Raw genomic sequence first — 59,139 nt, 5'->3', positions numbered from 1 at the left:
GGTAACATGTATAAATCAAATAAATAACCCCTAGATATGAAAAAATACAACGCAAATTAATATCAAGAAGTGATAAAATACAGTAAACATTTTATCGAAATGCTTGATAAATTGTAGATCAATTGTCAATCAATGAATTCTACTACAGAAGTGTGTAGTAATACAATACGGTAATATTGTGTATATGCATGTGGCGGGCGTTTATTCGAGGAAATACATTATTAATATTATTGTTAGGCCTATACGAGGGGGAAGAGTGTAATCTCACACTTCCCTATAAATAAAAGGATGAAAAATAAACAGAAAGAATGAAAAAGGATGACTTCTAGACATACCTATTCTTTAATCAGCATAATCAGTAATATTACTACAGGCCGGCCGGTCTCCTTACCTCTCTATTTAGTGCTTCTTCTTTTACAAATGTAGGCCACTATGTAATTTCGTGTCATTATTTTGTTAAAAGCAAAATTCCAACTGATTTAGTGTCTTTATGATGTAAAGTAATACAAATAAGTTGCAATTTTTTTTAAACGCCAAGATGGCCGCCAATACGTAAACTATCCAATAAATGTACCATATTGGACAAAGTAACACCCATTATGGCGGCCATTTTGAAATTTAAAATGGCCGCCATTTGTATCAGTAATCTGTTGAAAGTGATACAGCGGAAGTAACCGGCCGTAGTTCAGGTGGTCATGAGCAAAGAAATATTTTCATGTGTACAGATATCGTTGTCTTGTGTCTCTGACATATAGGGATAGTTTAACAACATCATTTAGATTTCGTCGACTCTCTGTATTCAAGTTAATATCTTTATGTTCAGCGTCTTAACAAAATGAATCGTCACTTAGAATCTCTTTCTCTGTCTGCATTTTTTCTAGAAAGTGTCAGAAGTTGTAGAGAGAAAGCAGAGTTAGTAGTACTGTATATGCTTCTGTGACGTCCTTTTTAGAGATGTTTTCCATTTAAGATATTTGTGTAACTGTTATAGGTAATACAAGTTCAGTTTCAACAAAAACAATGGCCTCAACACTCACACTGCTACATGTCCAAAAGCCATATAGTTCACAGGGTTGAAATAAGAATTGCTTCTTGATGTCATCTCTTTCAATAATGTCCTCCTCTTTTACTATAGAGTATGCACATCACTTTGTTTCAAAAAAGCGTTTCCCAAATAAATCACCAGGTCAATGTGTGATTGTTTTGTACAGTTCTGTAAAGAGTTATTATATGTTATATTTTTAGGCCTATAGGCCTATGTGAAGGATTATTAAATAAAAAATAAATGAATTGAAATTAATAAATTATTATTTTTAGTATTAATTGATTGTAGATTCAGAAAACGTTTTTTCCCATCCTTCTATGGGATAATTTTATAGAGTAACGCATTTCTATCTTGTGCGCACATTTTCTTACTCGCGCGCTTGTGCCAAGGTAACGATGGTCTCAAGAGGAACTGCATGACAACTAAACAAAACATAACTTGGATGAATTTTCAAGAGTGCACACGCAATCTACAAAGCTCAGTAAGTTTCTACTTATTGTTTATTATATAATATAATAATTATAGTGTATAAAAATAATAATTCAAATTTTAAAAACTTCAATTCGTTTAGATATGAAATAGTTTAAAGCTTATAACCACCGAAATCCCTACTACTACTTACTAATAAAGAATCAAAAACCCGTCTGGTTTTTAAGGCACACTTATGAACACGTTTCACATAGTGTAAGAAATATTAAAATTTCGTAAGACTGTAAACAAAGAGGTAAAACTAGCAATGTACAACGTGGTATGCGAAACGGCACGATATCGATTACAGTTTCCTCCTCTCAAATAAGGCAGTTTCTTTTTGTTTGCATTTCGAGTCTTCATAAAGAACATACTGTGACAATCGAGGATTTTGCAGGAACGGATAAAAGCAAAAAATGCATTCAAATTGTATGTACAGTATATAATATTAGGGCCTAAATATTGTGTGCTGGTGTATAAATTATAAATTTACACACATTTTTTATTTATTCATGTTCTTATTAAAACGTTTCACAGCTTTAACAGTATGGCCTACATTACATGTCTGCGTTTGAACAATAATAACAATTAAATCAAAATCGCATGTTTTTATTTTAAATATCATAATATAAAACTTGAGTTGGAATAGTTCTGGCAACGGCTAATGAATAAAAGCTCTTCCCAATTTCCTAACCCACCTGTGCAACTCTCCCAGACCAGCATACACTATCAAACAACAAACAGATAACAAGTGGAATATATTTTTTTTAAACAGCATATTGTGTATAGATTTTACAAGCAGTAATATGGCCGAAGTTGATTTCCCATTTTGAGCGAAATCCTGGATTCCTGAAGACATCATCTCAACTTCCATTTTTTTGCGCTTCTGATTTTGGTTGAGATTCCTTCTAACAGCTAATGCGATAGCCACTTCGGTATACCGTCACTTCCACAGGCTTATTTGTAATTCTTCAAAATGATAAAAATGAAAACAATCATGGAGTAAACACAATTTTTAGAATAGTTAGTTATAATAATAGGCCTATAAACTACACGTATATAAACAATTTGATATGAACGAGTGCGGTGTTTAGTTGTATAAGCAGCCGGTCTGTCCGGGTGTCTAGAACACTAAGATTTAGAAAACTAAGACCTAATATATCTTAGTTTTCTAGATCTAGAAAACTAAGATATCTTAGGTCTTAGTTTTCTAGATCCGATGATGGATGTCTAGAAAACTAAGATTTAGAAAACTAAGACCTAAGATATCTTAGTTTTCTAGACACCCGGTCTGTCCGCATGTTATTATGTAAGTAATTGGTCAGTCAAGCCCGTCGGTATGTCGGTTGGGCAGTTTTATTGTCATTCGTCAATGCCACAGAGAGTGGCAGCCATGACTTTAGGTAATCTGTCAACACGCCAGTCAGTCTATGTATTACCTATATTTAGTGCAAATTCTAAATCCGAACGTTCCACATGGTCCCTGGTATTTCTCCAGCTTGTAAACCCGTTTAAATTGTTTCACGCTCTGTTGGTAAGTCTGAAGCGGACATGTCCTAAATTATAATAATACAAAATCAAATCGAAATATTACCTGTAATGTTATGATCTATAATGATCCACAATCCTATAAATAACTTAAAACACCGTTTTCCACCAGCCTCTCCCAAAATAAAATTAGACAGCAGACGAACTATTTGGTTAAGCCTAATCATGCACCATACAACTATACATACTATTTTACTATCTTCTCTTACAACATCAAAGGCATTCACCAACTGGCATTATAATATTAAACTAACCTTATTTCGCATCTGTGCCCCGTAGTCCCCGCAGGACATTCACATTTATTACCGGGAAGACATACACCCATCTGCCGACAAGATGGTTTGCATGCCTTTACTTCAACTGAACAAGGCAATACAAAAGAGAGAGTTATTTTGTTTTACATACAAAAAGAATAAAATGTTTAACACATTAAAAGTAAAGTGGTGTCTTTGTCTTTCTTGTCATAAGAAAACGTTATCTTGGTACAATGCTAACGTTGAAGACTAATGCATGTAGTTCTTTGCTAGGTCCCCTTAAACCTACATTAGAAAAGTTTTGAAAAAAAACACTACTTTACTTCATGATATGAACATACTTTAGGCCTATATTAATCTATAGAAAGTTATGTGCGCGCCAATACGACTAAAAGACTTAAATATGTTATGTTTTAAAAATATTTTATAAATAATGTTTTCCTTTTTTTCATACCTCTGTGATTGTACTAAATGTGCAAAAAAAAATTAATAAAAGTGGAGAAAAAGAAAAGTGTGTCGAATATGTCATTACACTTTATTCACAAATCTGACTTTACTCATTTAAAGCTAGTATGTCTAACTTTTAAGAAAGCCAGAGCCATATATTACAATATTATTAAATATTATTCCTCCAATATGACTCTCTCTGAAGAGAGCCAAGAAAATACGCCATCAGCGTTTCACCGCTTCCGTTTCTTGCGCGCACAATTCCATACGCACGCGCGTGTCAGGGTAACGATAGTTACAAAGGGAACTGCATGACAACTAAACAAAACATAACTTGGATGAATTTTCAAGAGTGCACACGCAATCTACAAAGCTCAGTAAGTTAGTTTATTGTTAGCCTATTAATTTAAAGTAAAGTCCATTAAAAAAAATAAAATTAGGGATATTTAATTATTTGGTAAATGTGTATTAAGACTATACCTACTAGGCCAAATACAAAAGAAAGAACGTCGGTACACTGGGAATACACGAAGAATCATTTTCTGTTTTTTGTTATAATAATTAATAGATTGAATACTTTCTGTCTTAATTACATACTTTCAATCAACAATTGTTTTCCCTCTTAAACCTCCAGAGGTAAGCAATATGTAAAATACTGTATATTATATTTCAATATAATAAAGAATTGGTTGTTTTTTTGTTGTTGTTTTAAGAACAGTTTTTTCTGAAGTAAAAAGTAATTTCTGAATAATTTTGTACTAGCCATTTTGTTTGTTAATTCAATCATGTAAATTAAATTTATGTGCTTCCCATTTGCTTCTAACGCTGATAAAGTATAATGATTATTTCCGATGAAAAATAACCCAAAAATACAAAAAAACCTAGTAATTATTTGTTCAATATTCAGTCGGTCAGGTATTTCAGGCTTCTTTAGAAAATACGTCCTGTGTTGTTTCCATAATGTCAAAGATGACGAAAATATGAAAAATGATTCTGATGATGAGAATTACAATTATTCAAATAATATGGACTTGCTATCATCACACTACCTCAAGCATCGGCCATCAGATACGACAATCAAGAATTGCCATTTGACATTGAAAATGGCATAAAAAGTGGATTTGCATCTTTATTCTGGATAGACGCATATTTGGACGTAGAATCGGCGAGCCTGACTAAATGGTAAGAAAATGGATAAGAAAATGGTGCTTCCTGGACGTTATCAACAATGTACCGGCGATTGGATACACACTAAATGGAAAGGACAGTAACATCCTTACTACCAATGGACATTACTTAGTCTGTATAGCCCAATCATCATTTCACTGACCTCTTATGATCAATCACCAAGATGTAGCAATGAACTATACTATTGATGACGTGATTTTTAAGTTTGGTTCTCACTGGGATGCAACGCAATGACGTAAGCATAACGCAAGTAATTTGACCAACACGACGCAATGGATCACCTCCTAGTGGGAACCAACTTTTAGTCTTGCTCATACTTACGTATTTGACATCTAGATCCGCTAGTACCGGCACGACATCTACATTTATTCCTGCCTACACACCTTCCGCCATTTAAACACTGTGCTGAGCAAGAGGGTATTTCTAAAGATGCATAGTATAGAAATATACAAAATCAATACAAAATCTACATATATCATATACGACAAAAACGAAACTATCAATAAATATGGTAAATACGCCAAACGATAACAACATAGCACCCATTCTAGCGAAAACAAACAACCCAGAAATTTCTTGTCTGCTGAAAACAACTTTGAACTTTTCAATGACACACGTGTGATATATTATCAGACATATGTTCAAGATCGGTAAGGAGCTGAAACTTGGAACATGTTTTAAGATATAAAGGTAACGAATACTTTGATTTGGGAATTGTATTGAAAGGAAACGAAATATAAACAAACCAACCGTATTGGCATCGCGTTCCGGTGAATCCTGTGAGACAAATACAATTTTCATTGTAACAAATTCCGTTGTTCTGGCAGCTAGGTACACATGCCGCTAGTAAAACAAAAAAGAAAACAAACTGAGCGAGTTAGGCTATATCGAAAGACTTCCAATAAGCTTTCATTGTTTTAACAACCATAACATATCTACTTTGACCTTACAAACTACAACCTGAACTAGGAACATATTGAGACGAAAACGACCTCAGTAGCGTCATTAGACAAATCTAGGACGACCGGCAATGGTTCATGAATCAACTCTTGTGATCTTGGTTTTCGGAATTATAAAGTTTGTGTTTCAACGTTGGGAATAACCTGTGTATTGCAACGTAACTGAGCTGAATTGCGCACATGTGACGACACATACAGCTACTTTTATTTCTCTTCTCCGTGTCGAGAATTCGGTCCATGACAGGGACTGAGATGGATCAGTACAATAAGCCCTTAACTCTTCTGGAAGATACACTATGGGCGATTCCCTAAATTGCATAATTGGTTCTTATTACTATCGTATGAAGACTATTAGATCTCTTAATGTATGCTACAATAATGCTCTGCGCCGTATACTTAATGTCTCTAGAAGTAGTAGTGCCAGTGCAATGTTTATTGAACATGGTGTTCCTTCCTTTAATGAGTACATGCAAAAATCTACCTATGGTTTCATGCAACTTATGTTGAATAGTGGTAATATCCTTGTTGCTTGTGTTTGCAAACATATGCCCCATAACTCCAAAATGTATTGTAGATGGAGAACCATTCTATATACTTAAGTTTAGAGTTTACGATTTTTTTTTCTTTCTGTTTATATGTTTATTAATATGGATGGTATTTCCGAAATAAAAAGAAATTGAATTGAAATTGAATTACCCTTCTGACAATAGCTGCCTGTGTATCCCGATGGGCACTGACACGTGTCTGGTCCCACACAAACGCCTCCATTTCGGCATGTGATTCGACAGACCGCTGTTGGTGAAAACGGTAGTTTTATCAATCATAATGTATAGACCAAAACAATATTTTTTTCTTCATTTTCTATTAAAAATATCTTGTTTCTACTTGTCATGTTATCGGTACATGCGAACAAATCTATTAAATTCACACTCTTTGAAGTACGCACACAATGATGTTATGAGCCCGTGTTGTCGGCCAATAAGATTCTTACGACAAGTAAAACATAAGTAATTAGCGCCATAAAACTAGGGATAGAATGTGGTTAAAACAAGTTGAGGAGAACCAATGATAACGTTGGTACAGATGAATAACTTACGTTTCTGACAGCCAGTGCCGGAATATCCATTAACGCACCTGCACATGTTGTTACGTATGCATTGTCCTCCATGTGCGCAATGAGGTTCACAATGGGCTGAAATTAATTAAAAAATTTTAATTTGAAATTATCGTATTAAAATATTGATTTACCGATGAATCTTAATTTGATACATTTTTTTACTGAAAGCTAACAGAAGTTATTCCGTCTGGCAGAATACAGTGGAACAATAGTCATGGCGGAACAGGGTGTCAAGATAAGTATCACACAAAATCAAGAAGCAAAAATGAGCATGCAGTCAGTCTGTCAGAAAAGTAAGCATAGAGTAAGAATAAGGAAACAAACATGAGTCCGTCAGTTTCAATTAAGCAAAGCTACGCAAGTAAGCAGTCGGCAGGTCGGACATTACACGCGAAAACGTGTACTTTTAACTCACGGGTTGAGCATGTATCTCCTGCATAGCCTCGAGCACATAAACAGCGATTAGGTCCCGTGCACACGCCACCATTCATACACGGGGGAAAGCACATTACTGAAATGTAAACAAAAATCATTCATCAAATCAATCAATTTCAATAATTACCATGGGCGCCAATACAAAACCAGTTTGACTAATTGACATAGTAGGTATGCCTATAATTATGTCTAAGACAGTTGGAAAAGCTTTTCACCACACATATTCTAGTAAGGGTTTTGGGTACTAATTCTAAAATAAAATTTTATCAGGAGTATTCGAAAATATGAATCAGGGAAATTCACTCTTCCCTGGTTAAACTCATCATAAACCGTTGGTGGCTCTAATTTGCCTATGCCTTGTCATAATGTCATCATATGGTCATCATCTGATTTATCAAATTAATCTAGTACTAGAGGGTGAGCTCACTTCGCTCGCTCCCCCTCTAGGAAGTGTAGACGATGGTTCTCGGAATGATAAAAATGTTCTCCTTGTACGTTTTCTGTCGGTTACCATTATTGAAAATGCTTGACATTCGTAAAACTAAACTATACTCTGTTTCACATTGTTTTAGATGATTAATAACATTTTAAAGTATAGTGTTTATTGTTTGGTAGGGCCCTTTGGGGAGGCGGAGTTCATTTGGGGGAGGTGCTTATTCGACGGATATATGTTAATTTTTTTAGTTTTAATAATATGGTAACATTTATAATCAAATTAAATCAACTATCTAATAGATATGAAAAAGTGGTAAAAAAGAATAACAAATGCTTGGTAAATTGTAGATAACAGTGCGATGAATTCTACTACAAATAGTATAATTGTGTTATTATAAATGTGGGTGGACGTTTATTAGATAGTTGGGTTGGGGGGGGGGGGGGGGAGGGATTATTATTCAAACGGATGTTTTATTGGAGAGGCGTTTATTCAAATAAATACCATCCTAATAATTATTAATACATTATTTAATTTAAACATCTTTTGAAACTAACTGCCGTGACAGAGTGGGCCCATTCATTCATTACGGCTTGCAACATGGGCAGACATCTCGGTCCTAACGGGACACAGATAGCCTACAGTTATTCCTGCCAGCTTATTCAATAAAACTCAGCTATCGGGATTTCACTCGATTTTAAACAAAATGTCAACTCTCCTTATGTAATTTTATAATACTATTTCCCATAATATATTCCGATTTTTATGGCATATATTTAATTTGATCATTATTAATTTGCAGTATAATTTTTATTTTTTAACTACTGTACCTTCACACACGCGCGGTCCGTTCCTAAAATAAACAAAAAACTGAAATGGCTATGACTAATGGCCAACTTAAGCTCCAGTCCTACTATCTGTTTTGTTATCCTTTTTCCAAAGGGACACTGTATTGATTGATGGAAAGTGCCTGTTTCCAGTCACCTTTAGGATCAAATCTATTATTTTAACTGCTCCCTTGTGTTTAAAAGAGAGAAAATAGTTGAAACCAGGTTGTTGCAAGGTGAACCCGGAAATTACTTTGACCGCGAAGAATTGAAATTGAGTTGAAAATCTACTGTTGAAATCATAAATTTGGTTACAAAACTCTTTATAATATCTTCCTAAGATAGAAATATGGAACAATAGCGTCGAACTGAACACTAATGTTATAAAATCTACTTTTCGCGGTACATCTAAGATAGATAAGGTAGGTATCCAAGGCGAAGATTTGTACCGAAGTTTTTGCATTGTGCTCGCCTATGTCAGAATTAACCATAATTTATATATAGATGCACAGTATTTTTATAATGTTGATTATATTATTCAGAATTTGAAACACTATTACGTTCTTAAAATGGGTCATGGACTAGAAGTGACTGTAACTTAAATCATATTGATAGTAATAATACTATTAATGTAGATGTATTGATTACCTTCACATTCGTGATCTAACCCGATCTTGACCCTGTACCCAGGCTTGCACTCGCATTCATAACTTCCAACCGAGTTAACACATTTCTGTTCACAACCTCCGTTTGCGTCTGCGCATTCATTTATATCTACATGATAACCATATATTAAGTAACACGTTATCACGATAACCATCAAGTTACTAGTTAAAACTGAACTGGGACAAACAAATACGTTGTATATCACTTTTATGTGTATCAATATTACAGTTCAAGGAAAATACAGATATACGTATACGTGCTAGTTTCAGCAATAACTTACCATCGCAACTGACCAAATCCTCATTAAGTACGTAGCCTTTCCGACAACTACACTTTAACCCTTGTTGACCGAACTTACAAATGTGTTTACACCCTCCATTCTTGATGCTGCATGACGTTATTACTGTAATGATAATAATAATCATAAATATATATAGATACATATAGAACTGCAACATACTTACCTAAAAACAAATGTCAATAATGTTGTTGATATAAAATTGCCATCGCGATAAATATATATATATGTAGGAAACTTTCGACTTGCGACAATCACCAGACTATGTAATGTTAATTCATTGTGCGTATGCGGGGATATTGAGCCGTGTTTTCTTGCTCCTTTTCTCGACAGCATTTTGATGGTTTTTTCTAGGTCCAGGCGACAGCCAACTACACATCGATTTACCTGACCGATCGTCGCATATCGCAAGCTCCCTAATAAGTACTATAATACCGTCGCATGTCCGACCGTCCGACCTAAGATAAAATGAGTCGCCGCAATCACACTTCCAACTTCCAGGTGTATTAATACATGTTTGTTGGCATCCACCGTTTTTGATTAAACATTCATCGTAATCTAAGACCAAAGTTGAAAACAAAATAAAATAGATGAAGAAGAAAACATCCTAACCAATAGTATAGTACCAGCTGTCATTAATACTTTTGTTTTATAATTGCTAACCATTAAATCACCATCAATAACATACGAATTTCAATACTGTAAGCCTATTATTAGTGGAGGTTTGTTCTAGAACATTAAATTAGGGAGGTAGAAGAAAGGCCGTTAACATTTTTTATTTCAAGAATAATGTTATATTAATATATGGTTTATTGTTTCTTTTGAAATTATGAGTGGTGCAGACGTCAGCCCTTAGATCTGGCAATGGCGATAACTCTCACTGGCTAATACATGCAAATACATAATAGCAAATACTAATGTCTTAGGCCTAACTCACCAGTACAGTCACGACGATTAACACTAATTTGAAATCCATCGTTACACCTGCATTCATATGAGCCTTCTGTGTTGACACAAGTCTGATTGCACAATTTATCATATACGAGACATTCGTCTATATCTATAATAAACAAAGAAAAAACATACTACTACAATACTACTATCATCATAATAATTTTAAAACAAAGGTCTCAGTAATATAGCCAACAATAATATATTGTACCTTTGGACATTACTTTTTACTATATGACGATATATAAGTCACCCTGATAATAGTTACTATACAACTATATTATTCATTTTATTTGGGTTATTACGTACAAAAAAACAATGGAACCGGTTTGTGTGACGATATAGAGGGCGCCATTTAATGTGAACCAGTTTGTGTGACGATACAGAGGGCGCCATTTAATTGACAACAGTTTATCTTCATTTGGGATCGTTCTATAATTGTAGAAAATACAATGGAACTAGTTTCTGCGACGACATAGTAGGCACCATTTATTTGATCATATTAATGTAGTTTTCTTTAAAAAACAATATTATATCTGGTTTCTGTGAATATAAGTTAATAGATAATTATTTAGTATTTCATATAAACCAGTAAACTTAATTTTAAGACAGCTTAACGAAACTGTCTTCGAAGTATTGGTATATTTATAAAGTATTCATCGTCTAGTATTCCGCAATCTATAGCCGACTAGTAATCTTATGAATATGCATCAATCCACCCATTTTCACATACTGTATTTTACTTTTGTGGACTCATCGAGTGTACTTTGTTGAAGTTTCGATATACCAAATTATTTTAGCTACTACCCATTGAATGATTCATCGGTGAACCAATGTTATAGGCCAATATATCTCAACACATTTACCTTCACAAACGGCGGTGTCTGAGTTCATTCTATATCCGATTTGACACCTGCATACATAGCTACCTGGAATGTTGATACACACCTGATCACAACCACCATTTCCAACAGTGCATTCGTTCGAATCTAATGTAATACAAAATCATTATTTTTAACGATCATTACCGACCTAATATTTTTTAGTTGAATATTTTATATTAAATAAATAAATAAAATATTTTAACATACTTAATTCTATAATAATTGCAAGTATATTATTATGTTTGCATGTAACAAACAATTATAAAGATCTAAATACTGTATACATAGACAACATAAAATATTTACCAATGCAATTCCTGCCGTCGCCATGGAAACCTGGTATACATTGACAGATATACGAGCCTTCTACGTTGTAGCAACGGGCATAATAATGGCAGTCATGTGACAGGTTACATTCGTTTATATCTGTGTTAATGCAGAATACATTATTACAATACAATACAATATTGGTCCTTGTACCACCGTTCGTTGTGGTCCCTCATTATCATCGGCTTCAAACATCTGGTTACGGTGTAGTAGTAAATAGTCGATTAAGATATTATTCATTATTTATTGCTCTACCTCATAGAATATGCGTAACGTAAGACACATTTTTGACCTATTTTTAGCACACTTTCCATCGAGTCTTACTGTGTGCTTTGTATATCATTTTCATAGTGATAGAAGTTATTCAGAGAGTTAGGTGAGTCAGTAGACTATATGGATTATTTCCATGGTCAGATTAAATAATGAATAATTCATGATTTCTTCATCGCGTCTTTACGGAAAAATGGAAACTATTAACCTGTTTACCGAAAGATCTAACTGGCTGCTGAGGTAGTGTTATTACCCAGACGCTTTTGGTTGATTCCGACCTAAACCTAAAGGATACGTAGGTATATTACCTGTACAGAATGTACCGTTTCCTGAATAACCAACAGGACAGACGCATTCATATGATCCAGGCACGTTTTTGCAGAGACTAACCCCTGGGCACAATAAAGAATCAGCACTCATACATTCATCTATATCTGTTGAAATAAAATGTATGGTCTATAGCACCACTGTAGGCATATTATCTTGTTTTGAGGGTCACTCAAAACAGTAAAATAATATAATCAAAGGGACTTTATCATTAGTAACACCGTAGACCGTTGATAAAGTATACGGTACTGTACTTGTTTTTTTAAATAAACTGTATAAAAACCATACAGAGGAGGTAGGCCCTCTATAGACTAAAAACTTCTTAACAACATTTTACAATTTATGTTGTGGCATATTTGAATACGTTGCATGTATTACAAAAGCATTATCGCATGCTCAAACAAGAACTTGTTTGTTATATAGAACGTCAACAAAAATGAATGCTAATTGTTCATTTGTTTGTAAAAGGCTTTGGGACATAACGTGTATTATAGTATGATAGTTGAATAATACAGTACTGTAATTGAATCTTTACCTTGACAGCCTGTAAACGTCTCTCTGTAACCCTCGTTACACACGCAGTCAAAGCTACCGTATGTATTGAGACAAGTCGAGTTGGAGTCACATGACACGTCAGACCTTACTGCGCATTCATCAATATCTAAAACCGAGAATAATTGTATTAATGTACATCTTAGGTGGTTACAATTCACTTATAGTATGTGTAATATTTACGAAGACATGTTGTGTTTGTTTTGGTGCAAGGTATAAATGGTTATAATTCTAAGACATACATCGCCACACGCTTGTGACATATACAGTAACGGTACCTTGACAAAGTCCTCCATTTGAGACGAATCCATCAACACAATCACATATGTAAGAGCCAGGTGAATTTTCACACGTTGAATGCTCACCACAAAGATAGATCAGCAGGTTAGCAAATTGACATTCATTGACATCTCAGAGAGAAAAAAAATACATTTTACAAAAGACATATTGGAATAGTTCTTATTTTTATCTATGAAGGTGGTGGCATAATACAATTCAATTTATATTTTATTCCCATAGTCTAATTCATATAAAAATAGAATTCAGAAAATCTTTGTTAATCAGTTTAAAATACATGAAACATTTTTAAATGAATAGAAAAGTATAGACAATATTTAAACAAAATCGAAAAATAAATCTAAAGATAAAAAATTTGGATGTGGCAATAAGACCAACAAAAAAAATAAATAATAACTTAGCAACATTGTACTGGAATTAATTAATTTAATTTTCAAAAGTGGTGGTTTGCGTTTTTTTGTCTCCAGCAAATTCGGATACGCTGGATACGAACCAAAAAGACCGTCTTCCGCAGCAGCGCCTACTGCTGAATTGTCATTTTCATACCAGGGAAAAGTAAATAGTATCAGTGTTCCCTGAACATCTACCCGACAACTATGTGTGTTTTTTTCTCTTTAATCCACACACTAATGTTACCTTCGCACTTATTCCCGTTTTCGTCAGCAATGAATCCTGAGTTACACAGACAAACATAAGATCCAAGTGTGTTGCGGCACGATGAATGAGCTTGGCAGATAAAGGGATCTGTACATTCGTCAACATCTAAAAAATACCACAAAAACACATGATAATCAATGTTGAAGTATACTAAAACGACATCGAAATTTTGATATGCGAGACGTTCTTCCTAACGTGTCAAAACCATGGCTAATTATATTAACATTGCCTAACACTGCGAACGAAAACGCGTTTCTGCAAACAGCTGCAGCTAGTGGCTTAATGTTAAACCGAGCTTTATCCGAAGTCGTTGCACCTGGTGCCTAGCCATCGATGTCATGAGTTAAAGAATTAGGTTTAGTTGCTCGGGTTACCTTGGCATGCTCCGTCGTATCTTCTATTGAAACCCTCTGGACAATGGCACTGGTATGAACCAGGTGTGTTATGACATACCTCATCTACATTACACGATGCAACAAGCTCAACGCATTCGTCAATATCTAAAATAAAATACGTATACATAGTAATAGTCCTTACTGTCCATTATACGGGCCATACATATTTCATGTATTCATGCACATGTGTATCGAAATGACGACAACTGTGACTGGAAAATACATTTAACCGCCCTGGGGTGTTTTCCCCGTTCTTATATTCTAAATATGATATACGCCTACACATTTTAGTCTAGGATCAAGTATTTTGAAATAGGGAACAAGGACTGCAAATACCGTAAATGAAGTTTCTTTATAATACTGTATTATATATTATTTATATACTGTATTATTTTTCTTCTGAAATCCCCCCTACCTAATTTAATGTGAAATGAATTTTGAAACAAAAGAATTTGCGTAGAATAGAAAAAAGAAAAATTCTCTCCTATCGTTCCCAGACCTGTTCGAGCTTACCTTCACACGTCTTTTCATCTAGGCCAAGTTTGAATCCATCTGCTTGGCATTCACATTGTATGGTGGACATATCTGGCAGTGCTAAACATAAATCACTACATCCGCCATTGTCGATCAAACATTGATCTAAAGTATATTAGCAAAAAAAGCACGGTTGATAGATTAGTAAATATAAATAAATAATAATAAATACATATATGAAGCCCTCGCAACTAACTAAACGAATTTTAGATTTAATAAACACGATATAAGTTGAACTTGAATTATGATCGAAAGGTAACAGAACATAATTATTTTGTTACAATAAAGGAAACCCACAAGAATGATTGAGTGACGACAGTGCATTGTAAAATATGAAAGCAAATTGTTTATGTGTATACCTTCTTTATTTATTTATGATACGTTTTAAAGAGACCGATAATAAGAATGACAAGACACAAAAGGTAAAAACAAAGCAAAACAACAAAATAGATGGCTTTTCATGAAAAAATGCTTTATATTTGTTAAACACAAATTGAAGCTTACCATTTTTCCATCATTTTTAAACATTGAGAAATCTATAATAATATGTGATTTACTTTTGATTTACTAACCCGATGTAGTGTACATCTTGATTTGTGATTCTGTCATTGTTACTAAATCTGGACTTCCTGTTCCAGTTTCACTTGCAAATTCCTGTAAAATTATGATTTCATCAGGCTGGTTTTAAAATAATTATTAATTGACGTTTAGTTAATGTATTTCAATCCATTCCAACAGCGAATCATTGCCACTAACATGATGGTTTTAGAACAATTTTCACAATTACAGTAGATGATAATCTTCATATCTTCATCTACATCATTTTTACCACTATCATCATTATTATCACTAATCTCCGTCTTAGCTGTCTACACTATCAAACTAGTTTGACAAAAAAGTGCGATGTGCCCAAATAATGGTAGTGCAGACAGAGCCTTTGAATATGGTAGTGATATGGCGTCATCGTGTCCATGGGCACATCTCATTTTTTTTGTCACATAAAGTTTGATATTGTAGACAGAGTTTAAGTATAGTCTTCGACATCTTCCTATAATCATTACCTTTTCATCTGAAATAGTCTCTTCATATCGAGCTGTCAACATTATTGTCTCATCTAGTTCTTCACTGTAACTTGCCGACATTAAGATACATATAATAAGTAATGCCTTTAGAAACTCCATGTTAGTTGGATGTTAAATTGATGGAATGCAGCAACTAAAGGACAAAATATAATTCGAATTGTTGAAAGTCTCCTTAGAAGTAATTTCAGAAAGGAACAATACGGATTGCACCCAAATCTCGTCTCAGTGTTCTCGTACTAAACGCTGTATCTCATCTCGTTGTCGTCATCGCTGCATTTCACCGAAGATACACTAAGCGTTGCTTAATATCTACATTATCAAAATCTTGATGAAGAGTGGAAACCTAATCCTTTTTGACAGAACAAATATCGTTTTGGTGTGGTCAACAAATTACCAGCCGATTTTCGGTGTTTCACATGTATCTAATAGTAACTTAACCCTTAATCTCAAACCTTACATGATACAGGCATCACATCACATAAATGAGATGCTGTATTACCAAATATTCCTATGATACTTCGGAAATAGATAGTATGTGGAGATAAAGCACTGGGAATCGGATGAAATTACCATGTTACTGTGTTAATTACTGTGTTTTTGTAAAGGATCGACGAAAAACAATTGTTGGTTGTCAAAGGATCATGGAAGTCATATTACAAAATGCACCAACAAATCTTTTTGTAACAAAATACGACTTATAAAGAACTATATGAATCATCCTACCCATTTGATTAAAACGACCTAGAAATTTCTAAAAACTTTGATGGTTGCATAAGTTCATTAACATACATAACTCACTACAAAGTGCCAACTTAATAACCATTAGGAAATTAAATTATGCATTACTTCACAGTTTATAAAATAACAATTAATAAAGAGCATTACCAAGTAAGGTGTTGAATGATTATCCCGATATAAGGCTAATCGCGAAGTCAAGTAATTTGTGTTATAGCCAGCACTTTTGAATATGTTACTGCTTTGACACTCGATCGTCTGGGAACTAGACGGCGGTTCTGCTTAATACTTAGAATACTTCATACGTAGAATACAGTTAAGCAAACTTTTGCTAGTGTGACTTCTGCAAACTTGTTTTTTTGCAGTTTGCAGAAGTTTGTAAACTGGTCTACACTAGCAAACTTTTAAAAATTTTTCTTGACAAACTAAGAGTTTGCAAGCTAGAGTTTGTTAGTGTAGACACCTATAGAGGTAAGAAAAGACAGATAACTAGGGACTTTAATCAAGTCTACACCAAATACACAATTTATGTGTGTTCTTTTTCTGCTAAGCAATACTTTTTGTCGGTTGCTTAAATAATAATTGTAGACAAACATCAAATCACACATTTTCACAGACTAACATAATTGGACTTTAGTAATAGTTAAAGTACTAAGTCATATTGCTCATTTTGTTTAATTCTGTATATTTTGTATAATGAATTGAACTACTCAGTTCGCAATTCAGTTTATACTGCCATGAATTGTTTTATGTATATTATACTTTTTGATGAATAAAAGATACCGAAATATAGTTACTGTATGTCCAATTGCATTTTGATGGTGACTGTGCGAGTAGTCTGTGTTTTCGAGTACAGTAATAAAGTGTGAGAAATACTCAGGCTTACACTTTTCCGGCATCACTATAAAGTAAATGTGTAGTCGGGGATCATTCGAGTAATCAAATCAATCTATATAGAGATGATTGATGAGCAACCATTCAATATGTTTTGGTACTTTAACTAACTTCCTCTATATGAATCACATGCATTGTGATATTGTAATTACTACTAGACTACTACAGTATAATAAAACCAAATGTGGAACGTGTAAATTGAAAGTAATTTTTTGTTTTAGTAAGCACTCATAGAACATCCAATGATGCCAGATGGTAGTTTGTTTTTTTGTTTCAGTTTATAAATTGTCTTTCTTATCTCTATTGTTGACATTTACAATATCACCAACAGCTTTATAAATTTAATAAGATATTAAACTTATTAAACACAGTAAGCTTAGCTTAAGTCAGTGTTGTGTTTTAAAAACACTTCGAGATAAAATCGTTGAATAGAAAAATATAATAATCACAATGTATGATTATTATATTTTTCTATTCAACGATTTCATCTCGAAGTGTTTTAAAAACACAACACTGATTTAAGCTAAGCTTACTGTGTTTAATAAGTTTAATATCTTGTTTTCTTAATTTAAGCGCATATCGTGTATTTTAAAGTTAAAATTAATCTAAATAATTATTATGTGTGTCTACCTCTTATGTTCCCACTAGGCAATTGGTAATTTCAACAGTTAAATTCTTATGTATATTAATATAGCTACTGTACAACGTATTATTTTACAATTTTTAGACAGTTTAATATCAAATAGTTATAGATCAAGGTTAAACGTCACACGCAGGTCATGTAGCAATTTGTATATAATAAACACGACGGCTCGTTAACCGATCTCCTGAGGTTAAACTTGCTGTTTTCGTGACACGCATGGGTGTAGTCGTGTGTACTTTTTAAACATCTTTACTGTATATACTATGTAGGCCTACTGATATATACTAGGACATTGGCTTGAGAGCTATAGAGCTACATTGACTCTATGGAGGCCCAGACGTTTTTGTTTTTAAATAAATAAAAATAAACAAATATTATAAAAATAAAATGTCGAAACGAACACTTTTTTTAAAGATAATACAATGATAATTACCGGTCGTTATTATTAAAGTATATCCGGGATATAATAATCAGCACCCTAGGCCAGGTTACAATTCCGGAGGTGGTGTTACTGTTACACTCAAGACGTGAAATTTCTATTATTTAAATCTTTGGTCTAAAATCGCAAAAAAAAGAGGTGACTAGGCGAATGAGGTTGGAAGAATAACACAAGTAGGCCTACTGATATATACTAGGACAGGCTTGAGAGCTATAGTATAGAGCTTCATTGACTCTATGGAGGCCCAGACGTTTTTGTTTTTAAATAAATAAAAATAAACATATTATAACAATAAAATGTCGAAACGAACACTTTTTTAAAGATAATACAATGATAATTACCGGTCGTTATTTATTAAAGTATATCCGGGATATAATAATCAGCACCCTAGGCCAGGTTACAATTCCGGAGGTGGTGTTACAGCTGTTACACTCAAGACGTGAAATTGCTATTATTTAACTCTTTGGACTAAAATCGCAAAAAAAGAGGTGACTAGGCGAATGAGGTTGGAAGAATAATACAAGGAAATAAATCAAATAAAACAATTATTAATAAAAATAGGATAAAATGTACCCGTTCTTTACGATACTGAAAGGAACATATTCCATGTTATGTATGGCTTGGTCTATTATAACAGTTATAGGTTAAACATAATTAAACGGTTCGAATGTAGTAGTCCTGCAGCATTTATACATATTACTGTTGAAATGCAAATATAGCCTGCAACTGCGAAAATAAGCATACCTTAAAGTGTACAGAGCAACCAAATTCTTCTTTCGTCAGCAGCAAGTGTTTAAAAATAGCAAAACTTTACGTACAACATAAGCCTTGTTCCTTCACCAAGTAATCCTGAACTGAGCTTGAAGAGCAGAGAAGAATGCTGCGATGTGTTTCTTCTTAAACCTATTTAAACTTTTGGCCTACAATACCGATCGATCTTAACTGCCACCCACTAAAACACGCTGATTGTGTTACACGCTTCCAATTACAAGTTCGAGGACAGTCAACATGACTATCTTAAGTAGGTAACCAAAAAGTCACATGTCTCCAATAATATATAGTAGGCATAATATAACGGCATTTTGACCGACCATGAATTATAATCAATATCATTTATTGATAATAATATTTCATGGGCTTGTAGTAGCTGCTGGCCTAACCACTTTCCCTAATTTGGTTTGTTTGCTTTATAATTTACCGAACCAGATGCTTAAATAAATATAATTGCAAAAAGATTTCACTACGGTATACACTTTTACACTTCATTCAAGCTAAGTTCTATAGGCTGTTGTTTATTTTCACTTAGGCCTGGTGCGAATGGTTAATTATTATGGTAATTATTCTTATCTCGCTAAAAGTCTTCCGTATACTATGGTTGTAATATGCACCACCGCCGATACACTTTCCACCATCAAGTAAACAGTGCGGGTTTTTACTTTATGCCAGGTTTATTTTATTTTATAAAATTAATAAACACATTCATTGACCATTATCGTTCTATTTCTGTTAAAAATAAAGTAACACCCGATTCGTTAGGTGTTAAAATACTTCATACACTAGACTAGACTCGAATCCAGATGACTGTCAACAGTCAGATAATATATACATAGTGACGGCTGCATATCGGGAGGTTTTGACGCTTTGACTGCCAAACATGGAAATCTGTATTATACTTCATTTTCATTTCTTCCTTCCTGAGATTCGTTATTAATAATTATTTAATTGATTTTAAGACATATATTAATGTGTTTATTTATAACATAATGCAGAGAGTGCAGATTATGCTTATTTACTTGCATGCATGCATTAAACAATAATATTTACTTTAATTCAAATTATTAAAATAAAAATAAATACAAATATGTAATTTTACACTTTCCTAAAATGTGGAAACAATAGGCCTCTAACCAGAGTACCATAAAAACATCTATTGGAACATTTTTTTCTGCGATTTTTGAATGTATTTTGAAAAATGTTTCATTCGGAAAATTTATGTTCTTCAATCATCGATTGGCTTATTATGTTATATTATTATTATTATTATTATATTTTTATAACCAAAAATGTCTTTATAATCATGTACGAAAATGCTTGGTCCTGTTTAAAAAAAACATCGTAAGCTCAGCTTAGTCAAGTAATAATGTACAAATAATACAATTGTTTCTGATTATTAAATGCGCAAGGTCAATACCAAAGAGTACCAACGAACATAATATTATACTTTCCTCAAGTCTCCAGTTATTGTTGTACATGATTTTACTGGTTAGTGTCATTTGCATGGTTCGCATTCCTTTACAATCGCCACCAAAACTTTTCCAGAAAATATTTGTGTAACACGCCAAGTGTGCAAAACTTGTTTAAAAAAGTATATATTCATTTTATATTAAGATGTGGTAAAAACATTTTGGCACACATGGCCTGTTATATGTTTGGAATAGTTTGGATAGCGCTCGTAAAGGTATCGAATAACCGTCTAGAAATTATACACATACAGTACAACGAAGACAACAAACGTTACAATGTCAATGCCACACACTAGGCATGTTTCTGGTGTAAAAATATCTTTCGCATAATAACACACTAAATTCAGTAGGCCTACATCAGATTAAGTTCTGTGTCTCTAAGATCGTTTTCGGTTTTAACAAGTCTATAACCCAGCTGTTTCATGACGGGTTCACATACAGATTGAACATCAAGAACATCCTGTAGATTCATGGTCTGTCTCCAAGCAAACGGTACCGTTTTCGAATCTTTAGCAACAACCATCGAACCATTGGAAAAATTAGTTACGTTCGTATTTTTTCCAATCCACGTTACAATTTCATTCGGCAAATTGAAACCAATAAAGTCGTATATTTGTTTAGATATTTTGAGTGGATTTAAAGATAAATCTTCATATTTTAACTCCATGTACCGGCTTCCACCATTCCATATGGATTTATCCTTCACTCGTTGCCGAGTTGTGGCAATAAAATTACAAAGATCACTTGATAAAGATGTGATGTTTGAAACACTTGTCCGAAAGTGACGCTTATTTGAGTTAATTGTTCCTCTTGGATCTCGAACAAGGTGTATGACTTTTAAATTCGTTCCTGGCGTTACTGCAAAACGTTCAAGGTGTTTTATTTTGAATAATCGTATCGTTTTTATGGCGACAAAATCTGATTGTTTACATCTGTTATTCATCTCTCTATAGATAGCAGAAATAGGCTGACGAGTAGAAGAACAAAACGAAGTATTACGCAGAACGCTGCCATAATAACACATGTAATCCGGAAAGTCGTGATACCAAATAGTATGGAACGGCAATTTAGTGAACTGACACGATAAAATTGCCTCTAATGTTGAACGACTGACATTTTTAATGTAGCCAGGGTCCACAGGTCTTTTATTAAAGAAACGCAAAAAGTGAAGCGGTTCAAACAAGTAAAAAGATCGCATATTGTTTCCAAAGAGCTCTCCAGTAAATGTTGATCCTGATCTCCTAAAGGTCATTAATACAACTTGTGCTCTTTTCTTTTCCACTAAATAATGCGAATGCAATAGAGGCTCTTGGTGTTGTGTTACTTGTCCGCTATTTAATATAGGTCCGTCTAAACGTTAAATAATAAAACCTTTCAAATATTATACAAACAAAAAACAGAAATTTTAAAGTTATTTTAGAAAAGCAATCCAGCCGAATATGACTATGAATTGATCTATTTATAGTTTCATGACGTAATTTAGTGTAGCACACAAATAACCACATGATCATGACAATGTTATGGGATTTTTTTTACACATACATACTGACAAATAAAAGAATAATTATTCTATACTTACATAGAAACATTGTTGACATAAAAGATAGAAGTACTATCATACAAAGTAGTATAAATAAACGTTTTATTTTCATTGCGTTTGAATCGAGACATCAACGTTGTGACGTCACCTTGTACCAGTATCTGAAAATAAGAAATAAGAGAACATTTTTCTTTGAGGTCCAACCTATGTTTTGTTTATTGACCCTTGTATAACTTACAACTAAAATAAAATCATCAATTGCATAGTTTACAAAATATCTTATTTCTTATTATTATTATCTTATATTATTACGTGTTTGCCATTCCATATTATCATATTTTGTAACAAACTTGTCAGATTTTGTAATAACCCTAGTCGATTCTGTAATAACTTGAGCTCTCTTGTAATAAAGTATTTTTTGTATTACAAAATACGACGTATCAAACGCGACTTCATAGAAAATGTAAGGTAGGCATATTACTTACTTTTTATATCGTCTTCTGTCGATGAAGCTGCACTGCGAAACATCCACGCAATACTAAAATGAAATAAATGAAAATCGCTCTGAAATCTAAATACTACATTTAAATTATTATTTCCGTTTATAGATTAATGTCAAGATCATAGTAAACCAGAAGCAGACAGGACTACGTATGCCTACTTTAATAATTACTCACCACTGCAGTTTAAATTATCGAAATAAGATCTAAATAAATCAAATTGGTTTTAAGCATCTATATTATTTTTAAATAAAGCACAAACCTTGTTTTTCTATAACGTTGGATTACAATCAGATCAGACAATTGTCTGTCTCGTCACAAAAACGTGACAGGCAAAATGTACTAAATGTGTATACTTAACCAACCTTATAATATACTTCACGTCATTTTCTTCGGGCTGTTTCCAAGTTCTGTTTAGGCCTACATGTGTTTGGACCAGTATCTGATCAGGCTAAACATTCATTGTCTAGGTAGTGTCTTGTTAAGGCTAGCCAGTACCGTCCTTCTATTTTATTTTGTATACATTCAATAATTAAATTATCGTTCAGGAAGTTGACTAATATGTTTCCTCGTTGAGTTCTATAGGACGTGTATCCTGGCCAATAGGAGCGGCGTATTTTCTGGTTGAATTACTATTTATAAATATCTGACATTTCCAATTTTTGAATTATGATTACGATTAACAATTCTCGTGTGGATATTTCGTTTTCCAGTCTCAGCGAAAACACCGAGCATGACAAGCAGATTCAACTCACTCTAGAGGGAACTTCGTAATTCAATTGGAGCTACTCTCGGGAATACAATTCTGCAGCCGAAATATTCCTTATTACATGGTGTACATTTCTGAGACGGATCGGGTACACACTTTTTTATTTATCAATAGGCCTCCAGAATGTATCATTTATAATGTTAGTGTTTTGATCGGGTATAAATATTGTTTTGAAAAAGTCTGTAGAGATTATTTAAATACACTATTTTACAAAAAGAGAAATATTACCACCATCTAAGTCTATCAAGTATGTTTTTTGCAGCACTTATGTATTCCTTTTGTCTTAAAGTGTATACAACTGGATTTACAGTAGAGTTACAGAGAACAACAAACCAGACGGTGCCAAAAGACCAGCGATAATCAGTCCAATCAGCGCAAGATATAACAGATATATAAAACAGTATAAGAGGAGTAGAAAATAATATATAAGCACCAAGCACGATAATCGTGGTCTTTGTTGCTTTAAGCTCAATTTTCAAAGTTTGTTTCTGTTCTTGTTGTAGCCGAATTGAACTTATTTCCGATTGGATACGTAAGTGATGACGTCTAGCAATACAATATATCAACATATATAAAACAACTGTAATACACAATTCAACTAACATTATCACAAATGCAATAAATTCTAAAAACAACATTTTAACAATTTGCTCGTGTGTACAAGTGTAAAATGTAGTTGGAGGAATGAAATACATACACAGTGCATTAGGTAGAATGAATAACCAAACGGTGGCAATAGATGCTCTGGAAACTATGTCCCTGCTGTTATATGACTGATATAGATAAGGTCTCGAGACTGCTATGTACCGGTCTATACTTAGAAAGAAGATATGATTCAACGAAATCATAGCAAATGTCTCGCGGAGAATCCCTGATGTTGTATGCAACTCAGGTAGGCCTATAAACAATACGATTGCGCTGAAGATCATTGTAAAACCAGTCAAAGTATCTACCACTGCTAGGCTAAAAATAAAATAATTACTAAGACAATGCATGTTCTTTGTTTTGCAGATCACAAATATGACAAATAAATTGCTGATAACTGCTGAAGATCCAATAATAGGGTATCCAATTGAATATAAGTAACTTTGATGCTCCATACCGCCAAAACGTTGGAAACTGAATGTGTTGGTGGGTTCGAGATTGTTGACTTATATACATGTACACTCATCGTGAATCTAATTCCAGTTTGTTTCTTAAAAGCAATTTAGACAACATGTAATTTGAACCAACAGCTTCTTAAATAACAATCAATACTCCTATATATATTAATTTTTGTTGTAAAAATACATTATCAAATTCTTTTGAAGTTAATTGCAAGCGTACAAAACAATAATCAACTGTAGGAACGAAAAGCGATCGAAACTCTTTATTAATTAACATTCAATCATAAGGTATTTCTTTGTAGAAATTTGATATCGGATCACTTACAAAAATGAAATATAAGTTTTTCTGAAAAACACATGTAATTTAAAGCAAAAAAAAGAATCAAATTAGCTGCTAGCCAATAGGGTTTTGGTTCAATTTAACCGTTTCTTTTGTCTTTTTGTAAGTGAAATAAGTTTTGTATTTTTAATGGAAGTGATTAAATTTGATAAAAATTCTGATTTTATTAATCTAATTATTAATGTTTTTAAGGAAAATACTGTACATCTTTAATTTTAACGCTAACCAAATTAAGAAAAAAGCTATATAAATAAGGTATTAGTCTAACTTGGTATGGAGATCGGATTCTTATGAGAAATAAAGTGTTCTGACGTCAGTTATACTAGAGTAAACATATCCCACGTCATGGCGGATAAATTGTTATCCATTTCCCACCACGCTAAAAAAAAGGAATTAAAAAAATATTGTTCAGCAATTGGCGCCCCATATAATTAATCTCAAGAATTATGATTTCTGCTTGAGAGTGATAGGAAAATGCACACAGAACAGATCGATCATGCTGCAGTAAAAAGAATCAAATAGAAAATTGTACAGCAAGAGAAACATTGACACAAACACTATTATTTGGAATCTAAGTCTATCAAGTATGTTTTTTGCAGCACTTATGTATTCCTTTTGTCTTAAAGTGTATACAACTGGATTTACAGTAGAGTTACTGAGAACGACAAACCAGACGGTGCCAAAAGACCAGCGATAATCAGTCCAATCGGCGCAAGATATAACACCTATATAAACAGTATAAGAGGAGTAGAAAACAATATATCAGCACCAAGCACGATAATCGTGGTCTTTGTTGCTTTAAGCTCAATTTTCAAAGTTTGTTTATGTTCTTGTTGTAGCCGGATTGAACTTATTTCCAATTGGATACGTAAGTGATGCAATCGGAATCGCAATGCAATGCATAATAAAAAAAAAAAATTTATATTTTAAAAATAAATAAATAAAAAAAAAATAATAGAAAAAAAACAAAAAACACAAGACAATGCATATGCTCTGTTTGCGAATCACAAATATGACAAATAAATTGCTTAGGCCTATTACTGCTGAATATCCAATAATAGGGTATCCGATTGAATATAAGTAACTTTGATACGCCATACCGCCAAAACGTTGGAAACAGAATGTGCTGGTGGGTTCGAGATTGCTGACTTAAATAATCTAATTCCAGTTTGTTTCTTAAAAGCGATTTAGACAACATGTAATTTGAACCAACAGCTTCTTAAATAACAATCAATGTTTAGCTAAAACCTTTGGAAAAATAACTTTGGATTTGTTGGTAGATTCAAGGCTTGAAGTTGCTGACTTAAATACACATACATTAATCTAATTCCAATTTGTTAATCTTAAAAGTATTAAACACGTCGTGTAATTTGAATCAAAAACATCTCCTTATATATCAATCAATACTGCTATATAATGTTTTTTTGTAAAGATTTAATATAGCATTTTCTTGAGGTTAATTAGAAGTATACAAACCAAGTTTCAACTACAGATACGAACAGCTTTTTAAATGAGAGAGGATATTTGTTTGTAGATATTTGATACTTTGTTCACACGTACATACATGTTAAGCAGATAATATTATACCACAGCTGAATGGATTCTTCTCATTTTTGACGATTGTGGTCACATGATTTTCAATAATTACTCCATTGAACTCTTACCTCATCAAAATTGCAATTTCGTTATGCGAGTGCAATTTTGTTATAGGCGAATAGAATTTCGGATACCCATGATAGTCAGGTGGCTTAACAACACATTTTGAGGAAATTGTTACATGGTGGACAAAAGCGCCAAATTTGGTTGACTGATAGTTTTCGAAAAATGAACCTGTAGTGTGCGCTGTCTATAATTCTTCTACCTTGCGTCCAAAATCTGAGCGCTGCTTTTTTCAAATGGTGTAGGCCATGGCCTAGCCTTTCGGTCAAAGTTGGCGTATTAATAATGAATGTCTTATATTCGTGCAATGGAACAAAACAGGTGTGTCGATGCAGTCATGCTGTTTTACTAATGACACACCAATGAATATTAAAATGATATATATTTAAACAAATTATATTTCTCTCTGTTTCAATTTTATTTATTTATTTGACCAACAAACCATAATATAAAATATATAGAGATTGATTGGTCAGAGACTGCTAAAGTAAATAAGATTAAATAAGAGTCAGAAGTCCCATGAACTAAAATTTAGACTTGTATATACAAACAAAAAACAATTATATATACAAACAAAATTAAATATGCAAAACATTCTACTATTCACGTATGCATTCCTTCTAAACATATTTTTGATCCAACTCTTATGAACTTCAATGCACATTACTGTTTATTTGTGCATGGCAATGTACTTTCATAAGTAATACATACATTATTGGATGCTTTTGATTAATATATCAACAATCGGAAGAAATTTAATTTTAGAGTAAGATCAGAAGATGATTCGAAGTATCTGGAAACTCCTATGATTTTCGCGAGATTTGAGAGGTCTGTATTTTAATAGCATAAATGTCCATTTCAATTTATTATCCTAAGAACTTCCATTTTTGACTAGTAATCGATCATCCGACAACTCATACTCATGACAATTTGAAATCCGGTAAGAGTTCAAGTCCATGCTTGTGAGTAAAAAGTAATCACTGTGATCGATCGATATATAAAATCATTTAGTAAACTGTGTTTGTATAGCTTATTAAACCAATTAAGTTGTCAATCATCTGGTACCTTATTCAAATGTGTAGTATCCGAAGCTTTATCTAAGATTAATAGCTGTACTGTATGTGCATAGAGTTAACCTACAAAACGGTCACATACAGTTTATAAGCTAAGTTATTATGTTCGTGAATCAGTACTTTTGTCAAACATGAATTGTTCATCCTCTGATACCGCTTTAATGAATGTAAACATATCACGTGATAAGCCAGGTGACTTAGAATATCGGCATTATTTATACCTGATAGGATATACAATATTTGGAATTTTTGCCATTATTGGCAATACATTTGTGATATATGTGATACGTTCCACCGGGCATATGTATTGTCTCAGCAATCATTTAATATGCAGCCTGGCGTCAGTAGATGTTATGACTGGTCTCATTATGGTATTTAATGCAGTTGCGTATTCAATTGAAGATTTGCAAATTGCTGTGTGGATAGTAACTGTTTTGAGAGAAATATTTGGTATCATGTCTCTCAACCATATATTCTTTTTGAGTATAGACCGATATATAGCAGTTTCTCGACCGTACTGGTATCAAAAACACAGCCAAAAAACGGGAATAACGCGAACAGTTCTTATCTCTGTTTGGTTAATTATTCTACCTTTTTCGCTATGTCTGTATGTCGTTCCTAGTGATACGTTTGTCGCTTGTCCGCATTCACCATTCGGGGATTTCGTACTTGTCGAATTTGTGACATACATGATGATGCTAGTTGAGATATTCACGACGGTTATTTTACACATTTTAATATTTTGCATTGCTAAACGTCATCAAAGACGTATCACAACAGAACTGAATGCAATTGAACTTAACACAAGACAGTTATTTAAGATCGAATTGAAGGCTTTCAAAACAACGATTATCGTGGTTGGAGCGTACTTATTGTTTAGTGCTCCACTAATGACTTTTTACGCGTTTGATATATTTTGCGCAGATTGGACTGATTACTATTTGTCGTTTGATGTTGTTTGGTTTGTACTTCTGTGTAACTCTTCTGTGAATCCTGTTGTTTACACTTTACGACAAAGTGAATACAGGACCAAATCAAGGTTAATACTACGTGACTTTAAATGGTCAATGCTACTGAAAATGTTTCCAAAAATGTTTTAGTCTATTTACACGCGACACTATCTATCTACTCCTGTCACGTGACTATAGTGAAACATATTGTAAGTACTGTACGGGGGGTTTGTAAACACATAATCTACTTTACTCAACTTTCTACCTAGTTATTTCAAATGATACGATAGACTTGTTTCCAGCTTTTATTATCATACTGTTAAAAAAAGAGGCTCTTGACTAGTGTTACAGGTATTACAACACTTCGTCATCTAGGTTAAGCCAATCAAAAATTCATTGGCCCGTGAAAACCGACCAACCAAAAAACGAGAGACAATCTTTTTAAATACATATACTTTCAATAAAGTCATAAAATGTAAAACGTGAGAAAGAAGCAGACTATAACAATAAATAAAATAAATATGAATAAAAACACATCGATTTCTATTTTCTATGAATGTGTACATTATGCGTTGAATAAATATAATTACGAAATATATACACTGTCAATGATGAAATGAATGAGTTTACCTAAAGCTGTTATATTTAGGCATAATACAGTAATTACTATTACTTTTTAGTAGGTAAGCGATGCAGAACAACATGAATACATTAGTTATTCACTATTTTATTGAATAATGCACTATAGGTGTGATGCTAGCGGGAAATGCTTTGCATAATATCGACAACGGCGCCTATTCGATCAAATAATTACGGTAAAATATACTTTATTGTACCGCATCCCATTGTATTCGGCTTTGAAGAGAACATATAGTATTTACTTATAGACCTAATTAAATTTATTACTGCTGTTATTTTATTTACCTGTATAACATTGTAATGCATAGATCGCCTCTCAATAATACGATAAACTACAATAGCACATTTTCCAGATGTTATAATTCACATACATCTTCGCATATTACAATTGTTTTCCAATTAATATAACAGTTTTCTTATTTTGGCAAGATGAGTTCAGACGTTTAAAGTAGTATTGCGATATGGATTTTATACAGGTAAGATTTGTGTTACTCACTTATTATAAATTAATTCAAATCAATTTATTAAAGTTATAAAACAAAACGTAATCCAATTAAATATCGCTTTTAGTACCTGTTAGTAAGTTTTTTTAAAAATCGTTAGAATTATTAGTCCAATTAATTGCTGGTTAATAGGCCTAAGTTATATTTTGTGTGAAAGAAAATGAATTAGAGAAGGCCTAACTTGTAATAATCTTGATTGGCAATACTATGACTATGAACATAATGCAATTATTAAAAAAAACAAACAATACTAACCCGTTTATAATTATGCAAAACAAATCGAGTTCAGCTTTTATCGATGTTGAACCGAGAAACAGTGAAAACATGGCACCCTCAAATGTGCAAATCTTTACAAATTCACAATTCACTAAATGACGCCGTAAAGTGTAAAAACGATCATTTTTGACAAAATGAATTCTATAAATTTGCAAATCATTTTTTTCAACCAAAATCAGTTTAGTTAAAATTAAAATAATAAGCTAATATTTACGGGGTATTCTAACATAATATGTTTTCAATATATAGCCAGTTGCGTATTTAATTGTAGTAATATTACATGAATGCTGAAATAATCCGTTTTTTACAAAGCAAAAAAAATAAAAATAAAATAAAAGGAAACAAACAAAACAAACACAATGATGTCCGGGGATGCAGGTCTAACAATGTGAAATTGAAGTTCATTATAGACTGGTGTTCTTCTATTTCAAAGGAAATTTACTGAACACAATGAACTGAGTTTATTTGATTTTCTACATTAAAAAAATGCATTTGCGTTAAGCACGATTTGAACAATTTATGCAATTCAGCTTCATTAGTAACTTATAGAGTAAAATATAATCTCAGTTTAGAAAAACACTCGATTATGCATCTGTCATTACATATTCGAACTAACTGTCTACAGTCAATTAGAAACTTGTTTTAAGCTGAATTCAATAAACCCGTTCTTCTAGTTCCCAGCGGTGAACAAATTCAAGAAGAGTCTCCAAATGTGTCAATAACAACATTTTCGTTAAAACTCCTCGATTCTCGTTTGTAAAAAAATGATGTGTGTTTATGCTTATTTTATTTATTTTTTTCAATTAGGTGTTGTTGAGTTTATGCTTATTTTATTTATTTTTTTCAATTAGGTGTTGACTGTTGTACTACTTTGGAACATTATTGGTAATATCTCTTATCTTCTTATGTTGAAAGTGACGTTTTAATCAGCTATGTTTTATCTTTATGTTCAATTTTCTTTACAATCATCTGTTATGCAATTATTATTATTATTTTGTTATTGACAACATTATTCTGGGAGTTAAGTAATCGTAAGGAAAACTGGCTCTCATTTCCAATCAAAAAAAACTGTGCGAACACAATTCAATAAATGTATTGACTATATAGTTAAGACGAAAGCTCAATTAGCCACAATAGTCTTGACGTCTTGATGCGGCTATCTGGCCTCTCCGGGAAACTCGTCTCCAAACTTTAATAACAAATAAAATAAAATACGAGTATTATCGATACATTATATTCAAATAGAGGGGTTTTTTTTTCATAGAGCAACTTTTTTGTATGTTTGTTTCTTTATATATATTTCGTCATCAACAGAACCTTCGTATTCGTCTAAACCTTGTGAATACACTCGATATTCAAATTGGTATGTGAACCTAACTTGTAATTGGACAGACGTAGCAGGACTACACGATAATAGTCATTGTACTGATGTAAGAGGTTACATAATTGAGTATTGGCGGATCATGTCACCTAGCCGCGTTTACAACATCACTGTCAACGAATCGTCGCATCATACCGTTTCACTACATGTCAGCTATTACACCTTATACCAGGTTGCAGTGAGAGTGAAGTGTGAATATAACGAAACTGTAATGATTGGATCACGGAGCTTTCTACTGAATATCTCAAAAGGTTGTTGTTATAACTGACTTTCGTATTTATTTGCATTTATTTCACGTGTACAATGTATACAGACCACCGACCATGGTCTTCTCTAATAACTAACACACAATGATGTTTCTCCTTCTAGTCTCCCAATGCAGACGCAGTCGTTGTCCGTGTTTTCTGGTTACTTGGTAACATTAATGCGCATGATACGCCGATACGTATTTGTAACTCATAAAAAAAATACATACTATATTGACATATTATGAAATGAAAAGTTATGGATATCATTATAAATAACAGCAAAAAAAAACCCCAAAACCAACTTACCATAGTAAATTATAGTACTAAGCCTCATGGAACGCAGGGTAGTTCATGAAAGTCCCAAAGAGAACTACTTTGGATTATGAAATATCATGTCCTCTTTCTCCATGAAACAACATTCGGAAGTCATGTTCTACTTAAAGAAAAACGGCACCCGCAAACTAAGAGTAGTAGATATAATATCTAGTAAAAGTACCATAAATAGATTAGCAAAAAACTACTCTGGTGGTACCTACTTTACATATCTTTTAGGGACAATTAAACATTCATAGTAAATATCGATTAATCAACACAATGTTTAAATTTAGAAGAAAAAAACATATTATTCTCAATAGGCTGTAGTTTTTTTTCATGGTCAAAAAGTCCGTTTAGCTGATTGTTGGTGTATATTAATTATAACAATTATTAAGCACTTTGTGGATATGTGCGCTTTATAAATCATATTATCTTATTATTACATGTTCAAACACGATTTCTGTAACCGATATTCGGTTGTGGTTGCTTCTTAAGTATTAAACCTATGAGATAATTTTTAAAAAATTATTAAATTATACCTACACTAGCCCCAGGCCGGGTTTCAAAATTAGTTTAAAGCCTTCTCAGTACATAACATCCGACGCCAGTATATCCCTACACTCACCAGCGCCAGTATTTCCATCCCCTCCTCCCACCCAACACACTGTGTGATGTGTTTAAGACGTTTCCAGTACAAATTATGTTAGCCATCACACCCAACACACCCAGTGGCAGTTTTCAAATGTAGTTTAAAACATTCCAAGTACAGTTTCGGTCATGGTGATAGGCCTACATTCCCACCCCAAACTCTTAGCCCCTTCCCAGGGATAATTACAATACTTTAACAATTTCCTAAAACAATTCTAGCCTAAGTAAAATCCCCACCCCTTAACCAAAACTCCCACACCCTATCTCCCCACCCTCTTTCCCACCAAATCACCAAATGTAGTTTCGTTTAAAACCTTTCCGGTACAATTGCGGTCATTTTGATACCTCATACGTATGGTTACGCGCAGCAGAAACAGAAACTTATATAACAAACAAACCTCGAAAGTGGGGAAAAGTGGACCATTTTGACCCCATTTTGGCCCCTAACTTGGATCCTAGATGGCGGATGATGTTCAAATATAGTTTAGAACTTTCCCGGTACAATTGCGGTCATTTTGATACCCCATATTTCTTCAACTTTTATTGCCAAAAAAAGAAAAATATATATATTAAATATAAATATATATTTAAAAAAAAAAGAAACAAATTACAGCATGGCAATAGGAGGTTAAAAAATAGATTTCTCTAAGTTTAACCCCCTTTACAAATATAAATTACAAAAAATACAGGTGGAATTGAAAAGAAAAACATAAAACGTACATTATTCTATATATTCATCAAATAAACATTTTTTAACTTGATTTATAAACGATTTCCGATAAATAATACTACGAATTTCAACTGAAATATTATTCCATATTGCTCCTTCAAAACTAATCCTAAACTTTCCTAAAGAAATACGAGCTTGAGGTAACGCTAAATTATATTCATTATTAAATCTTGTACTATGAAAGTGTCCAATAGATGAAAAATAATCAGTTAGCCTATGAGGAGTTCGCTTATAAAATATATCTGAAATAAATTTGAGAACATGTAATCTATGTAGTTTATAAACATCTAAAATTTTGAGTTCATAAAACAAAGGAGAAGAGTGTATGTAAATATGTAAGGATACTTGCAGTAACAACTTGATATAGTCAACTTTGAAAGTCATGGGAGGTTGCTTCGTAATAGTAACAAAATTTCACAATTACCATCCAGAACCACCCGTTTCAGTAACAGTCCAATCCCTTATTTTATCCACCTGCTTAACGCCTGATCTACACTCATCCTTATATTATATTTTATTATATTGTATGTTTCAAATTTTGTATATTTTTATTGGTCTAAGGTACATGCATGTAAAAGTTACCCACAATCTGGCCTTTGGCCACTAGTGGTAACTTGTGGCATGGTGGTTTTTAATGTTTCATATGAAATAAAGAAATAATAATAATAATAAATAAATATAACGAACAAACAAACACACAAACTCTCTCGCTTATAATATAGATAATAACTCATTAAAGGCGGAACATATCTTGTTCACATAAAACTGATAAGCAACAGTTTAAATTATTTAATGTGATACGACTATAATAAGCCTATAACTTTTTTTTAGAAAATACACCGGATATTACAGGGTTTAGTCCAGTTGGTTCCTACATGGTGGAAAATATCAACAACATTGATATGCGTTGCTATGATGGCCTAATTGAGTATAACTATATTCTCAATTTTGGAGTTCGCTTATGGGTAAATGATATTGGAACACATTTTGGAGAGAATGAACTAAATATTAAAGATTATGAAGCCGGCATAACTACGTCGATTTTCACAAATGATACATACTACAAGAGTATTCTCGGCGGTCTGGCAAACATGGTATTCTTTCCCGACAGTGTTGGTGTTCGGAGAATTGGAGTAAAGTACATGTGGACCAAATCTAATGGAATTGTTGCGTCGATATCAATGGTCTTTTTAGCAAAAAATGGTAATGTTTGTGAAGGTGATGGTCGATGACGTGTGTGCGTGTGTGTGAATATATGATATGTCCAAATGGGTATATTATGGGCAGCTTTAATCAGTAATACAGTTGTGACCGCAAGAGGAATACCCCTGGCCATGCCACACCGACCGACCACCGATCTGTGTATTAATGTTATGTTAACATTAATTAAAGTAGTTATTCTATTTGAAGGTAAGATAACAATAAGGATGATTTATGTGACTTTATTTTTCTAATTCTAGCTCCTATCGTAGCAGCAGAAGAGCACCGGACTATATCTACCAGTATTGGTGAATCTATTGAATTAGTGGTAACAACCAGTGATACGGTTAACACTAATAATTTAAAATGGAAAAAAGACGGTATTATTGATATATCTGAATGGGATGGACTGAGTAACGTGAATATTGAGAATGTTCGGAAGAAGGATGACGGTATTTACGAATGCTACCAGGAGGGTCATCGGGACGAAGGACAGCATGCAATAGTACGAGTAATTGTAAGAGGTAAGACACGACTTAAGATGGTATATCACAAACAATTCTCAAAAGAAACCTAGCAAAAGTCAACCGCAAACACAACAGCTTAGGTTATGTTCAGACCCATGGCATGGCGTTATAGCGGGTGTCTGAACAGTTGGGGATTAGCGTACAACGTGTTGTACGATGCTTGTAGCGTTTTAGTGGAAAATGGTTGATTTTAGCGTACGACGTTACTGTATTTCAACGTTGTATCTAACCAGAACGTTCCCTGTTATGACGCGAAACAAGGTTTGACCTAGGCTGATATCCTGTATCGTCAATGTGCGAGATGGGTTTCAACAACAAAAAAGCCAGAGGAAGGCCTTACTATGCTACAAACTACATGGTCTGTGTTAGTTACACATTTGTGGGTAGAAAGCAAAGAAATGTTTTTTTCTGATAAAGTATGCCATAAATTATAGAATGTTCGAAAAAATTCCAGTACCAGGGTCTATTTTTTTTACGGCACTTTTAAAGTTTGGCCTATATAGGCTATAACCATGGAGTAAAGAATAATAATTATTCTTTACTCCATGATATAACACACACAAATACCTATATATAGGCCTAACACACATAAATACCTATATAGGCCTATACAAGATAATAAAAACTAATTCACGTTTTTTGTTACTTGGGGTTTTGTTTTAACGATTAAATTAGCAGATGCTTACTTTAATAATATCTCATAGTACAGTAGTTGATGAATCAGGGAGATGTAAAATAAATAATAATTTTACATCTCCCTGGATGAATCGAGTCGATACGAGGACATCACCATGCCAGTATCCAATATGGCGTCCAAATTTGCGGAAAAAAACTATTGTTTTAAAAATGTATTTTTGGCCTACCTTTTTTGTACGATATGATATTGTGCAAGGTACGGAATTGCAAGACTAAACAAAATAGTATTTTTGTTCTGTGGTCTATTATTTTTTTGGTTGTTCATAAAACACAAAATTATGCCAGATTATGCTAAAAACGGCTAAAGAATGCCTCGGCATTATGCCAGATGCCGTGGGCCTCCAAATAATGCCAAAAGGCATAATAAAGCTAGAAATGGCAACTATGATGAAGAACAAGTTTGCGTTTGTTAGGTTGTCTGGGACAAAGGTCGAATCTCAACGGATTAAAATTGCTCTGATCGATCAGGTGGGGGGGGGGGGGAGAATAATCCCGAGGATAGAGTGAGTATGAATCTGATATCGAGGAGGCCGCCATCCATGGTCATGCAATGTCAAAAATCAAACTAATATTGAAAAATTGCTCCGATCGAGCTAAAACTCGGGTAGTCCTCAAACTTGGTGCACCATTGTCGAATTGCTCCGATCGAGCTTAAATTAAACTTGGGTAATCTAATCCTTTTTTAACTACATTTGAAACTCTCTGTGTGCGGGTATACTCGCTAATACTTATACTGTACCAAAATGTAACCACTAACATAAAAGGAGTACAACATGTTTGTGTGATAAAAGCTTATTTGAGGAAATTAAAATCGCTTGTGTTGCGTCTTGAAAATGTTCATGAGTTAAATGACTGAATGAAATATTCTCACCATTCAACGAATATAGAACATTGATTGTTTTATAACACAAATACTGTTCTAAAATAAACTTCAATTACTTCATCTTGAATCATTTTCCGAGCTAGGCCAGTCACAAAGACAGCGTTCTAATACTGAGTGGAGTAAAATAGTTGTAGACGGTGCGCACACTATTGGTTGATTTTCAGACGCGGATCCTCGCATGGCATGCAGAACTGTCATCGCTGTCATTGATACGTTTAGAGCGAATGATTTCTGACTTTTGTGCTCTTTCTCTATTTTAAGTAATAAAATCATAGTATAATAGTAACCAGAATGAAAACAAGATTGTATAGCGCCGCTATGCGGCGCAAGATATAGACACGCGGACGACATTCAGGCGGACAAAAAACCCGGATGATTGTGGTAAATTTACACAATTTTTAAAGTAACTGAAAGATAAATAAATTATAATTACTAATACTATTTTGTAATAAATTAGTCGTTTACAAAATAACTTATAAACACTAATTACAATCACCCGAAAAATATTTTTGCTAATGTCCGCTCGAATGGCGTCCATGGCATTACAGGGAGCGTAGTGTTGTAGAATAGGACCTAGCAACAGTTATCCATAGCGCAACGTAGCTACGCTATTAATATATAATCTTTTGTGAAAATTCGGAAATAAAATGTTATAGCGCCGCCAAGAAAAAGCTAATGCGCACGCGTAAGGAGGATTTTTCGTCTTAAGACATAATGTGCTGCCTTCCACTGTTTAATTTTGCACATGCGCAAAGTAAATTTTTACCTAAGTCAATTTTTATGCTAAGACGGTTTGATAAATATGCAAAAATTATTTGCTTAAGCACATCTTAAATATTTCAGCTTAAGCAAACATTATAAGCAAATGTTCATAGATGCCAACCCAGTGCTATATAATTACATTATCATTTTCAGAGTGTCCCCGTGGGAAGTGGTTCCCTCCAGACTGCGAATTAGACTGTCCTGTATGTTACAATGGCGGCGTGTGTACAGAATTTGGATCATGTATCTGTCCCCCGGGATTTAAAGGATATAATTGTGAAAAAGGTAGCTATTGTACACATTATTGTGGTGGCATAATAGAGAGGTGGTATTTAGGACAAAATACGATGTGACAAGAATAATGTTATAAAATGACTGAAGACCTACATGTAGGCCTATTTACGTGTTGTTTAATTCAAATTCTCCTATATTTTATATATATATATATATATATATTTTTCTTTCTTTTTTAAAGATGTATTGTCCCTTGAAACACAAAAAATATTCTAAATTTAAATTGGCCATATCAAAGTAATATTAAAGTTATTCACTTTAAGTCGAAAATTCGAGCCAAAAACAACAAGTTTACGTAATTAACAGGTAAATTAATTTGATTACATTTCGTCTGGAAAATCGTCATGAGCAAAAGTAAACAAAGATTTCAAACCACGAGTATGCATTATGCATAATGCTAATTAGGATTGATTACAACTCGTCACGGTTGAGAAGGTGTTTTCACACAGATCGCGAGGAAGTTTTATGATTATGCATACAGAGTAGCCAATCAAGCGCGTTGCATTATGAGATATGTTTTGATCGAAAACTTTGACTGGAAGTCAAAGAACAAAAAAACATCTGTATTTCAGTGAAATCATTTTTTTTTCGACTATTTTTTGGTGAAAGTTAATAACCATTTTGATGCTTCAAAATGACCCACTTTTTTTAAAAATCCTTTTTTAAAATTTTTTTTGGAATTAGTCAAAGGGACAATACATCTTTAACACATATTAATTGTATTTGGAAGCTATAGGCATGTATAGGAATACCATTTTCTATATTAAGGTGAATTATTTTAGCAATTTTTTTACTAATATGGTTAAAAATTTGGTTGAATCCTTGGATTAGCAATCATGTATAATTGGTCTGAAACACCGACAATGTACTATTGAAAGTTGGCGAAGAAGCTTTCGTTTGTTATATAGATATGTAAAGTAACATTTTCATTAAACTCCTATAGCATGTGGAAATAATCTTTGGGGGCGAAATTGTACAATTATTTGCACCACCAAGGCTAAACCGAACAAATGCAAACAAGGGAATTTACACTGTCTACCTGACCCATATGGCTGCTCATGTTTCACTGGATTTAAAGGAATCGAGTGTGATAAAGGTAGATTTACTATAAATATAATATTTATTGTGTATAATGATAATATTGGAAAATATGCGAGTGAAAAAGCCGTCCAGACTATATATTCGACTATTTGATGGTGTGCGGTTTTTCAGCCGATTATCATAGTATGTACTGTAGGCCTATTACGTATAGCGCTATAGCATCTGCTGAATAAAGCAATAGGTTCATATAGAATGTATCAAGTAGATTTATAGGATGGCAATTTTTTCACACGAGATAACTAAGCCTAAATCTGGATGACTTTACAAGATACATTGTGGGCATTTAAATATTCACTGCTACCCACGTAGGCTACAATCAAATTGGGAACCAGCTACCAGTAGTTGTATCTGCTATATCAACTACAGCCTTCCTACTTGAGATCAGAGATCTGCGACCGTCTGAGGGTGGTAATCGTCTTTTTCAAATCAAGACCAGTTTGATTCACCCTAGTTTTTCTTTAGTTCCTCTTTAATATGTATATACGTTTTTGCATATGTTTTAGCTCTGACGCTTCACCTGCACCCAATCCAAGTATAGCTTTGCTTTGAGCTGTATTGGTATCAACGCACACAGTACCGACCAGTAACAGAATTCCACACGATCCACGTATGACAATTACAAAGCGATAACTGGTGTATCTAACAATATTCAACAAATGAATAACTTTTTGTTATTTTCAAATGTACTGTGTAGATGAGGTATAGATCAGGAATTACTGAAAATAGCATGTATAATGTCTTTCCAGATTGTAATACAGCAACAACCGGCAGGTATGGAGCTAACTGTTTGATGGAATGTCACTGTGACACAAGTGATTGTAGCCAAACAGAGGGTTGTGCTGAGGGTGCCCAATGCAACAGCAATTACACTGGGGAAACGTGCTTAGGTAATTGATACACCTAATACATGTAATCGTCACTAAACAATGCTAGCATGATACACATAACGACAATTACATTTTTTCGCGAAGTTATTTCATCGTAGCATGTTATGCCTTACGTTAAAGCGGAAAGTAGCCGAACTCATCACGGTGACTAGTTTAAGTCTAGTTATATGTTATTGTATATTATTCAAGTTCAAAGTTTATCAATTGACAGTCGGAGTATAATTATTAAACTAATAATAATGTAAATATTTTTTAATTTGAAAATGTGTTATATCTTCAGAGATGAAGTCAAATGTTACTTGCTCCGAGGGGTTCTATGGTCCAGAATGCGCTAAAAGATGTCATTGTAAACATTCGTCAACTTGTAATCGTACCAGCGGACGTTGCCCTGACGGTGATCATTGCGCAGAAGGTTGGGCTGGCTTAGGCTGTCAACAGGGTAGGATTTTAAAAAAAAACGCTGTCTAAAATAAAATAAACGTAGACGTCATCATTAATGTAAAGAAGTATTCTACCTTCTCCGTATGGTATGTCTCACCGGATATGCTGATTGGTTGTGGTGTTGTTTGTTACGTATACAATATTATTCGAATTTGTCTAAGTCTTTGTTTCTGAATGTTTTCTGGTCTGTTGAAATTGAACATTGTAAATAATGTAAGTGTAACTTTTAAAAAGGATACACTAGTCCAGTCAATCTACAGTTTCAACTCCCAAAAGTAGACAAAATTGCAACAAAAGATTTTTTATATTCAACTTGAAGTTAATTTTACGATAAAAAACATACAAAAAGTCTACCAAAATCGGACAACTGGAAAGGTGATAAAAAGACAATAAATCATAGCACTATTTCATTAAAATATCTTCGTATTCGGCGTAGTAATATTGTCAGAAATTGTTGTCTCTGATTGGTCGAATAAGTTTTGTGCTGTGTTGTTGTTACGACGGAAAATCAGATATTCCCCAACAAGTAATGACTTTAAATCTTGTAATCAGGTAATTTATTAATTTTTTTTTCATAATTCATAATTTTAAAAGCAACATTTACTCTTTCATTAACTATTTAAACGAATGCGGCAATGTAAATTAGTCTTAGTAGATACGTAAAGAGAGATATAGCATAGGGAGCGGGGATCTACTCGCGATGTTGTTGAAAAACGTTACGTCACGCTAATTTGCGTGTACTGATGATGTAGGCCTCCGCTCGTCGTCGTACCACCTACACACGACGTGAGAGACGAACGAAGGAGGTGGGCCGGTGGCACCCCGTCCATGTAGCTAGCTAAAAGAAGACCGCCGATATAATAGGGGATGATACTAAAAACGATCTTAAATTTACTGTCATTTCAGCCTACTCTGACTAGGCGTGAAAAGACAAAATTCGGATATTATTATATAGGCCTAGGGCCAACCGCTCTTCATTTTTTTAATGAATTAAGCACAAAAATAGGGCCTAGGTAAGCTTAGCTAGGCTAGCCTATACTGCCTAATAATAAAAGGTCAGGCAGCCGCTCCTACCCGACCGGGCCATGGTCTAGATCTAATAGATAGGGCATATGCCTAGGTAGTAGGTACAGCTATGCACTAATCTTAACCCCGGAATGTATATATAATTAATATAAGAGTTGCCAACTTTTTAGTAACTTAAATAGTATAGTAGTGAGGCTAGGCCTCTAGTAATACTAATACTAGGCCTATTTATTTTTTATCAAACCTACTAGGCCTAGTAGGGCCTGGCCTATGCGATATACATTTCCTCTGTGTAAACTACAGATTATATTCTATTGCATTTGTTGTGATATCTATTTCATTTACCTTAGATATCTTGTACTACTATTAAACAATGCAGTACTGTACTGCATCATTTGCAGAGAAACAATTGATGAGAAGAGTTATAAATCTGTATCAATCAGACAGAAAGGTATGTTTAGTTACATTTTTCTCTGGCATTATACATCATTAATGTTTTTTTCCTAATACATTTTCATCTTCAATGAACTAAAAAAACAAATGAAAGTTTGTTTTTCACTGTATAATTTTGTTACTACTATTTTAGGAGCAGATAGTGTGAATACAGCGAGCGTTCAAAGAGGATTGAAGCCCAATGCTGTTGCGGGGTCAGTGGTCCATACAAATTGCCAGAAGAATTACATAAACGTGAAGGTCATAAAATATGGTGTACATTTTAAGATACATACATGCATGATCAAAACAGTTCCTTGACAATGGTTTCAGTGAACTATTGGCAAGTTATTTAGTTTTATTAATGGTGATGTAGTGTTGACTGTTATACTTTATTGTAAAGTAAATAATTAATGTTTATGAATTGAATAGAGATATTAATATTTCAGAATGATTGACTTATATTTAACAGGGCAGAGAGTTAAATAGAAAATAGTCAATCTTTAAATGAATGAAATATTCTCTCCACTTCACGAAAAAATACATTCATTATTATTATAAACTTTTATTCAATATATGTGTAATTATTGTACTTATTACTTGAGTTTCCTGTCTCTTGTAATAAAAAATGTTTACATAAATGTACTTATACTTATTATTTGAGCTTCCCATCTCTTATGATAGTACAGTACAAATAATGTTGAAATACATACTTGTGTTTCAAGTACCGTAATTTAAAATGATATATAGTATATAATACTGGTGTATATTATTACTAATTACTTTTAAATTTCTCATATTTTGTGTCAGTAATGCTGTTATGAAAAAATTCAAGTAAACACGACATCTCATATTTTTAAGAGCTATGCATGTTATATTCAACATCTATTCATGAGATCTTGTTGACTAGTTTGTACCTGTACGTATTTGAGAATGATCAGATTTGGTTGAAAATATTTATGTTCAGACTAAATATGTGTACAAATTACAAAAACTGGCTGGGTCGAGTTTATTTACTGGACTAGTATTTTATATGGCTACTGGAAAAATAATGCCACTGACCAGCTGCAGCATGTTAATTTATAAGTAGTGCTCGGGTAAATGATTTTTGTGTACATCTTATGAAAACTACAGTACTGCCATTATTAAAATGCACATTGCACGACTGAAATATTTTATACATATACAGTAGTACATGTAAATGCATGTAAAAAGAAATGATGTGTGCAATATACTATAGTTACTGTATTTATAAAAATAAATATTGAGAAATTACTTTAAAATATGTAATTTGTGTTATTTGTCGTCCAATGTCGTATACAGTATTCGTAATAGGGCTAGATCTTAAATTATACAGTATTAAAATAAAATAATCATGGGTTAACAAAATTAATTTATCTTACAATTTATTTAAGGGCTATCCAAGGAGATATACTGTAATAAAATTCCTTCACTTGCTAGTGTTGCCCGAAAGCTCTGCTAATTTTTTCTGGCTGTTTTACTTTATCGTTTTGATTTATTATTAGCTTTTCGCTTTTTTTTTTATCTCATTGTCATTTTTTCAGTAATTTGCCTTTGGATAAATAATAATTATATATATAATATAATTATTTAAATTAAAATAAAAGTCGGTCTCAGATGTTGACCTGTGTACAGTAGGGCTCTCCCACAATTGCCTAACGGTGGTAGTAGGCCTAGCTAGTCTAAAAATGTAGTGCAAGTGAGTGGCCCATAACGTAAGTAGGCTATTATTTATTGATTCATCACATTCAATCCTATATGAAATGCATCTCTGGCTGGCACCAATTACCCATACGGAATAGGCCTAACCTAAAAAGTTGGCCTAGGCCTAGAAAAAAGGTTTAGTCAGAGTCTACCACAACATCAGGAGGGTGACAGTCCAGGCTAGAGAGAGGCATACACACCAGTTATTCGGCATTTTGTTTGCATTACAATTTTATTTATACTAAATCAACTCACTGACTTGAAATGACTGAAATACTAATGAAAACTACATTAGCAGCAGATGGCGTAATTATAAAGATTCTTAATAAACAAGTGAAAATAAACAAAAAAGCGACGACTACGCTCTAGTTAGTAGGCCCCGACCCAATAGCAGCCATGTCCCCATGTGTTTACACACAACAAAAACGATGACCAAAACAGAGGTGGTGACCTAGATGACCTGACTATTAGCCAATCAGGGACAAGGAATTTTATGCTAATTAGGTAAACCGTTGAACACATCGCGCAAGAAAACAAAAAACAAAGTTCGACACTTTTCTACTTTAAATACACATTTTCTGTTGTCCGATTTTGGTAGACTTTTTACAAGACGTTTATAGTATTTTTATCTATCAAATAAGTGTATAAAATCATTTATTGCAATTTTGTCCACCAAAAATCGTAGATTGACTGGACTACACTGGCGCAGTGTATCTTTTTAGTTTTATATTAGATTAAAGTTAGATTTACGGTACACCAAGTGTTTCAAAAGGAAGGTATGGTTGAGAATGTCTCTGCGTCTCGTTGTTATGCTACAGCCAATGTAATCTAACAACATGATGCTATCTGTGGCTGCGACACGATCAACACCCAGACACCGCGCGCCGCGGAGAATGTGTACATAGTACAGTACCGTTTGTATTTGTCGCAGCCATAAATAAGATCAAAGGACGAGTTCCTATCTTGTCAAGGCGAGCTCAGTGTCCTGTTGTGAGATTACCTTGCTACAACTATTATAGTGGTTGTTTTTTAAAAAGCCGATAAAAGTTATCTACTATAAAATCGATTCATAAAACTTTATAAATTTCAGCCCTACCAGCCCTGAGCGATGCCCCAGTTGTTGAAACGTTCGATAATGAAGTCAAAGTTTACTGGTCAAGCTGGAAACCAAACAATGACTATGGTCAGGGGACAGTAATAAGTTATCAACTACTGTTTTGGGCAACAAACACTACAAATGATAAACATTTAAACATTACAAACGGTGTTGAAGCGAACGTATCTTGGACTCACATGAAGTACCACACAGAGTACAGTTTTGTCGTAAAAGTGTTTACAGGAGTTGGGCAAACATTAGCATTAGGAAAGGCAAGCCCTGCGGCAAAGCATACAATATGTAAGTAGTATAATTATACAACTAAAAAGCATGTCAAGCCTGTTAAGTCAGCCCTCAATCATCTCGGCCCTCAATCATCTCGGCCTCTACTTATTATCTGATATTTTGAGTTACGTAATCAATTATATACAACCAATTCATTATTCATATCTAGATAATCCACCACCGTATTTACTCCTATACATTATCCTTTAATTTAAAAAATCCGTTCTTGAAATTTGAAATATTTTATTAAAACAGAAATATTAAAATCAGTTAATTATTAATATCCAGATCCACCGTCTTTACTCCGTCCACCATCGCTGCAGTCACGTGGCTCCTTGGGCGTCAACATTACATGGGATGAATGGACGTACGTCTTTGAAAAGGGCATTGGCAATGTAACAGCCTACGTCATTGAATGGTGGAATGCAGTGTATACCTATAACATCAGTGCCAGCATGTATACCGGAGATCCCTCAGAAGGGATACTTATTCCAAATATAACGTATGATACTATCTTGGTTGTCACCATCAGAACAATGTACGTAGATGGCAGTGGTGAGCAAAAAGGAGAAGCCAGTCCAGTTCTGGTCATTTTAAAAGGTTGGTCAAAAGTCTTTTTACCAGGAATGGTCATACAATGCCTACAGAATGCTAATGCTTAATATTTTATTTTGCTATAATGCTACATCTGATATTCTAATCCCTGTTCTGGATTTACTCAACAGCAGAAAGTGATTAATTACAAATAATACCTACAGTAATCCAATAAGTAATATAAAGTACATAACTGTACGCAAATACAACATTACATAAAACACTATTTGAATGATACAATATACAATAAATAAGTACTTTCAATTTCTTTTCAGATAAATGCCCCTACGATTGGAAACTGTTTGAAGATACTTGTTATTTGCTAGATGGCAGTTTACTTAACTGGAATGACGCTAACGCATTCTGTCAAAAACAAAATGCATCTTTGGTGTCTATAACATCACAAAGCGAAAATGAATACATTCAACAGATGGCACAGGACAAATCCTATGATTATATTTGGATTGGCCTGAGTTTCCAGAGCTTTTCTAGGAACTGGTATTGGTCTACGGAAGAAATACTACTGTATAAAAGTATGGAGATAATAGGCCTATAGTTTGTATAGCAGCTCGAAGGAGCTTCATACATTAGATCACATATTAAGGGACACTTTTCCGTGAAACGAATAAACGCCGATGTTTAATCTATATTGAGGTCACTTGTTTGGGTCCCGAAGGTCTGATCTTAATAGAGGCTGTACTACAGACATATAATAATATAAATATTTACATTTTTATTGTGTAATCAGTAATTATTTTCTCCTGCAGAAATTTCGGACTAAATTACAGCTTATGTAAGTATTACGCACTGTTCACGATAATGTAATTTTTTTTTACCTAGATTGGCAAGGAACACCAGATATCGCTTTGGGAGAGTGCGCATATTTCAATACATCGAATGGCTTATGGTCAAATATGCTTTGTCAATCAAACAACACAGTAATGTGCAAGAAAGGTAAATGTTACAGTTACTGCCCTTACTACTGCCGTAAGCGAACGCATTCTGTAAGCCTAGTTAGTTCGTACTTCGGACGCAACGACAGGATGTACAGTACTGTAGGCGCAACGCAAGAAACGGATTAACTGAACACTCGCTTGCCATTGGTCAGCTCGCTTTAGGTGTGTTTAAGTCCTTGCGTTACGTCCTGGTGGGAACCAAGCTGTAAACAAACACCTGCATTGCATAGTACCGTACTTTATTCTTTTATTTACCTGAATTGTACAAGGTGGTACTTTTCTTCCAAATATTGAAGACGTTTTTGTAGTTATAATTATAGTACTTAGTTCTATTTCTAAACAGGTGTTCAACATTTTGGCTGTCTTGATGAAACTTGGTATGGTTATAAAGACGAATGTTACAAATACTTCAACAATCCTACAACACATGATGAAGCCGCACAAAGCTGTCGAAGTTTCCGAAATGCTGACCTAGCTAGTATCCATTCTTTAGATGAAGATGGGTTTGTACAAACAATCATTCGAAACTTCTGCAAGCACACATGGCTTGGCCTGAACTACTCAAAAGAATCTGGTAAAATTTGAATATTTATTTGCAGTCGATTGTATATTTTAGTTACACTTTCATCGCTATAATGCGTCGGGTAACATAAAAAAATATTATAAATAATTAAATATTATTAAAAATGATTTGTAAGATTGAATAAACTATCGGATACAACCCGATTCTCAGTACTGTATCTCCACCTATGACTGTCTAGTGTCAAAAATCTGTAATACAAGTTCTCATGTGTTACACACATGCCTGAATCACAACATGTATGCTAATGTCCAATGATCATACAGGTTTTATGTGTAATTGTTGTGATGCTTTATCACTAAATGAGGTACTGGGCAAACTTAGATACACTCCTGAGAATTAGAGAGACCGGTAATTATATATGGACTGATTTACATATGATTTAAGGTGGAATTATTCTACAATTTTCTGAAATAAGAGGTTCACTCACGTGCGTGCGTAAAGGTTTATTTTCTGCGGACCAGACAATGACCCATATCACCATAAATAATGGTATATCAATAGAATGTTATCTATAACGATATTCACATTATTTATTTTATGTACATTTCTTTACAGATCTTCAATGGACTGATGGCACTGTTGTTGAGTATTTGATTAACGGAATTAATCAAACTGATATAGATGGCAAATGTGCAGCATACAGTCAGGATGATCACATTTTCTTCTGGAAATTCATGGATTGTTCAACAGAAAATGCATATGTGTGTAAGGATATAAGAGGTAACAAACACAAAACAAATCTCGCGTTCTGAACTATTTCTATCAAATGGGTAAACAATAGCCAACCTTGTTTAAATATGAAATGTATGTGTGTGTTTGTTTTCTTTCCACAGTTTAACTAGCTATCTTTTTCCAGCATTAACCATTTACTTCCACAGCAATTAACAAATGTCTCCCCACAGAATATCAACCTGTTATTACTAACTTCCAATTTTAATTTAATAAAGTAAGTATAAGTGTACAGAATATAGGCTAAACAAGAATACACACAATTGAGGAATCGCATGGAAATATTAATAAGATGATCTTGGAAGTTATACCAGAATGCAATACCAGTTACAACATCGTGAAAAGCATTAAGTGTGTTCGGTGGTATGCAATCCACATCGATTAGGTAAGCCTAGTTCATCCGATTATCGATACTGCAATTTATTTGTTCACATCATATGACGCATGCATGGTAGATCCTACCTAGAACCTAACCTTCCCTTCCATGATACATACGTAACATGTTGAATTAGGGGATTTCCTATGATACTGCACATTGTACAATATTGACAAAACAGAGACCGAGAATGAAAAAAAAAGAGGACTTAACGTTATATATGTGTACGGTATATATTGTGTTAAGGTTTGCATGGCGAAATCAAAGGTTGATATATAAAGTTTGCGGTACACCACAAATATGCTTTGATCGTCCTCAGGAGTGGGAACGATCAAAGCATGATCGGAACGTCGAGAAACTATACAGTTCTTTTCAGAACTAATATACGTGGTGTACCGCAAACTTTATATATTAACTAATGTATGGTATACAAACTAAAATTAAACTACTGTTAATACCTACAACATATACTAATAGTGTTACTAGTAAAACATTAGCGTAAATATCCACTAACAGTGTTCAAGGAACAAAACATCTATGCAAATAATATCAAAAAACTAAAAGCAGTGATTATAACTAGTGTAATATTAAACAATGTTGTGTTACGCTAGTTGTTATCGGTCATTTTATCTCAGGATCACAGAGTTTTTTCTTACTGCAAACCTGTGCTAGTAGTATTTTGTAGTTTCACTAAGAGCTCACACGATAGGATACAGCGATAGGTACAACGTAGAATGTTGATATAAAAAAAAATACGTATATAGGCCTACGTAAAATATGTTGTTCTTGTTTTTTTTCCTTTAGGCCTACATTTAACTTTTAGCTGTTACATCAATGCATTTAATTATTGGTTGTTTCTTATCTTTTCAGTTGGTTTATGCTTGCAGTCAATATTGGTGCCATTCTATTTAAATCTACTGATGTAATTTCAATAATTCACCCTACCGATAGAAAAGGTATTATTATCATTATTATCAAAAAAACCCCATACTGTATAAAAGAAAATGATAAAATATTGCAATGTATTCGTAATTTACGTGCAAAAAAGTGGAACATTGGATTTATAATAATAAATGGATATTTATTGCTGTGATAAAACCGAATGTACATAACATCGAAATGTTGATGTGCTTTGCTAGTAGTTATCGTGCTAGTAGTTATCGTGCTAGTATATAGTTGTCGTCCTAGTTACTTACTAAATATCTTTGATAAGAAAATTAATTTTGTTAGTTTTATAATTTATTATTTATGAGTAGGCCTATACGAATACCAAATATAATGGCGTCCTGCCAAGAACTGTCGAGATGTCCATTGCATGTTTACACAGTTTAAATTATATTTTTTGCAAATAATATTATTAAGTCCATGGCAACAGCGCGTGTTTAATAATGTGGTGATGTTACAAAAAATATATCTTACGGCAACACCTAAAGATTAATTTTGACATTGTGACCCACCGTACAAAATGATGTTGAAACAAAACATTATTAAAGTTGAACTAGAATTTAATTCGTCACTTTGACGAATTATAGGTGATCATTTTTATCATTTTACTGAAATTATTAATTATAATTATATATAAAAATTATATATATTAAAATTTTTTTAAACATGCACGTACGTTAACATACGATCGGAAAATATTGATGTATGCCATCCTATTATATGCTTATAGTGCTGAGTTGTGCCTATACGCCATATACAATATGTACAGTATATACTGTATATCTATATACAGTGTAGCATAGGTGAAATTACGGGACACACATGTTCTAATTTTTTGGCATGATGACGTTATCAAACTAAACTTTAAGATGACAATTTCGAAAGATAATTAATTGAGCAAAAAAATATCAGATTTGGAAAAAAATTTGGCACGTAGAAGCGCTGTGCGCGCTCTTTGAATTGTGTATAACTTTGACGAAAAATATGAAAAAACTACTTTTTCACTTCAACTGGCCATATGTTAACGTCACAACATCCGATAGGCTTAATTTTTATATGAATTAATATCTACATTTCATCAGCTTCCATAATAAATTATAATCATCAAGGTAACCTTCAATTCTGAAGAGCTGTAAGATATTCAAATTTACTGCAAAGGTGAAATTACACGGCCTACGTTATTCAAGTTTTTACGCGTGATGACGTCATTAAAATGAAGATAGTGTCAACTCATGATAAAGATAATTAATTAAGCAAGCACATACTGAAAGTTGTGCGAAATTCGAGCACACATAACCAAGATGCGCTCTGTTGAATGTGATAATCTACACAAAAAGATAACAAATCCTAATTTTTAAATTCAAGTGGCCATTTGATGACGTCAAAACATTTTGTACGTAAAATGTGTACATGAATTCATATCTACAACTCATTGGCTTCCAGAATAAGTTAAAAAAATCGGGGGTCATCTTGCATTCTGAAGAATTATTTTCATTTTAAAAAAGACCTATTTTTCACCTTTTTCAGAACTTTTGTAAAATTAATGTGCGCATTTTGTCATTTTTAACGTGCTCGTATAGCGTTATTTTAAGTCGGAACTGACTCAAATTTGGTGAATGTACTAAGGATGGTGAGTAGAATGAGATTTGTAAAAAAAATCATGTTTTTTACGCTTTTTAAGTATCGCGCGCGCAAAAACGCATTTTTGCGCAGTAATTTTTTGAAACACGCAAATGGCCTAATTCATGCTCTAAATTGATCAAAACTTAATTTTGAGCGTTTAAAATTTTTAACGCGCGATATCACGTGCATGAACCTACGTGCACGTGCGTTTTTATTTGCTAATATTTTTACCCTTGATCTGAAGTTTACGTGTAGTGAATTTCATTAATATGTGATAATGAATTATGGAGATATGATTGATAATGTGATTTCGCAAAATGGCGTATAAATGTCGTCACGGATGAGTGATCACGCTGGAAAGCTTATTAGGATTAAGTTATATTATTTGAAAGATATTCTGAAATTTTTGTAATCATTGACATTAAACTTTTTGAGATAATTGTTACACAAAATAGTGTACAGAAACAATAAAAAGAAAAAAACTAGAATTTAATTCGTCACTTTGACGAATTATAGGTGATCATTTTTATAAATTTATTGACATTAATATTTTTTAAACATGCACGTATGTTAACATACAATCGGAAAATGTTGATGTATGCCATCCTATTATACGCTTATAGTGCTTAGTTGTGCCTATTATATGCCATATACATTATGTACAGTATATACTGTATATCTATATACAGTGTAGCATTGGTGAAATTACGGACACACATCATGTTCTAAGTTTTTGGCACTGATGACATTATCAAAATAAACTTGTGGATACCAATATCGAAAGATAATGAATTGAGCAATAAAATATAACAATTGGAAGACAATTTGGTACGTAGAAGTGCGGTGCGCGCTCTTTAAAATGTGTATAACTTTGACGAAAGAGATGAAAAAAATACTTTTTAATTCAACTGGCCATATGATAACTTCATAACATTCGATAGGCTTAATTTTTATATGCATTCATATCTACATTTCACCAGCTATCATAATAAGTTATAAACATCAAGGTCAACTTTAATTCAGAAGAACTGTAAGGTATTCAACTATACGTTGTAGGTGAAATTACGTAACCACCGTTATTCAAATTTTAAGACGTGATGACGTCATCAAAATGAAAATATTGGCAACTCATGATTAACATAATTGGTTGAGGTAGAATATATTAAAAATGTAAAAAAAATCGAGCACAGATAAGCGACTTGCGCTCTGTTGAATATGGTGGTCTATGACAAAGTGGGAAAAAACCCTATTTTAAAAATTCATGTGGCCAAATGATGACGTCATACCATTTTGTACGTCTAATGTGTATATACATTTATATCTACAACTCATTAACTTCCATAATAAGTTAAAAAAAATGGGGGTCATCTTCCATTCTGAAGAGTTATATTCATTTTAAAAAGGCCTTATTTTTTACCATTTTTAGCACTTTGGTACAATTAATGTGCGCATTTTGTCATTTTTAACGTGCTCATATAGCGTTATTTTAAGTCGGAATGGACTCAAATTTGGTGAATGTATTAAGGAAGATGAGTAGAATGCAATTTGTACAAAACAATTTTATTTTTTACGCTTCCTATGTACGCACGCGCAAAAACGTGTTTTAGCGCAGTAATTTTTTGAAACACGCAAATGGCCTAATTCATGCTCTAAATTGATCAAAACTTAATTTTGAGCGTTTTAAATTTTTAACGCGCGATTTCACGCGCATGACCCTACGTGCGCGTGTGTTTTTATTTGCTAATATTTTTACCCTTGACCTGAAGTTTACGTTTAGTGAATTTCATTAATATGTGATAATGAATTATGGAGATATGATTGATAATGTGATTTCGCAAAATGGCGTATAAATGACGTCACGGATGAGTGATCACGCTGAAAAGCTTATTATGGCTAAGTTAAAGTATTTAAAAGACATTGTGAAATTTTGGTAATCATTGACATTAAACTTTTTGAAATATTTGTTACACAAAAAGTGTACAGAAAGAATAAAAAGAAAACTAGATCTAAACTCGTCACTTGAGGACGAGTTTGGTTATCCGCCAGCAACAAAACGTATCTTGCGTATTCAAGTACTTCTAAGTTATGACTTTTCCAAAAAAAGTAGGCTATTCAAAATTAAAACTGCCCTTTAAGTGTAATAACCAAATAAACCTTTTTAATTAATTGTTTTCCCGTGACGGGATTCGAACCCGGTACCTCTGATACCAAAGGCGGTTGCACTACACATCGAGCCATATGAGCACCTGCTGAAGACAATCCGAAGAAAGAGTCCTCGTTCATTCGGTATGTCGTGAACCCCCTCGATGCAAGTTGATTATTACATAATGAACTTAAATCATAATTTTTACTATGATGAAATCTTCACAAATTTTAAACAGTTACATATTATGAAAGTGCATACTTTCAAGTTTTATATATTAACATGTAAAGAAAAAAGATAAACATTATGTTTATTGTTTTACTCTTTGAATATGTTTATGTTTGTTTGATGATAATTATTTCAAAAATTACATTTAATATGCAAATAATGTAGCCATCAAACACTTTTTAACATTCAGGACTATAATAAATTAGACCTGTGATTAATACACTGCAAGAAAATAAAATAAAAAATGGGGGTAACCTTGCATTCTGATGAACTGTTTCATTTTTAAAAGTAGACATATTTTGGAACATTTTCACAATTTGTTGACGTTTTCGTGCGCAACCTGTCATGTTTAACGTGCTCGTAGAACGCCATTTCAAGTTGAAAAGTGAATAAAATAACGTAAAATTGTTAACCGAAGATTTAAAAACACAAATCGTGTAAAAGAAATGCTCATACGTGTTCCATGCGCCGTGCGCGCGTAAAAATGTGCGCACCAGTGGTAATTTTTTAAACGCTTAAAATGACCTGAATCGTGCTCTAATTTAATCAGAAATTGATTTGAAGCATTTTAAAATTTCAAACGCCATTTACGCGCGCACTTTCTAATGTTACAAATTGCGGTAGCGTTAAAAAAGTTAACTATTGATGTGAAGCAAATGTGGCTGAAAATGACGTTAAACAATATTCATTTGTTTTGAAGTTATAACCGATTTAAGATTTTTAGAAAATCACGCGTAACTTACGCTACGCGGCTTTGACATCGTCAAAAAGCTTGGCTGGACAACTTCAGTAAAATGTCTAAATGCTGAACAAGTTACAACATATTATGTTTACACGTTGAAGAGAAACAGCGTGCACAAAATAAGAAGAGTAAAATATTTCAAACGCAATTTACGCGAAAACTTTCTAGTCTCCAAAAATTTGTTACACATTCCAAAAGTTAGCCATTGATGTGAAGAAAACGTGGCTGAAAATTTCGTTAAAAAATATTTATCGGTTTCGAAGTTATGACCGATTTAAGATTTTCAGAAAATCGCGCGTGACTTACGCTACGCGGATCTGACAGCGTCCAAAAGCTTGGCAGAACATCTTCAGTTAAATGTCTAAATGTTGACCAAGTTACAACATGTTATGTTAACACGTTGAAGAGAAAAAGCGTGCACAAAATCTGAGAAAGAAAGAAGAATAATAAAAAAAAAAAAGTAACACTACAATAACAAAGGTTATCCGCTTGAGGCGGATAACCAAAAAATAAATAAAGATTTTATACAATAACAATAGGTGATCATTTTATTCTAAATGATCACCTAAAAAATAATAATAAAGATTTTATACAATAACAATAGGTGATCATTTTATTCTAAATGATCACCTAATAATAGTTTCCAGATGTTACGATTCACAAGAAATGTTCGTATATAAAAGTTATTATTTCCAACAAATTATCAGATATTTTCTTTTTGGCAACAGATGAGGAGTCTAGACGTTAATGCGGGGTTCCAATATGGACTTGACACAGGTAAGATTTAGGTTATATAGGCCTACTGCTTATCAGTAAAATTTAATGAAAGTTAATAAAACATATTCTTTTCCAATTAAATACCACTTATGGGACCAATTTTGGTTCTTTGATTTTCTACCGCCTACCTACAGGATACGTTTTTAGAAGACCAATACAAATTATGTTACTGTTATTCTTTCGACTAATCAGAACATTAGTAACATTTTGTTGTTGACATAATATTAGGAAAACAGGCGTATAAGAAATAATGGAAATATTCATGACCCTTTAAAAATGATCAACATGCACTCAAATCTGATCTCCGTTCTTTGAAGTGTAAAACTAATTCAATATCAATGTCTTTTTTTCAAAGTTTTTCCATGTATTGTATAATATAATGTGAATTTCTGCGGGTTTAGATGTTTACAGTAACTTTTTAACATTACCTGTAAAATATTGTGTTTATGACAATACAAATTATCTTATATTATTTTTAGGATAGAAAACCATGACGTCATCAAGAAATGCGCACGTTTTCTTTGGGCAGTTCCAAGATCATTGTCAACTGCTTTTACCAGAAGCATGGAAAGTATTGATAATGTAGCAATATATCATGAACCATATGGTTGTGCAGATCACTACGGCCCAGAAGGACGTCTTATCCTAATGGATGCCTCTCCGTCTGAAATGCAGTGTACCTACGATTACGTTAAGGCAAAACTAGAAGATAAATCACTAGAGAATAAATGTGTCTTTAAAAAGACATGGGTTACGCCGTTCATAAACGGTATGATAAAATCACTAAAGGCTATAAACACTCATTTCTTATACGACATCCAATAAAATCGTTCTTGTCTTATTACAATGCGATAGTATCTTCTGGTGCAGATGACGTAGATGGCAACCTTTCTCGTTGGCTTCCAGAAGGCTTAGGCTATCAAGAGCTTTGGGAACTGTACTGCTACTTTGAAAATGAAAACGGCAAGAAACCTTTTGTTATAAATGCAGACGATTTGCTCAAAAATCCTAAACAAGTTTTAGAAAAATATTGCGAAGCTGTTGGATTTGAGTATAACGATGGTTTACTAAGCTGGGATAGCAAGCCCAAAGTAAAGTGGAACGTGGCACCGACCGTTTGGTATGTAGACCATACGTATAATTGGTTTGCAAACAGTTTATCAGCGGGTGGTTTTAAAAGAGAGCTATCAAAAGATAACTAATATCTATGTTATCAGAGTGAGCGTTTGTAAATTATCCGCCATCTAATTCGATCAAATATGGGGGCCATGTAGAGATGAAGTAGACGGAAGTTTATATCTCGCCCCGTGGACGAGGGCAATAGGTATATTTTCTATTTTGCCGTGATCCGTGCTCACGGGACTTTTCAGAATAAATATTTATCCAAACCATTATACTGTATCATCTATATTTGTGTTTCCTTCTCAGTCTTACACACACACATAAACCAAGCCTGACTGCAAAATATATCTATCATGAACAATTGTGCTTGAAGTGTCATTTCCGGTATGACCATTCGTATTTAGATATTGCAACTATGGGTGTTCTACTCGCTTTTAGAAAAAAAGAGAGCAAATATAAACATATGTGAACAAAATGACACCAAAATTGGCTCCGAATGGATTATGCTTTTTTTTGCATGTGTTCATCCTATAGGATAATAAAATCAACTAGATTTAAATCGTCACTATGACGAATTATAGGTTATATGCATTGATTTAAATAAAGATAAATGATTTTTAAAAGATATAATGATTGATTGATTTTCTCAGAATGTTTAATTATTTATAATATATGATAGGATCTTGCTAATGCAAATACAATAGCCGGTATCACAATCCCATCAAAGATCCCTCTGCGTATAATGTCATAAACCATTTGTTACATAATAATATAAAAGACATAAGTTACATTTTATCTAGATTTCGTTATAAATGTGTATAATGTATACACTAAGAAATAAAATTGAACAAACAATACGGATAATAACAAAATCTTATTTCGTTTCATTCCCCAAGGTGAGACTCGATCTCGGTACCTTGAATACCATAGACACGAGCACAGACCACCGAGTCATACACAACTGACTGAAAGTTGTAGAAAGATTCCTCCGTGTATTTACTATACAGTAACCACTTTGGTGCAAATAGATTATTACATACCGCAATGAATTATAATTTTTTACTATGATGACATCTTCAAAAATGTAAAAAAATGATGCACTGTCAAACTATATAATTTTAACTTTAATATATGAACATATTAAGGAAAAAAGTTAATGTTAAATTTGTTATTTTGGCCTAAGAAAATGTCATAATTTGTTTGATTGTCGAAATTAATTTTTTTTAAATTTAAAATGCAATTAATGATGACTTAATCAACTTTTGTTTTCTTAATTTCATAATAAATCATACATATGATACATACACTTCAAGAAAATGAAATAAAAAATAGGTGTTCCGAGCATTCTGACGATCTATATTAATTTTAAAATTTAGCATATTTTCACCATTTTGTTATACGTGCTTGTATAACGCAATTTCGCGTTGAAAAGTGAATAAAACATGATGATATTATTAAAGAAATATTGTACAACAGAAATCGGACAAAAATAGTGCGCATTAACGTTTAAGGCGCAGTGCGCGTGCAAAAATCTGCGCACTCATGGCAATTTTTTAATCGCTTAAAATTGCCTGAAACGTACTCTAATTTCATCGAAAATAAATTTTGACAATTTTGAAAATTTTAAGCGCGCATACGCATGTGTTATATGCGCTACGCAAGTCATTGTATTGCCATATGATAAAATATGACCTGAAATTTATGAGTACCAAATTTTGTTTAATTGTAATTCATGCTTGTGAAGATATGATTACAAACGTGATTTCCTTAAATTGCGCACCTTGAAAACATAACCACATCGATTCCTGGCCATAAGGAATATACTCTGAAAAATTGACTTAGCTAGATGAAACTGATATCAAGATAATTGACGGATAAAATAGTGCTAGAAAAGAATAAATAAACTAATAAAGATTTTGACAGAATCAAGAGGTTATATGCATGATAATGCATATAACCTAATAAGACAATACAATTCATACGATACAACGGTTGTTATTATACTGGCAATAGAACTGTGAACATTATATATCCATCAAGAGAGTATAAGTAGGGCAAAACGTGTACTTTTCTATTTTCTTTTTTTTATTAGAAAAATGTATATTTATCTATCGTTCTAGAATAAACACAGGGCTGAACACATGGAGCCTCGTATGTATCACCCACTAACGAAACAATCACCAACTAACGTAACAATCACCAACTAACGTAACAATCACCCCCTAACGTAACAATCACCCACTGTCGTAATAATCACCCACTAATGTCATAATCACCAACTATCGTAACAATCAACAACTAACGTAACAATCAACCACTAATGTAATAACAGTTTAACCACTAACGTAACAACAGTTTTGTTTACTAACGTAAACAAATTTAACCACTAACGTAACAAAATTTAACCACTAACGTAACAACAATTTATATACTAAAAACGTTTGTTTTCTATCCTCCAATGTTTTAACCTTTAGAGGTAAGGATTAATTACTTTTAAACTTAAAATGTCTATCTTAAAGCTTCACCCTATTTTTTGTCTGTCTGAGTCCGGCCATCAATGTTTTAACCGTAAGACCTTTGAAACCATTCCATTTCCATGCTTATCTGTCTGTCTATCTAACAATACCCTACATTTCATTGACGTGACACGGTTTCCTCATGGTTGGCATAACATTTTATGCCTTTATGTTTTTTTGTCAATTCAACAATACATTTTATTGTATACAAAATATAACTTTAGATAAACCAATTATCAAGTACTCACTTGCTACGTTAAATTTTTTACACAATATTATTTTGAAACCAGATGGAATTTTTCGAGAAAATATTTTATATTAATTACCCAAGTTCAAATGTTAAAAATAAGATAACAGAAGGACGGTCAGAAAGATAATCATAGACACGAAACTAGGTTTAATATCAACAATCATAAATCGAACTTTCATGTAAATAAGATATTGAGGACAGAATTAATTGATGGACCGACAAACAGTTTAAAAAGTCAGCGTTCATGTGAAAGATGTAGTATCATTTGTAAATTAGATAGATTTTTATTTGAGTTAGTGTTTACCGATCGACCAACCGTAACCGACCGACATAGTGAGCTGTAGAGACGCGTTTGCAAGCGACTAAAAATGCGATAGACAAACTTAGTACTCTTAAGACATAAACAAAAACTGTCGACAGAGTAAGTTAGATCGATTTTAAGCTCACAAAACGCAAAAAGCAGACTACGTATAACAATAAATAAATGTGTAAACACATTGATTTTTATTATGAATATGTATTTTATGTTGTAAATAAATACAATTATGATATATAAACAACATCAATGTTGAAATCAGCGCCCACGGTGTCTAGTAAAGCGTCGTTGT

General features: G+C 33.2%; 3 protein-coding genes across 3 annotated transcripts; 1 reads left to right on the top strand and 2 right to left on the bottom strand.

Moving 5' to 3' along the window:
• Positions 1–1,659: 1,659 nt before the first annotated feature.
• On the bottom strand, positions 1,660–19,507 carry LOC144849859 (uncharacterized). Its single transcript, XM_078706946.1, has 23 exons — positions 19,417–19,507; positions 15,941–16,094; positions 15,452–15,533; positions 14,859–14,984; positions 14,325–14,450; positions 13,930–14,055; positions 13,275–13,406; positions 12,980–13,105; positions 12,426–12,551; positions 11,827–11,946; positions 11,503–11,625; positions 10,623–10,745; positions 10,121–10,243; positions 9,668–9,790; positions 9,370–9,495; positions 7,442–7,537; positions 7,006–7,101; positions 6,606–6,701; positions 5,701–5,793; positions 5,272–5,373; positions 3,316–3,421; positions 2,953–3,069; positions 1,660–2,482 (listed from the first exon to the last, which is right to left on the bottom strand). The coding sequence occupies exons 2-23, from the start codon at positions 16,058–16,060 to the stop codon at positions 2,422–2,424; spliced, it is 2,469 nt and encodes an 822-aa protein (XP_078563072.1). The 5' UTR covers positions 16,061–16,094; positions 19,417–19,507; the 3' UTR covers positions 1,660–2,421.
• Positions 19,508–20,156: 649 nt separating this feature from the next.
• On the bottom strand, positions 20,157–23,442 carry LOC144849767 (carbohydrate sulfotransferase 1-like). The gene is made up of 4 exons (XM_078706803.1): positions 23,321–23,442; positions 22,941–22,993; positions 22,495–22,616; positions 20,157–22,265 (listed from the first exon to the last, which is right to left on the bottom strand). Exons 3-4 carry the CDS (start codon positions 22,565–22,567, stop codon positions 21,268–21,270), a joined length of 1,071 nt encoding a protein of 356 aa, XP_078562929.1. The 5' UTR covers positions 22,568–22,616; positions 22,941–22,993; positions 23,321–23,442; the 3' UTR covers positions 20,157–21,267.
• A 6,482-nt stretch (positions 23,443–29,924) lies between these two features.
• LOC144851091 (uncharacterized) lies at positions 29,925–55,391 on the top strand. Its single transcript, XM_078708615.1, has 18 exons — positions 29,925–29,967; positions 31,122–31,155; positions 31,585–31,902; positions 34,424–34,795; positions 35,053–35,316; positions 37,814–37,945; positions 38,898–39,050; positions 39,802–39,942; positions 40,223–40,381; positions 44,657–44,962; positions 45,236–45,547; positions 45,817–46,074; positions 46,382–46,495; positions 46,841–47,071; positions 47,636–48,194; positions 49,056–49,141; positions 54,595–54,643; positions 55,123–55,391. The coding sequence occupies exons 1-15, from the start codon at positions 29,953–29,955 to the stop codon at positions 47,830–47,832; spliced, it is 3,006 nt and encodes a 1,001-aa protein (XP_078564741.1). The 5' UTR covers positions 29,925–29,952; the 3' UTR covers positions 47,833–48,194; positions 49,056–49,141; positions 54,595–54,643; positions 55,123–55,391.
• The last annotated feature ends 3,748 nt before the right edge of the window (positions 55,392–59,139 follow it).

This window comes from Antedon bifida, chromosome 8, assembly GCF_963402885.1.
Source record: "Antedon bifida chromosome 8, ecAntBifi1.1, whole genome shotgun sequence".
In the NCBI taxonomy this organism is placed as follows: Eukaryota; Metazoa; Echinodermata; class Crinoidea; order Comatulida; family Antedonidae; genus Antedon; species Antedon bifida.
This window is presented reverse-complemented; position numbering and strand designations above follow the sequence as displayed.

What these genes read in the sequence shown, in the direction of transcription:
- LOC144849859 (XM_078706946.1), bottom strand. Translation starts at nt 16,060, where the DNA reads ATGGAGTTTCTAAAGGCATTACTTATTATATGTATCTTAATGTCGGCA. An exon ending in AGACTATTTCAGATGAAAAG is followed by an intron (nt 15,534 to 15,940) that starts GTAATGATTATA and finishes ATAATTTTACAG; the next exon opens with GAATTTGCAAGTGAAACTGG. An exon ending in TAATCGTCGTGACTGTACTG is followed by an intron (nt 10,244 to 10,622) that starts GTGAGTTAGGCC and finishes CTTTGGTCTTAG; the next exon opens with ATTACGATGAATGTTTAATC.
- LOC144849767 (XM_078706803.1), bottom strand. Translation starts at nt 22,567, where the DNA reads ATGAAAATAAAACGTTTATTTATACTACTTTGTATGATAGTACTTCTA. An exon ending in TATGTCAACAATGTTTCTAT is followed by an intron (nt 22,266 to 22,494) that starts GTAAGTATAGAA and finishes TTTAACGTTTAG; the next exon opens with ACGGACCTATATTAAATAGC.
- LOC144851091 (XM_078708615.1), top strand. An exon ending in TGCGGCAAAGCATACAATAT is followed by an intron (nt 44,963 to 45,235) that starts GTAAGTAGTATA and finishes ATTAATATCCAG; the next exon opens with ATCCACCGTCTTTACTCCGT. An exon ending in AGAAATACTACTGTATAAAA is followed by an intron (nt 46,075 to 46,381) that starts GTATGGAGATAA and finishes TTTTTTACCTAG; the next exon opens with ATTGGCAAGGAACACCAGAT.